The sequence below is a fragment of the Apodemus sylvaticus genome, chromosome 4, assembly GCF_947179515.1.
Source record: "Apodemus sylvaticus chromosome 4, mApoSyl1.1, whole genome shotgun sequence".
NCBI classification, from domain to species: domain Eukaryota; kingdom Metazoa; phylum Chordata; class Mammalia; order Rodentia; family Muridae; genus Apodemus; species Apodemus sylvaticus.
In genome coordinates this window covers 58808459-58880547 of record NC_067475.1, presented here as the reverse complement: position 1 = coordinate 58880547, position 72089 = coordinate 58808459, and the positions used below count along the sequence as shown (strand labels likewise).

General features: G+C 44.4%; 1 protein-coding gene across 2 annotated transcripts; it reads right to left on the bottom strand.

The window, feature by feature from the left end:
* Nucleotides 1-26817: 26817 nt before the first annotated feature.
* On the bottom strand, nt 26818-70111 carry Cttnbp2nl (CTTNBP2 N-terminal like). 2 transcript variants are annotated; one of them, XM_052179560.1, is made up of 6 exons: nt 70037-70111; nt 55950-56069; nt 49754-49861; nt 34081-34311; nt 32960-33067; nt 26818-31080 (listed from the first exon to the last, which is right to left on the bottom strand). In XM_052179560.1, the coding sequence occupies exons 3-6, from the start codon at nt 49850-49852 to the stop codon at nt 29602-29604; spliced, it is 1917 nt and encodes a 638-aa protein (XP_052035520.1). In that variant the 5' UTR covers nt 49853-49861; nt 55950-56069; nt 70037-70111; the 3' UTR covers nt 26818-29601. The 2 variants fall into 2 exon arrangements, with proteins under 2 accessions (XP_052035520.1, XP_052035521.1); XM_052179561.1 differs by lacking the exon at nt 70037-70111 and adding an exon at nt 69932-69952.
* Between the last annotated feature and the right edge of the window lie 1978 nt (nt 70112-72089).

Here is a 72089-nt window from a genome sequence, read left to right as displayed (position 1 = left end):
ATAAGGGAAGTTTTTTTTTTCTCAGTACCTACTTTAATAAAGGTTCTCCAATAAGGAGATACCACTGGAAAGTCCTGCCACAAGGAATGTTAAACAGCTCTACTTTGTGCTAGTATTTTGTACAAAGGCCATTGGAGATAATTTGTGAACAATTTCCTCACTTCATAACTTACTATTATATGGATAATTTCTTATTGGCTGATTCAGTTACAAAAACCTTGAAAAGAAAGTTTGATGAAACCAACCAACCAACCAACAAAACCTTGTCTTGTTGGGGATTACAAATTGCCCCTGAAAAAAATACAAAGAGGAGGGTCTATTAAATCTAGGATAAACTGGGCAGTGGTGGCGCATGCCTGTAATCCCAGCACTCTGGGAGGCAGAGGCAGGTGGATTTCTGAGTTCGAGGCCAGCCTGGTCTACAGAGTGAGCTCCAGGACTGCCAGTGCTATACAGAAAAACCTTGTCTCAAAAAAACCAAATCCAACCCCCCTCAAAAAAAAATCTAGGATATTCAATAGGTTTACAAAAGGTTAGACTACAAAAGGTTCAAATTAGGAAAGACCAATTAAGGACCTTTAATGGTTTTCAGAAATTATTGGGAGATATGAACTTGCTTCAGCCTACAATTGGCTTGGCTACTCAAGAGCTGAGTAACTTATTTAAAACCTTACAAGGTGGTAAAGATTTAAATAGTCCAAGACAATTATCAACTGAGGTTGAGAAGGAGTGGACTTTGGTAGAAAGTTACTGCAAGATGCACATCTAGATCGTATAGATCCAAAGATGGCCCCCATCTTAATTTCTTGCCTTCTACTCATTCTCCCACAGGAACTCTGATGCAGAAGGCAGATCATATCTTAGGATGGATATTTTTAGAATACAAATAGTTGGGGCTGGAGAGATGGCTCAGTGGTTAAGAGCACTGACTGCTCTTCTGAAGGTCCTGAGTTCAAATCCCAGCAACCACATGGTGGCTCACAACCATCCTTAAGATCTGACACCCTCTTCTGGAGTGTCTGAAGACAGCTATAGTGTACTTACATATAATAAATAAATCAATCTTTTGAAAAAAAGAATACAAACAGTAAACAATTTAAAAACCTATATAGAAAACCTATATAGAAAAGATTTCTGAATTGAAAAGGGAAAAATGAGACTTTGCCAATTAGCTGGAAGAGATCCCACTGAAATTGTGGTACCTTATACTAATGCAGAAATTGCATTATGGGCATAAAGATGAATATTGGCAAAGAGCTTGCAGTAATTTTGGGGGAGAAATTAATAACAAATACTCAAAAACCAAGAAGCTTCAGTCTATAAAAAGAACTAATTGGATTCTGCCTCATATAATTAAGACTCCAATTTCTGGAACCCCTACATTTTATACTAATGCAAGTCAGGAAAGGCAAGGTATAAGTGAGAAGATATAAGTAAGGTGGTTATAAATCCTTATAATTCAATTAAAAAATCAGAATTATATACAATCCTCATGGTGTTTAATTAGATTTTTCAAGAATCTCTTAATATAATAACTGACTCAATATGCAGAAAGATTGTTTTGCATATGGAAACTGCTGAACTTACTCAGGATGGTTCCAAATTGATTTCACTGTTTATTCAACTGCAACAAATGATCGGAAATAGAAATCATTATATATATATATATATATATATATATATATATATATATATATATATACATACATATATATATCACATATCAGATCCCATACAGGTCTACCAGGTCCTCTAGCACAAGGTAATGGTGATATTAACCAGCTTTTGACAGGTAATATGCTAGAAGCTTCAGAATTTCATAAAAGACACAATATTGATAGCAAAGATTTAAAGAAAGAATTCTATCACCTGGCAACAAGCCAAGGAAATTATAGGGCAAGGTCCTGTTTGTTCTTTATATAACCAAGCTGCATTACCTGCAGGGAGTAACCCTAATGGTATTAAGAGAAAATGAAATTTAACAAACAAATACAATTCGTTTTACAGAGTTTGGTAAACTGAAATATGTGCTCCATGGTATAGACGCATATTCAGAATTCCAATGGGCAGCTGCCTTGAGCTCTGAAAGGGCTGATTCTGTTATTACATGATTATTAGAATTTATGGCAATTATGGGTATTCCTAGACAAATTAAGATTGACAATGTTCCAGTTTATGTCTCTAATAAAATAAAAAATTACTTATTATAATATAAAGTATATTATAGGTATGCCACACAACCCTACAGGACAGATTAGAAAGATTCAATCATACCTTAAAAGAAATGCTTAATAAACAGAGAGGGGTACCAAAGATCTCCAAAGATAGATTACATAATGCTTTATTGACTTTAATTTTTTTTTGATTTGGTTTTTTCCAGACAGGGTTTCTCTGTATAGCTCTGGCTGTCCTGGAACTCACTCTGTAGACCAGGCTGGCCTCGAACTCAGAAATCCGCCTGCCTCTGCCTCCCAGAGTGCTGGGATTACAGGGGTGCGCCACCACCGCCCGGCTGACTTTAAAATTCTGAAATGCCAATGAACAGAAAACAACAGCTGCTGAAAGACATTGGATTACTTTTTAAAAATTGCTGAAGCCTAGCGGTGGTGGCGCACATCTTTAATCCCAGCACTTGAGAGGTAGAGGCAGGCGGATTTCTGAGTTCAAGGCCAGCCTGGTCTACAAAGTGAGTTCAGGACAGCCAGGGCTACACAGAGAAACCCTGTCTCGAAAAAAAACAAAAACCAAAAAACCAAAAACCAAAAAAACCAAAAACCAAAAACCAAAAACAACTGCTGAATGTTATCAGCCTGTTTATTTCAAAGCTATATTAACCTCAGAATGGAGAGCAGGAAATGTGTTACGATGGAGAAGAACATATACAGGCTTTGTATATGTTCATACAGGAGAGGGAAAATTACAGACTCTGTCCAAACTGATAAAAATCAGATTTGATAGAGGAAGACTCCCTGAAGATCTTGGCTGCAGACAGGAAGAAAGAAATCAAAAAGACCAAACAGGACAGGTAATATGACTTGTTGATCCCTCTATATGGAAACAGCCCTGAAACTGTTTAGAACTTTAGCTATACATAGCCAATGGATCTTGTTGGCTATAGAGTCCTCCAGATTCATCAGCCATTCTTTCATATGGCATGAAGATTTATATTGCAGTTTGGTTATATGATCAAACTAAATCCTAAAGATAGTTCTCTTTCACCTGCTCAAAAAATTGTCTTTAACTGATCTGTGTACATTGTGTATTCCATACATTATGCTAATATATATATGTATATATATAGATATATTTATTGCTATACGTGTGTGTGTATATAAGATATATATATATATATATGTATGTATATATATACATATATATATGTGTGTGTGTATATATATATATATATATATATATATATATATATATATATATATATATATTGCTTCTAAAAGCTTTATGTTTGCAGAAAAAAGAAAACAACCTAATACAAATCAATAGACAGTCAAACTCATGGTCATATTAGATACTAGTTTATTTATAATAAAATACTTTCAAGGTTAGTCAGATAGTAAATAGCTAAGAATAAACAATGTTTGACACTTCAAATATACTATAGATAAATAGTTGGTCTTCAAAAATCTCAGAGACTTACAGAATATGGCATTTAAATATAATTTTATTAATTTAAAATATTTTTGACTATGAGGCAGGTCTGCTCCTAACACTGCCCCATTGCACTTCAAAGAAGATGATGAGCTCAAAAACCTCCATATGGAGCTGCTTCAATTGTGGCAAGCTAACTGTTGAGAGAAGAAAATGCCTTAACTTCATTTGCAGACAGAATGCTGTCCAGAAAGGACAAATGGACTGCCAAGCTCTGCCAAGTCAGGGTAAGCAAGTCCTTCATAATTCCTGCTTCACACAGGTCTGTCAGGTACTCTGGGCCAAAGGGCTGAAGATCGATGTTCCAACATTATAGAGAATGTGGGGGACTGTCCAGGTGGTCAGCAGTCTCTGTCATTCTATAATCTTTGGAAGCTGCATCCCAGCACTTCCTGCATGCTTGGGTAATATTTATTCCTTCTTGGGTGTCTGATGGAGTTAAAGATTAGATATTCATAGTCTTACTATAACCTTAAGTTGTTTAGGATTTAAGATGTTCTAGGTCTAATAAGATGTTTTTAGGATGGTAATACAAGTTAAGATAGAAAGTGAATTAAATACTAAACTCTGAACTTACCAACATAAGAAAGATAGTAGAATACTTTACCTAGTTGCATAAATAATGGACAAACATTGCAAAAGTAACTTTCAAAACTATTTATTTGTTTGTTTGTTTTTTGTTTAATGTATAGTTGTACTGATGATTGTGAGCCATCATGTGCTTGCTGGGAATTTGAATTCAGGACCTCTGCTCGCTCTGGTTGGCCCTGCTCGCTTCAGCTCAAGGATTTATCTATTATTATATCTAAGTACACTGTAGCTGTCCCCAGACACACTAGAAGAGGGTGTCAGATCTCTTTATGTATGGTTGTGAGCCACCATGTGGTTGCTGGGATTTGAACTCAGGACCTTCGGAAGAGCAGTCAGTGCTCTTAACCGCCTCTGCTGCCTGTTCTTTCTGCTGGGGCAGACCCTTGGTTGCTCTGCTCCAGCGAAGACACCTCTCCTGAATCATCCTTGAGAACCCGCTGCACTCAGCAGTTGGTAAGAACACCCTCCTACCTCTGGAGTCCCAGATCTGCTGCTGGGGGCCCAGCAGACTCCTCCGGTCCCTCTGCAGGAGTAGAAAGAGGTCTGAGAGCATAGGTAGGACCACCCCTGATGCTCAGAGGAACCCCTCTGGAACCCTCAGGCAGGAGCCTTCCAATTTCTGTCCCCGGCTGGGGACCATCCTCTTCCACAGTGTGCCATATCCACGTGGCACAAGGAGCTAGCTAACCTCCCAGGACTGTGGAGAGGCCTGAGGGTGCAGAGCTGATCCTGGGCCACAGAGCTACATAATATAAATACCACCACAAGAGAGCTGATCTTCCAGGAGTGCCTACATAGCTGTGTGCACAGAGAGAACAGGAATCCCAAGAGTGTAGACACACAGGCTTTTAGGACAGATAAAAGTAGTCAGAGACAGCAAGACCAGCTAACACCAGAGATAACCAGATGGCAAAAGTCAAATACAAGAACATTACCAACAGAAACCAAGGCAACAGCTGGGTGGTGGTGGCACACGCCTTTAATCCCCGTACTTGGGAGGCAGAGGCAGGCAGATAACTAAGTTTGAGGCCAGCCTGGTCTACAGAGTGAGTTCCAGAACAGCCAGGGCTACACAGAGAAACCCTGTCTCAAACCCCCCCCCCTCTAAAAAGAAACCAAGGCAACATGGCACCATCCAAACCCAGTTCTCCCAGTTCTCCCAGTTCACCCAGTTCTCCCACAGTACCAAGTCCTGGATATTCCAACACACCAGAAAAGCAAGATCTGGTTTTAAAAATCACATCTCATGATGCTGATAGAGGACTTCAAGGACATAAATAACTCCCTTAAAGAAATACAGGAGAACATGGGTCAACAGGTAGAAGCCCTTAAAGTGGAAACACAAGAATTCCTTAAAGAATTACAGGAAAACACAAACAAACAAGTGAAGTAACTGAACAAAACCGTCCAGGATCTAAAAATGGAAATATAAACAATAAAGAAATCACAAAGTGAGAAAACTCTAGAGAGAGAAAACCTTGGAAAGAAATCAGGAGTCATAGATGCAAGCATCAACAACAGAATACAAGAGATAGAAGAAAGAATCTCAGGTGCAGAAGATACCATAGAAAACATTGACTCAACAGTTAAAGAAAATGCAAAATGCATAAAGCTTGTAACTCAGAGCATCCAGGAACTCCAGGACACAATGAGAAGACCAAACCTAAGGATTATAGGTATAGAAGAGAGCAAAGATTTACAGCTTAAAAGGCCAGTAAATATCTTCAGCAAAATTATAGACGAAAACTTCCCTAACCTAAAGAAAGACATGCCCATGAACATACAAGAAGCCTTCAGAACTCCAAACCGACTGGACCAGACCAGAAAGTCCTCCTGTCACATAATAATCAAAACACCAAATGCACTAAACAAAGAAAGAATATTAAAAGCAGTAAGGGAAAAAGGTCAAATAACATATAAAGGCAGACCTATCAGAATTACACCAGACTTCTCACAAGAAACTATGAAAGCTAGAAGATCCTGGGAAGATGTCATACAGGCGCTAAGAGAACATAAATGTCAGCCCAGACTACTATACCCAGCAAAACTCTCAATTACCATAGATGGAGAAACCAAGATATTACATGACAAAACCAAATGTACACAATGTATTTCCACAAATCCAGCTCTGCAAAGGATAATGGGTGGAAAATACCAACACAAGGAGGGAAACTACACCCTAGAAAAAGCAATGAAGTAATCGTCTTTCAGCAAACCCAAAAGAAGATAGTCACAGAAACATAATTCCACCTTTAACAACAAAAATAACAGCAAGTAACAATCACTTTTCCTTAATATCTCGTAACATGGACTCACTTCCCCCAATATAATGACATAGACTAACAGACTGAATATTTAAACAGGACCCAACAGTTTGTTGCATACAAGAAACCCACCTCAGGGGCAAAGACAGTCAATACCTCAGAGTCAAAGGTTGGAAAACAATTCTCCAAGCAAATGGTCCCAAGAAACAAGCTGGAATGGCCATTCTTATATCGGATAAAATCTGCTTTCAACCAAAAGTTGTCAAAAAAGATAAGGAAGGACATTTCATACTGGTCAAAGGAAAAATCTACCAAGATGAACTCTCAATTCTGAACATAAACGTTCCAAATGCAAGGGCATCCAGGTTCATAAAAGAAACCTTACTAAAGCTCAAAGCACACATTGCTCCCCACACAATAATAGTGGCAAACTTCAGTACCCAACTCTCAGCAATGGATAGGTCATGGAAACAGAAACTAAACAGAGACACAGTGAAACTAATAGAAGTTATGAACCAAATGGGTCTAACAGATATTTATAGAATATTTCATCCTAAAGCAAAAGAATATACCTTCTTCTCAGCACCTCATAGTACCTTCTCCAAAACTGACCATATAATTGGTCACAAAACAGGCCTCAACAGATACAGGAATACTGAAATGATTCCATGCATCCTATCAGATCACCAGTCTAAGGCTGGTCTTATATTCCAACAAAAACAATGGAAAACATACATACACATGGAAGCTGAACAATGCTCTACTCAGTGATAACTTGGTCAAGGAAGAAATAAAGAAAGAAATTAAAGACTTTTTAGAATTTAATGAAAACGAAGACACATTATACCAAAACTTATGGGACACAGTGAAGGCAGTGCTAAGAGGAAAATTCATAGCTCCAAGTACCTCCAATAAGAAATGGAGAGAGCTTACACTAGCAGCTTGACAACACACCTGAAAGCTCTAGAACAAAAAGAAGCAAATACACCCAAGAGGAGTAGGCGGCAGGAAATAATCAAACTCAGGGCCAAAATCAACCAAATAGAAACAAAAAGAACTATACAAAGAATCAACAAAACCAGGAGATGGTTCTTTGAGAAAATTAACAAGACAGACAAACCTTTAGCCAAACTAACCAAAGGGCACAGAGGCACTACCCAAATTAATAAAATCAGAAATGAAAAGGGAGACATAACTGTGGAAACATAGAAACTGTGGAAATTAAAAAAAAAAATCATCAGATCCTACTACAAAAGCTTATACTCAACAAATTTGGAGAATCTAGAGGAAATGGACAATTTTCTAGACACATAGAAGGTGGCAATGTTAAAACAGGATCAGATAAACCATCTAAATAGTCCCATAAGCCCCGAGGAAATAGAAGCAGCTATTAACAGTTTCCCAAACAAAAAAGCCCTGGACCAGATGGGTTTAGTGGGTAATTTTGTCAGATCTTCAAAGAAGACCTAATACTGATACTCTTCAAACTATTCCACAAAATAGAAACACAAGGAACACTACCCCATTTATTCTATGAAGCCACAATAACACTTATACCTAAACCAAAGACCAAACAAGGAAAGAGAACTTCAGACCAATTTCCCTTATAAACATTGATGCAAAAATACTCAAATTCTTGCCAACTGAATCCAAGAATACATCAAAATGATAATTTACCATGATCAAGTAGGCATTATTCTAGTGATGCAGGGGTGGTTTAATATATGGAAATGCATCAATGTAATCCACTACATAAACAAAGGAAAAAAATACTTGACCATTTCATTAGATGCTGAAAAAGCATTTGACAAAATTCAGCATCCCTTCACGTTAAAAGTCTTGGAGAGATCAGGACTTCAAGGTCCATACCTAAACATAGTAAAAGCAATATACAGCAAACCAGTAGCCAACATCAAACTAAATGGAGAAAAACTTGAAGAAATCCTACTAAACTCAGAGACTAGACAAGGCTGCCCACTCTCTCCTTATCTATTCAATATAGTACTTGAAGGTTTAGCCAGAGCAATTATACAACAAAAGGAAGTCAACGGTATACAAATTGCAAAGGAAAAGGTCAAAATATCACTATTTGCAGGTGATATGATCATATATTTAAGTGGCCCCAAAAATTCCACCAGAGAACTCCTAAAGCTGATAAACAAATTCAGCAAAAGTGGCTGGGTATAAAATTAATTCAAACAAATTAGTAGCCTTCCTCTACTCAAAGGATAAACAAGCTGAGAAACAAATTAAGGAAATGATACCCTTCACAATAGTCACAAATAATATTACATACCTTGGTGTGAAGCTAACCAAGCAAGTGAAAGATCTGTATGACAAGAACTTCAAGTCTCTGAAGAAAGACATCGAAGATCTCAGAAGGTGGAAAGATATCCCATGCTCATGGATTGGCAGGATTAATATAGTCAAAATGGCCATCCTGCTGAAAGCAATCTACAGATTCAATGAGATCCCCATCAAAATTCCAAATCAATTCTTCATAGAGCAAAAAAGAACAATCTGCAAATCCATTCGGAATAACAAAAAACCCAGGATAGCAAAAACTATTCTCAACAATAAAAGAACTTTGGGGAGAATCACCATCCCTGATCTCAAGCTCCACTACAGAGCAATTGATTAAAAACTGAGTGATTAAAAACTGTATGATATTGGTATAGAGACAAGCAGGAAGATCAATGAAAAAGAATTGAAGACCGAGAAATGAACCCACACACCTATGGCCACTTGATATTTGACAAAGGAGCTAAAAACATCCAGTGGAAAAAAGACAGCATTGTAAACAAATGGATCAACTGGAAGTCAACAAGTAGAAAAATGCAAATTGATCCAGTCTTAATCTCCTTGTACAAAGCTCAAGTCCAAGTGGATCAAGAACCTCCACATAAAATGGTGGTGGCGCACGCCTGTAATCCCAGCACTTGGGAGGCAGAGGCAGGCGGATTTCTGAGTTCGAGGCCAGCCTGGTCTACAGAGTGAGCTCCAGGACAGCCAGTGCTATACAGAGAAACCCTGCCTCAAAAAACAAAAAACAAAAAATAAAACAAAACAAAACAAAACAAAACAAAACAAAAGAACCTCCACATAAAATCAGATACTGAAGCTTATAGAGGACAAAGTGGGGAAGAGCCTTGAACACATGGGCACAGGGGAAAATTTCCTGAACAGAATACCAAACTCTAACACTTAGAACACTCTAAGAACAAGAATCAACAAATGGGACCTCATAAAACTGCAAAGCTTCTGTAAGGCAAAGGACACTGTCAACAGGAGAAAACAACAACCAACAGATTGGGAAAAGATCTTTACCAATCCTACATCCGATAGAGGGCTAATATCCAATGTATACAAAGAACTCAAGAAGTTAGACTCCAGAGAGTCAAATAACCCTATTAAAAATGGGGTACACAGCTAAACAGAGAATTCTCAACTGAGGAAACTCGAATGGCTGTTCTAAGAGGTTCTCTAGGATGAATCAGGAGATGGTGTCTTCACTGGAGCAGAGCAGCCAAGAGTCTGCCCCAGCAGAAAGGACAGGTGGCAGAGGCAGTTAAGAGCACTGACTGCTCTTCCGAAGGTCCTGAGTTCAAATCACAGTCATCCATAAAGAGGTCTGACACCCTCTTCTGGTGTGTCTGGGGACAGCTACAGTGTACTTAGATATAATAATAGATAAATCCTTGAGGTCCTGAATTCAAATTCCCAGCAAGCACATGATGGCTCACAACCATCAATACAACTATACATTAAATAAATAAATAAATAAATAGATAGATAAAATTTTTAAAAAGTTACTTTGCAATGTTTAGTCCATTATTTAAGGCAACTAGATAAAGTATTCTATCTTTCTTATGTTGGTAAGTTCAGAGTTCAGTATTTAATTCACTTTCTATCTTAACTTGTATTACCATCTTACTTTTAGCTGGGTGGTGGTGCATACATGTAATCCCAGCACTTGGGAGGCAGAGGCAGCCTATGAGTTCAAGGCTAGCCTGGTCTACAGACAGAGTGCCAGGACAGTCAGAGCTGTATAGAGAAACTCTGCCTTAAAAGACAGAAACAACAAACAAACAAACACCCCCTTTCCCCTCCAGAAAAATCAAAGAGAATCTTTTCCTTGATTCTTACAAAAAAGAAAAGAAAAGCTTATTCATTCATTTTGTTTCTAAGAGCAAAACTGAACATCAAGAAACGTTCTGTGTCCACCCAGAGCCCGTGTGTACTGCCTGGTGGTCCTGTCCCCTCGGATCAGGCTCTATATTAGTTTTACAGTGTAAATACTGTACTACCCTAATGATAAGGAGGCACTTAGCAGACTCCTTAAGGTTGTTGCACTTGCTAAGGATTGATGCGCTGTTTCGGTGGCCAGTATTCCATGTCAGTAGCTTGACAACTGAGCACAGTCAGGCATTTGTATTAAAATTTTAAAAAAAATGAAAAAACAAAGCCTGTTTAGGTGGGGTCAGCTTGCTAGTATAAATTATAATAGCTGCTTTACTGAAAACAAACAGGTTTAAAATGTGTTTACCTCAGGACAATAGGCAGAAAAATGGTCCAAGGATAAAGTAGGGCGTTGGCTCACTTAGCACAGTGCAGTGAGTGTCAGGCTGTTACCACCACACCAAGTTTCAATATGCTTACATCCAGGGATCATCTTTAGACTCTGTTTCTAACACCTTTCCACATTCACGCAGAGCTGGCAGAATATCTGGTGGCTGTGGACCTCAGAAGAACCATCAGTTGCTCAAGAGCATCCATTCCAATTTGTAATGCTAATCCTCCCTCCCATCCCCAATAAAAAGACCATTAACACAAACAAACAAACAAACAAATAAACAAATAAAACCCAGCAACGCGCCTTGAACCATCAAGGGCTGCCGCCACCCTGGCACTGCCCAGGCCTCTGCCCAGGCCAACAGCACAGCCTTAGGCACTTCTGAGTCTGAAAAACCACAGGAGCCACTGGCCTTGTGGGAGGGGAGGAGACAAGGCTCACAGGCCAAGAGGTCTCTATATACACTGGAAGCCAGAGCAAGTAAATCCTCTTTTTCCTTGATAAGGCCATATTCATTCATTCATTCATTCATTCACTCCATCTTGGTGCTGGGGATCAGTCCCAGTGCCTTGAACCTGCCTCACGGAGCTGCACCCTCATCCCTACTCATTTTTTAATTTTTCTTTTCTTTTTTGTTTTTTAGTGTTTTGTTTTTGTTTTTGAGACAGGGTTTCTCGGTGTAGTCCTGGCCCTCCTGAAACCTGTAGACCAGTCTAACCTTGAACTCAGAGATTCAAGTGCCTCTGCCTCCTGAGTCCTGGGACCAAAGGTATACACAACCACCTCTCGGATTTCAATTAAAAATATATACATATTTTGTGACTGGCCCGGTCTCAGAAGGAGAGGATGTGCTCAGTCCTGCTGTGACTTCATGTGTGTGGGGAGGGGTTGGGATGGTGGGAGAAGGGTGGGGGAAGGGTGGGGGTACCTAAGGGGACCTTCCCCTTCGAGAAGGGGAGGGGGTACTGAGAGTGGTTGTGAGGGTGGGACTGGGAGGAGAGGGTGCTGTGACCTGGATGTAAAGTGAATAAACTTAATGAAAAAAGTTTTGTTTTAATATATATGTGTGTGAGTGTGAATGCCCACAAAGACCTTAAGAGGACCTCAGATCTCTTAAAGCTATAATTCAGGCAGTTGTGTGCTGATGACAGACATGGCTGCCGGGGACTTACCTCTGGTCTTCGGAGAGCAGTATGTGCTTTTAACCACTGAACCAGAGTGCTCTCTCTCTTTAAAAAAGTTTTAATTTTTAAAAAATATTTAATATTTTATGTGTATGAGTATTTTGCTTGCGTATATGGAAGTGTGGGTACCGTGTATGTATCTTTTTTTTTTTTAAAGATAACTCAGGACCATCCACCCTTGGGTGGCATTCACTCACAGTGGGCGGAGCCCTCCTACATCAATCATTAATTAAGAAATGCCTCATAAACCGGATGTTTGTGAACCGCCATGTTGGCGCTAGGAATTGAACCTGGGTCGGCTGCAAGAGCAGCAAGTGCTCTTAACGGCTGAGCCATCTCTCCAGCAGTTTCCAGCACCCACTATGCCTGGCTCACAACTACCTGTATCTCCTCTGGAAGCTCTCTAGAGAAAACTCTCCTGGACTCCAGGGGCACGGCATTTACACACAGTCACATGCATATATACGTGTAATTAAAAATAAAATCGTCAAAATAAAAATGAACAAAAAACTTTTCTGGTTCCTTCTTTTTATTATCTCACACAACACTTACAAACAAAAAACGTTTAAAAAGATATTTTATCATGAATGGATTTGGCTTTCGCCAACTGTTTTCTCTGCATCTTTACCCCCAACATAATATTTGTATTAATTATTTGGGAATTCCGCACAATACATCCTGATCGCACTCACTTCCCATTCCTACCAGGTCTACCCTCCCACCCTTCCGCCCCCCACCCCAAACAAATACCACCTAGTTCAATTTGTGTTGCCCACACACTCATTGGAACGTGGTCAAACTCACAGCGATCAGCCCCTTAGAGAAAACTACGTCCTCACCCTCCTGCCCCTCGTCCCCAGAAACCATCAACTGCGAAGAACTACATTTCAGTATCTTTATCAGTTTTTATAAAGACTCTCGTCAATAACTTCCTGGCTGGACTGTTTCCCTTTTCCTTTCCTTTTCCTTTTGTTTAGGGGTGAGGTGGGGGTAGAGTGGGGCAGGTGAGGTGGGGGTAGAGTAGGGTGGGTGAGGTGGGGGTAGAGTAGGGTGGGTGAGGTGGGGGTAGAGTAGGGTGGGTGAGGTGGGGGTAGAGTGAGGTGGGTGAGGTGGGGGTAGAGTGGGGTGGGTGAGGCGGGGGCGGGGATGTTCTCTTAGAAGCCTTCACTGTCTCTCATTCTCAGTTATGAGTTTGTAGTCCTGGGTACCACTGCAAAAGTAGTTGCTGTTTTAATGTCAGTGGCCCGTGCTCCAACCGGAAGTCATGTTTAAGTCCACGATCTTATCCGCGCTGTCCAGGAAACCCCTGGCTGTCCTGGAACTCATTCTGTAGATCAGACTGGCCTCGAACTCATCGATCCTTCCGTTTCTGCCTCCTGAGTGCTGGGATGAAAGGTGTGCGCCATTACATCTAGCCAATTTTAGGGTTTTATTTTGTTTTTGTTTTTTCCTTAGTTTGTTATCGAGGCTGGTGTGGAACGCTTCCTGGTTCAGCTTCACGAGTAGCTGAGATTATAGGCACCGGCTGCTGCACACATTGGGTTTTGCTTTATTTCACTTTTGTCTTGAGCCTATTTATGTGGGGGTTTTTGGGTTTTTTGTTTGTTTGTTTGTTTTGTTTTGTTTTTCCTTTTATGAGACATAACAGAGCCCTGGCTGTCCTGGAACTTGCTTTATATAACCAGGCTACCCTCAAATTCTGCCTCCCAAGTGCTGGAATTAAAGGCCTGCACCACCATGCCTGGCTGTGTGAATTCTTAGAACACTAATTTTTAATTAGTTTAAGAGGCAACAGGTTTCCTTAGGGCTTTTGCATCCATCCTTAGTGTTGACCGACCTTCCTCCTTCCTTCTCCCCCCAACACTCTGTTCCTCCCCTACCCGAACATTTCCACTCTCAGTTCTCCTCAGTCACTTCATATTGCATGTGTTCTAATGCAACACACACACACACACACACACACACACACACCTGTCATGTTCCCATTCTAGTTTCATGTCCTCTACACATTCTCTCTTCCACTTAAAGGCACACACATAAAAATTAGAAGCTAGGATCTGCATGAGAGAGAACATTCGGGGTTCCTCTTTCTGAGCCTGGGTTACTCAATGCAATATTTTCTTTATGGCTTGTTTCTTTATGGCTGGATATAATTCCATTATATAGATAGTCTTAGTTGGGATTTCTTTCGCTGTGATAAAACACCATAACTTAAAGCAACTGAGGAACGGGGAAGGTCTTATTTTATTTTACCTTACAACCCTCAAGTCAGGTTTTGTCACCAAGAAAAGTCCGGACAAGAACCTGGAGACAGGGCCTGAAGCAGAGGCCATAGAGGAGTGCTGCTTCCTGAGTTTCTTGTACAACCCAGGACCACCTGCCCAGGGGCCGCACTGCCCATGAGTGGCCTAGGTCCTCCTGCCTGGGTCTTTGCTTACTAAACAAGAAACTGCCCTACTGTCCTGCCTACAGGCCAATCTGGAGGCATTTTCCTAATTGAAGTTCCTTTTCCTGGTTAACTTTAGCTTGTGCGGAGTTGACAAAAACAAAAAACAAACAAACAACAAAAAACCAGGATATATATGTATAACATTTTTATTACCCATTTGTCAATTGACAGACATCTGACTGTTTCCACATCCTAGCTATTGTGGCTAGAACAGCATGGGTGGGTGAGTGTCTCTGTGGTAGGAAACAGAGTCCTTGGGTGTACACCCAGGAATAGAATAGCTAGGTCATAGAGGTAGTTCTATTTTCGGCATGTCGAGAGACCTCAAGGATTTCCATGGATATCCTCAAGGATGTTGAACCATTTAAAAATATTTATTGGTTATATGTACTTTTTTTTTTCTTTTAAGAATATGTTCTTCAATCTGGCATGTATTCTTTAGGTTTTAAAAAAGTGTTTGTTGGGTCTGGAGAGATGGCTCAGTGGTTAAGAACACTGATAGCTCTTCCAGAAGTCCTGAGTTCAATTCCCAGCACCCACATGGTAGCTCACAACCATCTGTAATGGGATCTGATGCCCTCTTCTGATGTGTCTGAAGAGAGCAACAGTGTACTCACATACATAATAAACAAATATTTGTGTGTTTCTGTATGAGGACATGGACGTGTGTGTGTGTGTGTGTATCCCTGTGTGCATTTGAGGAGACCAGAGATGGCAGGGGGGGTCTTCCTCTGTCTCTCTCTGCCTATTCCTTTAAGGCAGGGTCTCTCCCTGGTCCTGAACCTCATGCCTCAGGTAGTGCGAGTAAGCCCCAGACGTTCTCTTGTCTCTGCCCCTCCGAGCTAGGGTTACAGGCATTTGTGGGGTGCCTGGCTTGTTCAGTGGGTCATCAGGATTACAGAGTAAGGGCTCATCATTGTTGAAACATCTTTCATCTTTCTCATTTTGTTTTGCTTTGCTTTAGTTCATTATATGTTCAGCATATTAATCTTTTGACAGCCATAAAGTTGGCAAAGATTCTTCTCCCACTCTCTAACCTGTTAATAAAATATTAGATATTAAATATCAATTAATCATCTTGTTTGCTGTACAGAGCTTTTTAATCTCAACGTGGTCTTATTCATTGACTGTTGGCATTACTTCCAAAATGACTGACTGGCTCCTATCCAGACAGTTAGCACCCATGCCTATAACTTTGGGAGTTTTCTTTACTTTTTCCTCAGTTTCTGCATCAGGCCTTGTGTGAAGGTCTTTGATCCATTTGGAGTTGTTTCACTGGGCAAAGTAAAGGTAAAGATGATCTTTGATTTCTACATATAAATATCCATTTTCCCCAGCACCACCTGTTAAAGATACTGTCTCTCTTTAATGTGTATTTGTCAAAAATCAAGTGGCCACAGCTGTGTGGCCATAACATCTGGGCTTTCATTGATTTTCTTGACCCATGTGTCTGTTTTTATGCCAGCATTATGTTGGTTTTATCACTATGGCTTTGAACTGTAACTTGACATAAGATGATGCCTCTAGCATCATTTGTTATACACAGTATTTTTCTATACAGTATTTATGGTGTGGGCACATGTGCATGTGTATCGTGGTGTGCACATGAAGAAGCTCAGAGTTGGTTTTCTCCTTCTACCATGTAGATCTGGGGACTGAACTCAGGTCGTCTGACTTGATAGCAAACGTCTTTACCCACTGAGCAGTCCCACTGTTGAGACAGACAGATAAAAACAAAACAACAAGGAAAAGCAAAACAACAAAAATACATGATAAATAAACACATCTCCCCTCATAACAAATAGCTTCTGATTCTATTTAACTTTAGGTCAATTCCAAAACTGCACGTGACTGTCACTCCAAGGCAAACCGCCATGGAGTAATGTTGGAAAAAGAGCAAAAAGGTTTTGCATTTTATAATAATGCGCTGATCACTCGGCTTGGGTGCCTTAGGGTTTGGAAGGAGCTGTGCTAGGTAGGGATGGACGTTGAAGCTTAATTTAGCTTTACCAGGAGGGAGCTTGTATTCTGGGTGGCTCCTCAGTTCCAGCTCTCAGTGGCCCGGGAGCCTACACTCCTTCCCTGGACAGAGTATGCCGTTTACGGTTCCCACGTAACAAGTCCACACACACACACACACACACACACACACACACACACACATCGAGGCTGCACATGCTTACTAAGCTCCCGGTGTGGTGCTTAAGTATTGCTCAGCTTTGCTGGGACGGCACCCAGAGCTTCGCCTGGCTCTGCTCCTCTAGGGCCCTTTGCTCCTTGTTCACTTCGCCTTAAAACCAGAACGTCATTTCCTGCAGTCATAGCTGTTTCTCCTTTCTTTTTCTTTCTTTCTTTGGTTTTTTTTTTTTTTGTATTTGTTTTGCTGTTGTTATTTGTTTTGTTTTATTTTGTTTTGTCTTTTTGAGACATAGTCTCTCAGTGTAACCCTGGCTGTTCTGAAACTCCCTCTGTACCAGACCAGACTGGCCTGGAACTCACAGAGCTCCGCCTGCTTCTGCCTTTCAAGTGCTAGGATTAAAGGTGTGTGCCACTACTGCCAGCCTTTTTTTTTTTTTTTTTTTTTGCTTTTTGAGAAAGGGTCTCAGTGTGTGGCCAGAAGTGGCCTGGAACTAGCTTTGCAGAGCAGGTGTGGGCCATCATACCTACAAGTCTAAATAGCACCATGTTTTATGCTTGTCTTACACATTACCATCAAAAACCCCAAAGGGCAAAATGTCATTTATTCTTCCAAGTGCCTATGGCAGTGCCTGGCACCGGGTAGTGACTGTGGCATGGACATCTTCACGGATGGATTTTTTGTGTTCCTTTCAGAATGCTGGCCCCTGGCTATTTGCTTGGCTCATGAAAGTGGGCGTGGTGTTTCCTTCTTATAATCCCAGCCTCCTGGGAGGTGGGACAGGAGGATGATTGCAAATTCCAGGCCGGTTGGTACCCCAGAGCGAGAGCTTGTTTCAAAACACAAATGAAACAAACTAGGCGTGGCGGCACAGGCCTGTAACCCCAGTTTGTAATCCCACATTTGGGAGGCTACAGCAGGAGGATTGCTATGCTTTTGAGTCCAGCTTGAGCTACAGAATGAGACCTAGTCTCTCAAACAAACAAACAACAAAACAAAGAGTTGGGGATTTAGCTCAGTGGTAGAGCTGTGGTAATGGTTCAGCCCCTACCAAGAGAAACAAAGCAAAATCAAACAAACCCCCCACTTCATTAAGAGTTCTGTATTTGGGGTGTCAACACACAACATTTCTGAGGTATCATGCACTGCATGGATAAGTAATAAATACTGATACTCAACCTGACTCTTCTGGCAGTAATGGACCATCTAAGGTGTTGGTCACTCACTATCCAAGACTTGGTGAGGCCTCATTTGGGCCAGGAACTAGTTTCCTTCTTAAACGTGTTCTATGAGACCCAAGGCTCATAGTGTAGTCAGGCCTGTAATCCCAATTGCTTGAAAGGCTGAGGCAGAAGGATCAAAATTCAAGGCCAGCATGTACAACTTAGTGAGATTCTGTCTCACTGGTCCAGTGATTACACTTACCCAGTGAGTGTGAGACTCTAGGTTTAATCCCCAGCACCGAAAAACAAAAACAAAACCCGAAAACCCAAAACATAGCAATCCTGTGAGGTGTTTCTATCATTCTGTCCCATTTTATCATAGTCATCATTTTATTTATTTTATTTTATACTTTATTTTATTTTATTTCTTAAGGAACCTAGCAGGAGGCTGGTCTCCAAAAAAGTTGAACACTGGCAGTTTCACCTGCGGGCGGCTCTGACGCAGCGCCCCCTCCTGGCCACAGAACCCGCCGCTCTGGATCGCTGAGGTGGATGCGCAGCGCCACCTCGTCCCTTAGAGGTTGTCTGCGTCCGAACACCAGGGGGCGCGAGCAACCTAGCTTTTGAGAGCAGGGCGAGGCTGCCAACCTAAAGAAGCCTGCTTGGCATTTGTGCCCAAGAGTGGCGTCAGAACCAGCGACCTTTAATCCAGACGTGCAAGTTCGTCTTCCCTACCGTGCAACTCCGATGGGCAAGGGCAGATAACCTACAGTAGCTGCTGTATGCTAGGCAGAAAACCCCGACGGGAAGAGGGCAAGCTACCATTATGTGCTGATAAGCTAGCCCAGGTTGTTACTTACCAGGGTTCCATAGAGAATGACAGTATTGTTCTTAATATCTCTTAGGTCCAAATTCCTTTTGCTCCCCCTTGCTGTATACAGTGCAGCTATACCCCAACTATGCAAACCAAGACCCCTTTCCCTTCTGTCTGCATGTATTATCTCAAGTCTCTAAGCCCTCTGATCCTCTCCCCTTAGGCTCTTGGACGCCCCCACCCCAACCTATGAGACACCTACCATGTCTTAAGACATGCATTATTGGGAGATGCCACTTATGTGAGACCCATCTCCCCACCACAGTGTAAACTACAGCACTTAGCACTTAATAACTATATGCTGAATAAATGAGAGGCAGACACAAAACGGTGAGTGTGTGTTTCTAGATCCAGCTCAGGGTTACATAAGAGCCACCAGCAACAAACAACTGGTTTCCATCTGTATTTATTTCCTTTTAATACAGAATCTTGCTATGCAACCCAGGCTGTCCTTCAACTTGGGATCACAGACTCATGCCAGCACACCAACAGATCTCTACTGGATATGCAAATGAGGATTCACTAATGTATCATTTCCATTTTGTTCTGTGTCCTTTATGTCTACAGCCAGCTGGGATCACCCAACTCCCAGAAAGCCAGGGTGAGGAATGTGGACTGCTGTGGGTGCCGGGGACTTGGGGCCGGGGGTGGGGTGGGGGGTGCTGTAAAGAGGCCCGGGGCAGGGAGCAGAGCTTTCCCATGGGGAGAATAAGGCTCACATAGAGAACGAGGGAGGGAGCGATGCCAAGATCTGAGTTATAGCAGAAGGAAGCTGAGCCCTGAATGGGGAGCCTTGTGTGTGGCCCTGCACTGCTGACTCACCAGGCTGAGAAGAGCAGAAACATGCTAGGGGTGAAGAAGGGGCCTGTTTATGCCCCGCCCCCACCTCCAAACCGCCCTGCCGCCCCAGATCCCTTCTGGTCAGGGGCTTCCTGAGGACACCAGCTGCCCCAGGTACAAACAGTCCTGGAAGGCTGTGATTCAGGTGGGACAGGCAGGGGGCAGGAGAGGGAGCGCACAGCAGCAGCGAGTTTGCTAAGAGGCTGCAAAAGGCGGTTTTAAGGGAGAGCTTAGGGCCTGAGTTCTGATGGAGAAGGGGGGCCAGGAGGAATCTCTCCTTAAGCATTTGGCCTTCCCCACAGGCAGGTGTGGCAGGTCAGAGACTGAGCAGGGCGGAGACAGATGCTTACCTGAGGAGCGAGCTTGCTTGTGAGTACTTCCCAGGGCTGAGGCCGGACCACCCCTGTCTGGTGGGGGGGCATCCTGGGAGCAAAAGCCCTCCCATGCCTCTCATTCCTCCTCTCGCCAGACTGTCAAACCTGTTCAGAGACTGGAGGACAGGATTCTTGTGTGGCAATCAGGGTGATGGGCCGCCTGAGGCTGAGGCTGAGGCAGCCCAGGTAAGCGAGATCAAAGCCAAGCTTTGTGGGGAAGCAGGGGAGAGGAGAGAGGCAAGGCCTGAAGGGAGTAGCCAGGGCGGGCTGGCCCCAGGTCAGCTCAGGAGACGCTGAGGTGGGTGGGGTGGGGGTGGGGGTGGGGACTGCAGTCTACTGTGTGGGCTGAACATGGACTGAACTTGGGCAGTCACTTTACCTTCCCAGGACTCATTCTCATTTAATATAGGAGGCCTACCCAGAGGCTTCCTGAGTGTCTCTCATTTGATTCCACATAAGTAAACAAATTGTCCTCTATCCTCATCAAAACCCCGGCTTTTTTGTTTTTCCTGTATCCTATTCTCAGCTGAAGAGTTCAAAAGAAAAATAACCATTGGACTCACTTGGGAATCTGACACTCAGCTAAAGTGCTAATGCCCCACATGGATTTGCTGGGTTTGCTTGTTCTTGGTGCTGGGGATTTAAGATCCTTGGACTTTTTTGTTTGCTTGTCTGTTTTCAAGACAGCTTCTGCCGGGCGGTGGTGGCTCTCGCCTTTAATGGTCTGGTCTACAGAGTGAGTTCCATGACAGCCAGGGCTATACAGAGAAACCCTGTTTGGGGGGTTAGGGGGTGGGGAAGAGCTTCTTTGTCTAGCCTGGAACTCAATATGTAGCATCGTTTGGCCTCCAACTCAGAGAGATCCACTTGCCTCTGCCTCCCGAGTGCTGGGGCTTTCTGAAGACTGAGCATGCTCTGTCTCTGAGCTGCAGCCCTCTGACCTTCAAAATGGTAGTGTGGCCAGTGGAAGGGATGTATCCTTGAAACCAAGTGTCTATGGATTCCAATAGTAGGACTGGGGCTGTAGTTCAGTGGTGGACTAACCACCTAGCGTACGTTGGTCCTTAGCACTGCCCAGAATCCCAACACAACTCAGCACACAGTAAGCAATGGTTAGCAGCATTTCTCAGCCAGGAGTCGTCATCCCCAAGACCTTGACTTGTAGCTATGACTTTACATCTCAGCCTGGCTCTGCTGTAGAATCTTCGGGCAATTAAGTTATTGTTTCTTAGTCACTGTATTTGTTATGATGACCATATTCAGTAGCTATGTAGAATTAAAGGAAGTAACCCAAGTTGGCTACTTGACAAACATTCTCAAAACTATATTCCCTCTTTGATTATCTGTGAGCTTCAGGCCAGCCTGGTCTACAGAGTGATTTCCAGGACAGCCAGGGCTACACAGAGAAACCCTGTCTTGAAAAAAACAAAACAAAACAAAATAAAACATTTCAGTAACTTCTTGGTATCAGACATTTCCCAGGGATGTGGAGGAGAAATCCCTCCAGGCTCACAAGGACCACGGTACCGAAAGGCAGACTTCACTTTTCCATCCTCCGACTGAGCCACTTACAGGGTTCCGGGGGAGTGCCTTTGATCCTTTCTACCACTTTTCATTACTCAATTGCTTGGAGATTTAGTCTGTAAGGAGGGGATGGGCAAGAGAGGGCATTTCTGGGCGATGCATTTTGTAAAACAGCCCTTTCTCGCCCCACCACAGGACTGTGCTGTGGATTTGAGTGTCTTAAGCTGATCCCAACCCTGGCAGAAATCACACACCAGTGTTTGTCATTCTTCCTCAAGCAAGGCTGGGCTTTTTGAATCAGGCTGAAACCTGAATCAGATATGGGGAGATGAGTTCCGTCCCACCTGAAGATCTGCAGAGCTTTTACTAGAGCACTGAGCTACGGGGAAGGACTAGGGGGCGTTCTTCTAAAGCACAATCAGTAACTAGGTGCCTTTTATCTTTTCATTTAAAAGTTGGATGATCTCCCTGTAGCCAGAACTGGCCTACAACCCAAGATCATCCCAGAATCAAGTAAATTTGTGTATATGTGTTTTTTCCCAGCTAAATTAAGAGTACCCGGAGGGTTCAGAACAGGTTTAAACTCGCATCTTTAATAGCTACTTTGGTTTCTGGCTTTCCTTGGATCCTTAAGAAACCTGTTGTTTGAGGGGAATTAATTAAGGCCTTTGTTTCTGCTTCCTTTATCTGAAGTCTCCAGGCCCTGGTTAGGTCTGATAAGGTGCTTGAGTGGAGCCTGACAGGGTTTTCTGACCTCGTTCAATCTTAATCACTTGGTTAGCGAGGCCCATCTTGGCCGAGTGAATCAGCAGTGGGACTCTGTAGGTCTCCTCTGTGGTGATGGTGGTGGTTTTGTTTGTCTGAGACAGAATCTGCTATGTAGTCTAGGCAGGCTTTGAATTTATGGCAATCCTCCGGCCTCTGCTAGGATTATAGGCCACCACACGCCACATTTGGGAAACACAGATAGCGAAACATTTTGATAAAGATTGCAAGTGGCTGTTTTGGACTAAGTTCCTAAACCAGGCCCCAAGAGACCAGATTAAAAATCAAAACCACTCACACAGAAGCCCCCTCATCACGTTGACGTTGACCTGACTCACGGGGGAGCAGAGAGAACATCCCATTCCCAGTCTGCCTGCATCCACCGGTGTGGCTCCTTCTTTTGGCTCTAGGCTGATGTGAGTGATTTTGTTTTGCCTTAGTTCCCACCTTACAAGTAACTTTGAAATGACCACACTATTCCCTGTTCCTTTCAGATGTGTAACTCCCAGTCTTTGCCTGGTGTATTCCAATAACTTATTCTAACTTATGCTTGATTCTACTCTCATAAATAGGGCCAAAGAAGATCTTTAGATTGTTAGAATTTTGACTTTGAAGTTTGGGGGATGATGCTGGGAATTGTATTTAAGAGCTCATGTGTGCTAAACAGGCAGCCTTTTTCTCTTTCTTTCTTTCTTTCTTTCTTTCTTTTTTTTTTTGTTTTTTTTTGTTTTTTTTTTTTTTTTGTTTGTTTTTTTGGATTTGGTTTTTCGAGACAGGGTTTCTCTGTGTAGCCCTGGCTATCCTGAAACTCACTCTGTAGACCAGGCTGGCCTCAAACTCAGAAATCTGCCTGCCTCTGCCTCCCAGAGTGCTGGGATTACAGGTGTGCGCCACCATCGGCCGGGTTTTTTTTTGTTTTTTTGTTTTTTTAAATCCGTTCTTTACATGCATTGGCATTTTGCCTGCATGTAAATCGTGTGTCAGATCCCTGGAAGTGAGATTATAGATGAGCTGTGAGTTGCCGGGTGGGTGCTGAGAATTGAACTCGGGTACTCTGGAAGAGATGCTGAGCTGTCTCTCTGGCATCCCCCCTCTCTGCCCCCTTTTTAAAAAGCTCTGTGTAGCTCTGGTTGACCTGGAACTCACTACAAAGACCCACCTAGGCATTGTGAGGGAGTTAAACCCAAACTCCTGGGACTGACTCAAGTTCTACAATAAGCAGTCTAGGAAGCTATTACAGATGCTGGCAGGAAAAGAAACAACCCATTAGGGCAGAGAGGGTCTTTACAGAGGAGGCTCGGACACCATCTTTGCAGGGGGAGGGGATTAGGTTTCTGTGTGTGTACACTTGTGCATATGGGCATTATCTCTTTGTGTGTGTGTGTGTGTGTGTGTGTGTGTACACATGTGTGGGTGCACACACACGCATGCATATGGATATTTGGGTGTCCTCAGAGGGCTCACCAGATCCTTCGGAGCTGGAGTTACAGGAAGACCTGGACTTCTGTAGGAGCAGCAAGCACTTTTAACCATCTCTTTTCTAAACAGGTTAGAAGGCCCAGGCTAGCCTCCAACTCTTTATGTAGCTGAAGTGAGGAAGTCTGAATCCTTCTATGTCCATCTCCCAAGTTATGAGACTGCAGCTATGCGCAAGCTTGCTCAGCTAGAGTGCTTTTATGAACTGCGTGGCTATTACGGGGAACAAATTATATAAAGCAGATGGTGTTGGAAGGCAGTCCGTAGGTGAAACTATTGCTTCTGGACTGACTGTACTTCATAGTTCTAAGTCTCTGTAAAACAGGGTGTTATCGCCCTGCTAGTGAGCCATAAGACTTTAACATACCTTCAAAGACACAGAAGAGGGTTCGAGGCCAGCCTAGACTGCATAAGGAGCTCCAGGTCAGTCAAGGCTGTGTAGGGAGACCCTGTTTTCAGCCTGTTGAGGTTTTTGAGATTATTTTCTATGTGTGTGAGGGTTTTGCCCTCATGTATATATCATATGTATGCAGTGCCTGTACAGGTTAGGAGAGGGCACTGGAACCTTTGGAAATGGAGTCAGGCTTGTTAGCCACACTGTGTGCTTGGAACTGAACCTGAGCCCTCTGCAAAAGCACCAAGTGCTCCTAACCACAAGCCATTTCTCCAGGCACAAGCTCACGGTTTTAGATTAACTGACTCTCCTCCCTACCCCCAGCCCTGCACTTGGTCATTGTATTTGGGGGACCCGAGCTTTTCACCAACAGGTGTGCAATCCTGGTTGTCGTGTCATCTAACCTGGGGCTTTGGTTCAGCTCTCCTGTCCTCAGTCACGTCTATCAGCTCACTAGTGCTAACAGGCCACAGAGGATCAGTACCTGGTATTCATGTCAACTCCTTGCCGTGGGGCTCCGTGCCCTCAGGTACTTCTCTCAGTGTAACTGACATTCTGGCAAGATTTCCAGAAGCTAAGGCATCTCCTTACACACGGGCAAGAAAGTCACAAAAGAACAAGGGAGGGATATGAAGCATTACTTACCAAAATATAGTCCCTAGACCTCACCAGCTGTCATTTTTAGCAGGCGTCCCAGGTTATACACTAGCACAGTAAGTTTGAGGAGCCCCAAGCCAGTTTGTTTCTGCCTTCTAGTAATGATGTGTCCATTGATAGGCAACCGGATAGACGGACTCTCACATTTTCTCAAATAGTTTAAATAGTAGTTAAAATTTAAAAACTACTCCCGTGGAATAAAGCTCACTGCCTGCCTGATTCAGTTTTGAAAATGTGTCTTTTCCCACCATAGAGCTGTGGGTGGTACCCAGGGCTTAGCGTGTGCTAGGTAAGTATGTCACCCTAGAGCCAGCCCTAGCGCCATACCCCCTAATCCAAAGTCAGAATTTCAAGACACAGAAAGCTGTTTCAAGGACTACCTACCTAGCCAGTAGAAAAACTCTAACTTCTCTCCCTCCCTCCCTCCCTTTCTTTCACACACAGATCTAGACCCAGACCCCTTCCCCACACAGTGTGTGTGTGTGTGTGTGTGTGTGTGTGAGAGAGAGAGAGGGGGGGGAGGGAGAGAGAGCGAGAGAGGGAGAGAGAGGGAGAGAGAGCGAGAGTGAGCACAGGCAGCAGTTGCCAGAGGCTGTCATGGGAAGCTGGATGTAGCTAGTGTTTGCTGACTGGGTCATTGTTGAGCTTACTTAAGATACGTAAACATCCACACTGTTTGAACATCTTTTGTACATCAAAGGGTTTTCAAGTACTTTCGTCTGGCTACAACTTACTATTGCAAACATGGAGTAGCGGCAAAGGCATGGACTAGTAAACTTAAGGGAAGCATTAGTCATTGTGAAATGGAAGGGTAAGGCAAGATGAGGCACTGAAGCTGGAACCCATGAGTCACTGGTGGCTTCTGGTCTGGTTCCAGGGAAACCGACTTTTGCATATAGGCACATCTGCTTTTCTGAGACTACAGTAAATAGCTTTTCTAAGATTTTCAAAAGGCCCAGAACCCCCAAAGGGTTGTAAAATTATTAGTAACTGATCCAGCAAGATATGCCCACGGTACATCAGTGGCAAAAATGTTAAGAGCGGCAACTACTGCTTTCTGACTGAATTTAGGAACTGTCTTCCCAGGAGAAAATTCCATGCAAGGTACTGTAAATCTGGCCAAGAACCCATGGCCGGGGAGCTCATAGGCCCTAGGGGTGATCTGCTAAGAGGACACAGCGCTAACGTGCTGTATTGCTATATTGTGTATTGCTGTATGCATACAGAGTAATGCAGCTTTCAGTCCTTCTCAGAGAAGATTGTCTGTGTGGGGTCAGTGGTTCTCACAGGGACTGACAACCAGTGAGAGGACAGTGAATATGGCCAAGCAGAGCGCTCAGTGGGACATCTGTACTGCCCTTCTCCCAAGGCTTAGGGAACAACATAGAAGGGGAGGAAAGTGTCTATGAGCCAGAGGTTAGGAAGGATGGCGACAAGACTGTCTCCTGGACCAGTGTCCTCATGAACTCACAGGAGCTGCTGCTGCTGCTGCCTGCACGAGATCAAGGCAGCCAGACGGCAGCATGGCCTCCCAAGTTCCTGCCCCTAGCTGAGTGGGAATGGCAGTCGAGGGCTATTAGCGAGGAAGTGGTGACAGTTTTCCATAGGTGGTAGCCTCTGGCAGGCAGACCATGCTCTAGTGGATGTCCCTATCTATATCTGCATGCATGTGTGAAATTCCCAGTGAGTAAAAGCACATTACAAGTTATTAAGGACTAGATTATTGGAAGCTCTAGCCCCAGCTCTATGCTTCACAAGAAAGCCAATGTCTTAATTGTCTGGGAGTTCTAACCTGGACGCCATCACGGAGGCCGAGTTTTTCAAACCCTCCATCAAGTGCTCCTTATATCGCACACTCCCCTTCTAATAAAACAAGCCCAAGACAAGACTGTTCTCCCACACAGTTGTGGTTTAACTTGTTTTAATGCAGTCTGCTATAAAAATGAAGACTTCTGCATGGTACACTTGGTCTTACAAATGTTAATGACTAGTTGATGCTTGTGTTACACCTAGCACATCATTAGATTCTGCTGACCAGTAACAGCTTCTTTGACATGGTTAATACCCAAATTGTGAATCATGGAACTTTTACTTAGCACACACACTCACAATCTACTGCAAACTGAAATACTAATCTATAATATCTAGCTGAGTTATTGGATCCATATCAGGATTGTGCTTATTATCTCAGAAGATAGGACCTAGCAAAAATACACATTCTTTTGCATATCCCACCCATGTATTATACTGTAAAAGAAATATTATTCAGTGCACCCCCTAAGAAATAAACTTTCTTATAGCATTTCTTTCTCTCTCTCTATCTCTCTCTATATATATCTCCAAACAGAGGAAGAGCACAATGCAACTTTTAAGATTACCACTTAAAGCAAGAGAGGTAAGAACACTCAGGCACTACAGTCTCGCCTGCTGAGAAGGTTTAGCTTTTGATCATCATTGGTCCGTTTTGGCTCTGCAACAGGAATAAACTCAATGCAGGATTGCTCTGGACAGTGTCACACGCCTCCATCATTTCAGTAGACACCCTAGGACATCAGCCACACTTTCACGTGCCATGCCTTTACCTTACACTGTAAGCTGCAGAGTCAACAGTATACTCTGTTGTTGACTTGCCCACCAAGAATTTAACCACCTGTCTCTTGCCCACTGACTCAAAGGGTTAATAAAAATGTAACTAAAAGTTATTAACTAAATTATTAGGGAGACATGTTTTCAGCTCTGTGGTTCAAGAAGAAAAATGTCTAATTCCTTGTGAGTTATCTGGATGGGTCCACTGAATACTTTGATTTTGCAAACATATGATCACTCATACTCCTTCCCAATAAATGGCTACAGCAGGCCAGGGGCTTCTGGGTAGATGCTGGCCAGAACAATGTAGGTAAAGACACCAAGGCCTTCCTCTCTCCTACTCTTGATACAAAACTGTGTAACCAGTGTCCTAAGCTGGTCTGTCAGGAGTTCTGCTTGCCAAGAACAAGACTGTTCTGTTCTGTGGACTTGATCAGATGTAGCTGACCCAGTGAAGAAGTCTGGGGGTTTCTGTCTAAACAAACTCACTACAAGGGAAACAGCACAGGTCCTAGGAAGGACTGTAGCTTGCAAGCTACAGTCAGCTGCAGCCATGTTTGTCTAATCAGCGGTGTTGAAAAACACTTAAAATTAGTTCCTGGTATTTAAAAAACAGAAATGTTTTGAATGAGATCTTTTTGTGGGAATCTCAATTCCATGAAAGTTTAGAGGATTGGTAACCTTGATCTGCAGTTTTTGCACGGCAGGAGCTGGGGGCTCAAAGGGGTGGCCCTATCACATGGGGCTGGGATGCTGTGGCTTGCTAGAGCCCCCTCTACTCCCGAGTGGCTAGCGCTTGAGGGACTGTGCTGCCTCACTCACTCACTCTGCTAGCTGAGTTCTGTGGCACTAGGACTACTTGATGCTTTCCTAGGCCACGGACAATGTGAGCTTCCTTTGGGATTGTCCACTTCCATTTTAAATGGATGCCTCTGCTGACTGACTGGCTCCAAGTCACATCTAATTGCTTTGGTAGGTAATCTTAACATGCAATTCTACTTTATGCTACACTGCAAACTCCAGAGGTACAATCACACTAGTACTTATGTGCTTGAGTGTGAGAATGTTGAACATGTAAAGGGGCATGTATCTATACAGATGTAGGTATACTTCCATTTGGGTTAAAGTTAATTTGGTTCCATAGATAGAAGTGCTGGCAGCATGGAGAATAAATGTAACAATTTGGTAAAATCTGTATAATTCTGACTTACAATATTACAAAGAGTGACTTTTAAGTTATTGCTTTTTGATCACAGAATAAAGAGTTCATTATGTCATTTCCTATTCAAGTAAAAGCAACCAGAATCAGAAGTTCCCACGGCCGATGCTTGAGGGTGGTTTTGAATGGAGATGTGATCTCACTATTCAAGAACTGATGCAGGAAACTGAGAATGACTTAATTTTTCAAAAGCACAAGAAAATCAGCACCCCAACTGCTAAGTGCTCTGGAGGGTTTCTCAAGGGCTTTACAGAGCTCAGCCTGACAGAGTTCCTGCCCTTCAGAAGGATTTCCACCCTACTTATGCAAACCTTTGGTCCAGAACACAAAGCTGGCATTAAACAGTCAGAGAGGATTAAAAGCAGTGTTGGTTTTTGACATTCAGATTCACAGAGGATCTCATTTGCTGCAAGAAATGCTCTGTCTTTTTGTTTCTGCCGCAGAATCACATTCTTGTGGCAGTCGGTTTCAGGCACTTTTAAAACATGTTCATCTGGAATAAAAATCTGCGCGAACCGCTTCTGCATAATTTGAAATGAGTGCTGAGTAATTCTAGCTCCCAAACTGACAGTTGACCCTGCCTGGTCCTCAGTCAGCGTTCCCACTGCAGTGTGCTGGTGGCTGGTGAGCTGGAGATGTTCCATGTCTATGAGGTCCCCTTCTAGCTTAGTACAAAGAGGTGAGTCATAAAAATCCAAAGGACTCAATTTCTACTTAAAAAAATACAAAAAGGTAAATACACTGAATGTATTATACAGATGGCTGTAGCTACTATCAAATAAATAACATGATCTGACTCCAGGGTTTAATTCTGAACTCTTGGACAAAGTCGGACGGAATGTCAAATGTGGAGACTCACTCCTGGGGACTAGCTGCTGGTCGGCAAAAGGATCTCAACATCTTTGCCATTGGCCACCACGGCACCAGGAGGGCAGCTGCTGGCAAGGTCTTCTGTGGTGGTCAAGGAGGAGGCCTGGGAATGAGTCTTGGTCACTGGAGTGGTGGCAGATTGCGAAGGGGTGAGGCCAGGCTTTTTGGGTGGGATTGGTGGAGGGTTTCCTCTCTCAGCTCTGGGGATGGTTGGGGACTTGATTCCTGGAGAGAGGGGGCTCAGAGGGCTGGACACTTTCCCTGGAGTAGGTGAATGGCTGGTGTCACCTCTTGGGTTGGCAGTGCTGGCCAGATTTCGGTAGTCTGTCCCAAAGGGAGAACTGTTGGGAGAGACTGGCTTAATTGGCCCTTGGTTAGTGAATCTGGAGAGCACCTGAGTGACTGTGTTTCGGGCCAGCTGCTTGGCAGCAGAGTTGTCTAACAGGGTAGGGGACAGGTCCCTGGATGGAGGGCTCTGGAGACCGCTGGCTTGCTGGTCCTGATCTGCCTGGGACTGAAATTTGTGCCGAGCTGCATGGAAGCGCTGGTTGATCCCTACTTGGTAGGAAGACTGGTAGCCCGGGCTGCTGACTGATGACCCCAAGAGACGCTTGGTTAGAACTGGTGAAGAGCAAGGAGATGACGTCAGAGAGGAAGAGGCAGTGCTGCTGGGGGACAGTGAGCTGCCACTGGAAGGGAGGTGACTGGGCATTGGGACTGGAGTCTCAGTTCCTGCAGGACACCCACCATTCTCCATTGGTTTCTCCTGGGCCGATACTGCAGATTTCTCCCGTGGAGGCCCTTGGTTTTCTGTACTGCTGTCTGAGGTCAACTCCCTGGTAGCCTGTATCTCTGGGTCACAGTGGCCATTAGCTTTTGCATATGAGTAAGTAGCGGTGGCGGGGCCTGGAAGACCAGTGTCTGTCAGCTTGCTTAGGACGCTCCCGTGGCTTCTGTCTGTCTGAACACTCTCTGTTTGGCTGAACACAGACGCTCGCATGGGAGGCTCGGTGGCTGTGCCTCTGGACGTGGTCACTGGCTCCCTGCCCTGCTCACTGGTGGCGCTGCGCTGCTGGGCCGCCTCGAGGTCTTTCACAAGCTTCTTCAAGCTCTCCATTTCCTCCTTCAGGGCGCGGGTCCGGTTCTCCTCTCGGTTCAGTTTGGCTCTCAGCTGCTCCCTTTCGATATCAAACTCAGACAACTGCTTCTCCACCTGGGCCTCTGTCTGCAGGCCTCGCTTCCTCTCGGCTGCCAACTCTTCCTCTAGCTTGCTCGCCCGGCTCTTCTCCTTCTCCAGTTTCAGGCTCAGCTCCGCAGCCCTCTGCTCCTCCTCGGCTGCCTTGCTGGTGGCCTTCCTGCACTCCAGCACCAGCATGGAGGAGAGCTGCTTGTGGCGGGAGCGCTCCTCTTCCAGCTGACTGGACAGCTTCTTTTGTTCTTTTTCAAACTTTTTCACTTGGGACTTTTCAAATTCCAACTAGAAAAAAAAAATGCCACCACACCTCTTGATTAGAGAAGGAAAACAGATGTACTGATGATTGCAATCACGCAGAGCGCCCTCTCTGGTGCACAGTATTAGTTTGTATGCCATCGGGCTCAGGTTAATTAGTATTTTTGAAGGATGAGAACACCCCACACAGAACCACACACACTATGATTTAATCTTTTCTTGATGACTTGGGAGGCACTTGATTTCCTAACTGCCTCAGGGTGAACAGCGGGAATATGATGCACCATTGTGCTTTAGGTATGCGGAACGGCCATCGAATCAGCCAAAACAAGTAACAGAACACCATGCAAGCTGGGTCTGGGCATGGATGCTGCTGAAAATCAAACTTAAAGTTGCAGCAATCATTCTGTCTGATCTTACAAGAAAGTAACGAACCTAACCAGCAGCACTGAAACCCTACTCTGGTTGTCCTCATTAGACAGCCTTACTCTGAGACTCCCTTTGAGCTGGAAATCCTCCTTCCAACTGGCAGAACAGGAGGTGTGGAGCACATCCTTGGGTCTACGCAAATGTAGTTTGCTTTATTGTCTGACATCAATTAGAGACACATTGATAAGTGGGGAATCCCTTCAGTGAGCCATGATCATACTTAAAAATAAAAAATTCAAGAGTGTGAGTCAAGGCTGCCCTGACCTACACAGCGAGCACTGCGGCAGTGCTGTGCAGTAAAGAGTAAACAAACAGCTGGTTCCTGTCCGGTGATCTCTGCATTGTGGAAATTATTTAATCCCAGGCTGGGGTTCTACCCTGCCTTTATCAGTCAGTTCCCAGATAAAAGACACACAACCTACATATTTACAATAAGGCTTAACCAGCACAAAAGCTGGGCAGATAGCTCCCCTCTGTGCCATTAGAATCTACTGTCCTATTGATAACTCCGACGGTTCATCTGGGCTGCTCTCAACTCCACTTGGCCAGCCTTCAGAGCCACGTTTTCTTTTCTCTTTTCTTTTCTTCTTTTCTCTTCTCTTCTCCCCCCCCTCCCCCTTTTCTCGAGACAGGGTTTCTCTGTGTAGCCCTGGCTGTCCTGGAACTCACTCTGTAGGCCAGACTGGCCTCGAACTCAGAAATCCACCTGCTTCTGCCTCCCAAGTGCTGGGATTACAGGCGTGCGCCACCACCGTCCTGCTGCTTCTTCTCTTTTTTGCGGGTCTCCTCCCATACCCAAGCCTGGGAACTGTAAACCCTGCCCAGCTATTGGCGAGCATCTTTATTCACCAATCAGAAACAACCTGGGGCAAGAGCACAGTGTCACTTGGGCCTACGTGCAGACTTGTCTCACTTCTGGGACAACCAGATCTTGGGGGCCCAATATTAGCATTAAAATACAAGCAAGACCAAACCGTAACACTTTGTTTCAGGCATACTGGTTCGTGACAGGCTATGCTGTTAGTGCAGGTCGTGCAACAACAAAAAAGCCTGAAATCAGAGACCTCTAAAGGATGTTCTATGACTGACAGTAGTTTTATTTTTCAAATTATGTGTCCTTGTGGGTGTGGGCTATGCGTATGTGACGCAGATGTTACTGTAGACAGGAGGAGGGCGTCAGATCATCTAAGTTGGAGTTACAGCAGGTGTGAGATACCCGATGTGGACGTGAGGAACCAAACGTGGGTCCTCTGCAAAAGCAGTGCTTGCTCTTAACCCCTGAGCCATCTTTTCAACCCCAAGTTACCTATGCTTTTAAAAAAACAGACGTTTTGGAAATAGACATGATAAACATGAACATTCTATCTTTTCTGTAAAGACTTACAATGCGATTCTGCAGACTGAAATAAACCTAAGATGCATGCGTCACTCCTTCATCACGCCACCCATGCCACCATGCTCCTCCTTCCTCAGTTACCTGCTGTGTCAGTCGCTCCCTCTCCTTCTCCAGCATGTAGGTGACGTCATCTCCTTCAGCGGTGTCCTGTGCATGCCGCTGTCTTTCTTCTTCAAGGTCGAGGATCACCTGTGAAGGATCTTAAAGTATTAACTTTCAAATATCAACTCAACACTTACACTACTTAAGACTTGAGGGTTCCAGATTAAATAAGCAAACAAATGAAATCCAGCCGGGGCCAGCAAGGCACATGCTCTTAGTAGGGAGAAAGACATGTAAGCTATGTGCTAGAAAACAAGATATTTACTTTGTTGAAATATGTGCAGAAGAATGCAAACAGAGACAAGAGAGAAACTAATTAGCTGTGGGGCTTGGGAAAGTTTGAGAACCAGCAGAATTCTGGGAAATCACAGGCAGTTTGGCACGACTAGGGACCTGCTGGGGCGAGCCCTGTGGGGTGGGTGGCACCACACAGGCTGAGGTGTTCCTTCCAGTGCTGTCACAGGAGGCACCAAAGCTCAAGCTTGAAACTAAAGATCAAATTCAACAGAGCATCCAGTGCCATGCTTAACTAATAACACACACGTCTGTCTACCCAGATCAGCCAGGAAAGACTCCTACTTCATCCTATGTGCAGAAGGCGAGTTATTGGGATCCTACCTGGTGATTTTTCACAAGAATTTAACGACTTGCCCATTTATCCTATTCTATTTATCCTGGTGCTGAAGGATCTACACCAGTTTCCAGGAAAATACAAGAAGAAATGGACATTTCCCATGTATTCTGCCCAAACTACACAGCATCCAACATGCAAATGTATCATTCGGTAGAGCTTCTGTTTTAGAGTGCTCTGTTCAGCTACAAGGTTGGTTAAATACCAGCTTGCCGCTAAAGTTTAGAAGACTGAGATTTTGAAAAAAAAAAAAAAGCACTAAATATTTTGAAGTGACACCTCATGGATGAAGGAATGAATGCTTCAGTGTTTCTTTAGTAATGTCTGGACCTGCGCAATAACCCGTTTCCCTCTGTGCCGGACTCCTGTGTAACTGAAGAGCTCCCCAGCCCCTCCAATGCCCTGAACAGTGGTGGCTGGCACGTCCTCTGTGCATTTCTGAAGCGCAGCCTGCCTGCGGCAAGCCTACCTTGCGGTGCCGGCTCTCGGCAGCGGCCAGCTGGGACAGCATGCGCTCCTGCATGTTCTTGCACTGTTTCATCACTGCCTTGAGGATAGAGAGGGGGTTTGTGCACACTGGCTGTTTCTCACTATCATTTTTCTCCTTCAGTGTTTCAAAATCTCTCTGGAGAGCCATTAGAGGGTCACTGATGTTGTATTTTCCATAGCGTTCTTCAATGAAAGTATCTCTGTGTTGGGCCTGAGAATAAGAAAAAACAAACAAAAGACAAAACCATTAAAGAGAGGAATGTGCTGCAATACCAAAGGTTGCAGCATTAGCGTAAACCTGACTACCAAACAGGCGACATCGGGGGTGGTGCTGTGCTGTAATAGGACTCTGATCCAGTATTAGACATTATCCAGAGCTGGCATGGCCTTATTAACTAGGTGCTCTGATAGCCTTTTAAAGTAGTTCTAATCATCTCTACTTTGCAAATGAGAAAATCATTAAAAAAGAGGCTAGATAGTCATTCAGCCAGAACAGGCTCGCAGGGCTCTGGAAGTCCCAAGTCTTGAAGCAGCAAACCTGCTGCCTCTACAAGTTGGTAGGTGTTGACCTTCAGATTTATCTTATCTTTCTTCTGTGATATTTGCATTCCTAAAGTGCTAAGCAGATGACTTTATCACTTTATATACTTAGAGACAGACAAGGGCCAGCAGGTATGCAAGTGTGGACAGAGGAGAATTCAGGACTCCTTAAGATCTGTACAGAGAGAACTTGACTTCACAGTTGATGGGTCAAGAGCAGGTAGGTACACATATAGCGACAGCCACACACAAAAACCTCCTTCTTCCTTAGGCAAACTCTAGCCCCATTTCCATCTGTGGTTCCCTCTGCATTCCTTAGTCTTTTCTGATCCACCTGGCAACCAGGTATCTAAGGACCAGCAAATGTTTGGAAAGATACTTCAGTTTCCTTCTGTCTGACCTCAGCTCAGGAAAGCTTTAGGAATTACATGATATCAGCAACAGGTACCTCATGCATGTACACAGAGTGGCGTTAGCAGTTTCTACACAGGCTGGGCATGGAGGCATATGCTTTTATGCTCCAGCACTCAGGAGGCAGCAGGAGATCTCTGGGAGCCTCAGGCGAGCCTGGGCAACACTGAGACCCTGTCTCAAAACAACTAACAACCAAACTATATGGAAAACCTCAACACTGGCCATGGTGGTTCAAGCCCACAAGTCGTGCACAAGAGGCTTGAGATGAGGAGATCCTAAACTGAGGTCAGTGTGGCCTATCCAGTGAGACCCTGCCTCAAAGCAAACAGGCTTTCTGTCTGATTTCTGGTTTGAACCATAGGCATTCTATGATCAGATGATGGGCAAAGTTTTATTTACACAGTAGACACAGACATTCAAAGTGCAGATATTCTTTCTTTTTTCCCCTGTGTGTACTAGAGTATGGAGGAAGCTCTTGGCTGGGAAGGAGGCTGGTCTTAGACTCTGGCTGGACTGACAGCCATGAGCCACCACACTTTGCCTCTTTCCTGGAGTTTCCTATAGCCCCTGCCCTTCTTATAAAGCCAAGTCAGCAGCATTAGTGTAGTAAATGAATGCTACTCTCACTGGGATTGGTTTTGTAGCCCATAGACAGAATAAGCTGGAGTCTTTTTAAAATTTTATGTTGTCGGGTGGTGGTGGCACACACCTGTAATCCCAGCACTCTGGGAGGCAGAGGCAGGCGGATTTCTGAGTTCGAGGCCAGCCTGGTCTCCAGAGGGAGTTCCAGGACAGCCAGGGCTACACAGAGAAACCCTGTCTCGAAAAAAAACCAAAAAAAAAAAAAAAATTATGTTAATTACCTTTTCTTTTCAAAACACTGTGGAGAGTTGAGATGGGTGAGCAGAAGCTGGGACTCTGGTCATGGAACAACTGGTGATGTGGATGTTAGTTTTGCCAAGAAGCTGCCTGTGGGCTTGAGTGTAGAGTTAACTAATCCTAAAGCTTGACTTTAAAGACCCACACGGTGATTGTCTTGTGGGATCAGTAAACATCAGAGTCACAAGTGATAGTACCCTTAGCTGAGAACAGTTGTTAGGCTGTCTGCTTTCTCTGATACTTCAGAGTGATTCCATAGTCACCTGCAGGGTTAATTACAATCCACACCAACACACGGTTTCACCTGCAAATGAAAAGGAGCTGTGGACAGACTTCTAAAACGCTCTGGTCACACAGCAATTCCACCACAGAACTAAACACAGTAAAGGTCAACTCGAAGGCTGTATTTATGATACTAAACACCAGAAAAATGGGAGAAACTCATTTTTCAACCAATTTATGGGCCACATGTTTAACTGTACTAACAGTGATAAGCAAAGCTAAATGCTAAAATTTAATGAAAATTACTTTTCTGGGGGGGGGGTGCTGGCTACCTGTTGTGACATAACAAGCACCAACTGCAACAGCTTAGATAATACTTATCTTCTCTCACGTGGTATCTGATGGTCAGGAATGTAGGACGAGGGGCTAGCCGGGTAGTTGGGATCTCATGAGGTTCTATTTGCCGTGGCCTAAGTGCTGGCTTCCCACAGTGTACAGTGTTCCGGTTATCAAGAACCTGATAACTCAGGTGTGCAGCCCAACCTTAGAACACTCCAGATCGGACCACATGGGGCATGGGTATTAGGAGGCAGCTCACTAAGGCTGGCCACAGTCGAGGAATGGGATATGCTGCCACTAACATTACATTACAGGGTAAAATATCATTAATATTTTAATGATTTGTAGCTATTAAAAATGTACATGAGGGGCCAGGTGTTATCTTGGGTTTGAGCTTTGGAGAGATTTAGTAATAGAGCTAAAACCAATCAATTTCCTATTTCAGCATTTTTGCCTCAGTGACAATATAAACTTCAGCTGAATAGAAATTCCTACATTGTCAGAAAACATGTTAGTCTTTAATTTCAGAGAAAAGAAAACTACTGGCTTGCTAGACAGGCTGATGACAGAGGTGCTATCAACAGCAGAACGCCCGCCACCGATTACTCCTTCATTTTCCCTTCACAGGCTGGAGGAAACACATCACTAGGGAAAGCTTAAAATACCATCACAGACTAGCCCTGGAGCCACTCGCTTCGTCTCCCAAGCTCCAGCTGCACCATTGCTGCCTTCAAAAAGAGTGAGCCAGGCACTCAGACCGAGGCAGGAGACTGGGAGGTTCAAGCCGGCCCGGGCCACATGAGCCACACAGGAAGATTTTGTTTCAAGTAGTCCACCCTCCCCCAACAAAGAAATAAAGCAGTTTCCTTTGCTGCCTTCCTAGTGAAATGCGTGTGCATATCCCACTCTCGCAGGATATCAGTCACTATATTCTTTGGATGAGAAGTGATTCTGAATCTAAAGGTGAAGAATTAAGGGCTGGAGAGATGGCTCAGAGGTCAAGAGCACTGACTGCTCTCCCAGAGGTCCTGAGTTCAATCCCCAGTAACCACATGGTAGCTCACAACCATCTGTAATGGGGTCTGACGCTCTATTCTGGAGTGTCTGAAGACAGCAACATTGTACTCAATAAGTAAATAATTATTTAAAAAAAAAGAACGAAAAGAATTACTGCAGGATAGCTCAGTTGGCAGCGTGCTGCTCGCCTAGCATCATGGAGGCCTCCCTGTGTTTCGTCCACAGCACAGCATAAAACTGGGTTTGGTGGTGCATGTCTACATTTTCAGTGCTTATGAGGTGAAGGTGGTGGATCAAGGTCATTTCCAGCTAAATATTAAGTTTGGGGCTAACCTGGGCTACATGAGATCCTGTCTTAAAGTAAAGCAAAACAAAGCAATAACTCGGCACAGAAGTGGCTTAGCTGATAAAGGTACCTGTTGCCAAGCTTAATGACCTTGTTTGATCTTTGACCTGTACTGTGGGAGAGCTAACTCCTGTAAGTTGTCCTCTAACTTCTACAAGTGTGTGGTGGCATGCACAAACCCCCTAATAAAAAAGTATTTCAACTGCCTTTGAAGTAAGATGAACTTCAAACACTCCCTTCAAAGTAATCTTCAGCACAGAATATTTATAAAGGCAATTATTTGGCCAAAGTGTCCTAAATCTATTCAGACTGAGAGTGCATTTAATCCAAGTAGCTGTGGGTGTGGCCACAAAGAGTGGTATCAACACCCTAAATCCAAAGTCTGTGACAGGTTTTGACATTCCAAAGGAATGTGGAGTATGTCTGTCCTTCCGATGGATCCTGTCCCTCTAGGAAGGAGGCTCTGGGGACTGTGGCCTGTATCCACACGCTTACCTTTTTGATGTGGGGAAGACTGTGTGTACCGGAATTCAATAGGAAAGAAGAACAGATAAAGGGCGAATATTCCTGAACATAAATTAGAGATTTCAATGTACACAAGTACAAAAAAAACCCTTTACCTTTCCCAGTAGTTTTAAGTTGACAAAAAAAAGTGAGTGAGTTAGAGATTTCCTATATCTTTCCGCTGATACATGCCTAAGGCTCCCCTGACTCCCATCTCTCATTAGAATGAATGGGTCATGGACTCTAGGACCTCCTAGGTAAGCAGTCAGACTTCAACTCCAGGTGATCACACATCCCTTACATCACAGCAAAAGCTTAAAAACAGACCCTGAAGCTGGGTGGTGGCTGTGATACATTTAATTCCAGCACTTGGGAGGCAGAAGGCAGGTGGATCTTTGAGTTTGGGGCTAGTATGGTGAACAGTACAAGTTCCAAGACAGCCAGGGTCACACAGAGAAACTGTCTTGAAAAACCAAAACCAATCAACTAAGTAACCAACCAACCAACCAATCAACCAACCAAAAGAGCAAAATCAAAAACAACCAAACCAAACCAAAACAAACCAAAAGCGAGACACTGACTGTAAATGGAAAGCGAAAATCCAAATGGCCAAGAAGTCTACACCAGAGTTCAGTTCAGGGCTGGAGGGACAGCTCAGCAGGTAATAGCTCTTTCTGCGCAAGCATGAAGACCTGGGCCCAAATTCCCAATACTCATGTAAAAAAACTGGAAGTGGCCTCCCATGGGCCTGTGTGTGTATGTGTGGAGACAGGGGTCTCTGAAGCTTGCTGATGCCAGCTAACCCTAGGTTTAGGGAGAGATCCTGTCCTGGTGAATAAGGTGAAGAGTGATCAACCTCCTGGTCCCCACGTGTGAAGACACCATACAAACATATACATCCTGTTACTCATATCCCAGTTAAAGCACAGAATATTTGTTTGTTTGGTTGGTTTTGGTTTTTGAAGACAGGGTTTCTCTGTATAGTCCTGGCTGTCCTGGAACTCACTCTGTAGACCAGGCTGGCCTTGAACTTAGAAATCCGCCTGCCTCTGCCTTTTGAGTGCTGGGGGATCACAGGCGTGTGCCACCACACCCGGCAGAATATTCTTAATCTCAACAGAAAGTTATTGTGTGCCCCTTTCCAACCAGAAGCCCGCCTCTTCCCAGGGACATCCCCGTGCTGGCTTCTTGTTTTCATCAGGTTAGTCTTGCCTGTTCCACAGCTTCATCGAAACAGTCCGCAGACTACATGCTTCTGTATCTGGTCCTTTCTGTTCTCAGTATAATGATGTTCACGCCCATAGGAGGCATGTCTGTAATCTGTCCTCATTACTGCTGCACTGTATGCTACTATGTGAATGTACTGCATTTATTTACTCTCTTGTCTGAGAATAAATGTTGGAGTCTACCAAGTCGGATTCTTCTATGAACAAAGCTGTATTAACAACAGAGTAAGAGTTGTTTGCAGATGAGACAGATGCTTCTTCTGTAATTACAGCTAGTTTGTCTAACCATGAGAATTTCTCCATTAATTTCCAGAGTGAGTCTATCACACTATCCCCCTTATCAGTAGCTTGGGAGCATTCAAGTCTCATCTTTCCCAGCATCTGCTGTGGTCAGGCTGTGTTTCAGCAGCAGCTACAGTAGGATTGCATTGTCCTGACTGGTACCCATCAGATTTAGCACCCTCTCCATTTTGTTATGTATGTATGAGAAAGAGCGTGAACACAAGAACATGTGTGAGTACTCATTCATATACCATATAGAGCATGTATGGAGCTCAGAGGACAACCTGCGGGAGTCAGTTTTCTATATCTTTTTATCATATGGGCCCTAAGAACTGAACTGGGTTCATCAGGATTGATAACAAGTACCTTTACTCACTGAACTATTTTGCTGGGTCCCCAAACAGCAGCAGAAACAACAGGGATTCTAACATCCACATGCTTATTACCTCAGAGCAGTATGCTGAGTTTTCATACCACCAACCTAATCCTAACACTCTTTTGTTTGCTTACGACGGCTCTGGCTATATGGCTGGTCTAGAGCTGAGATCCTCCTCCTGCCTTGGTCTCCTAAGAGCTAGGAATACAGGATGGCACCACCAACCATGCCCAGCACAACATTCCTCTTCAGTTAGAACATTTGGTTATAGAACAAATATACAATATACAAAAGGAACAAAAAAACCACATAACCAAAATATCCAGGAGCACACAAACTTTGCATGCATTTATTTAGTACTTTATGTTTGCTGGGTAGTGCATATGCTGTGATATGGGTGGTGACAGAGGGAGGCAGACTTGAACACATGAGACAGTTCTCAGTCTTCAAGAAGATGAAAGAAAACTTGCTACATTTTTAAGGACAAACAACATCAGCAAGGGCAGGCAGCTGCTGCGTGTTTAAAGGTTTCTAAACTGCATCACGTATGTTTAGAGGAACGCCAAGTAGAGTTTATTTGATTGGAGTTTTCTAAGACACAGACTTTAACCTCCTAAGGAATAGGAAGGAAACGGCCAACCCTGGAAGTGGGTGGGTTCTGGCAGATAAATCAGTGACTTAATGAATCACAGGAAATAGGTACGGTGGGGAGGCACTTGACCCCAAACTCCTGGAGTGCTCTACAGTGGGACTAACCCACAGGCCATGTGACAGGCACTTAAGCTACTCCTCTGAACTTGAAGGCCTCTCTCTACTGGAAACGAGTGTAGGCTCTTTTACTCGCTGTGGACTGACACTGACAGTCTGGGTTTGATCCTGGGACCTTTTTGGGAGGAAAAGAACCTACTCCCAAAAGTTGTCCTCTGACCTCGGCCAAGCTGTGTGAGCACTTGTGCATGATTTAGGAGTCAGTTCAGACAGATTACAGTTAGAGCAGGCATGCTGGCACACACCTTTAATCCCTGCACTAGAGAGCCCGAGGCAGGTGGGTTTTAATGAGTTCCATGCCAGCCAACAATACACACACACAAGGAGAGCCTGCTTCAAAACAAACAAACAAACAAACAAACAAACAAACAAACATTACAGTTGGGACCCATTTCACAGTTGCACAGCTTCCGCCGTCCGTCCCTCCCAGAGCCACCCTAGAGACGGCTCCTTCTCAGTCACATCAATGAGCTCCTTTTCCAGAGCTACAGCTGACGGAGTGTGCAACAGCCAGGGGAGCCCCACCTGACACAAAGAACTTTTAAAAAATTACTTTTATTTTTATTATGTGTATGCACCCACGAGGACATGTTTTGGGAGGCATAGGAAACCCTGGAGCTGGAGTTACAGGCAGTTGAGAGCTGCCTGAGGTGGGTGCTGGGAATTGAACCTGAGTCCTCTGGAAGGCCAGCACGTGTACACTCTTAACTGCTGAGCTAGCTCTCCAGCCTGAAGTTAGTTTGTACTAACTTTCTGTTTAGATTTATTTGTGCGTATGTGTACACATAAACTTGAAACAAATTTAATAAAAGATTTAAAGTAGTGTTAATTTGGAAAATAGAGAAAAAAGATGATGGTGAACATTTTCTAAAAGATACAAAAACAAACAACAATAATAACAACAAAGTCCAAAACAAAAAACCCCAAACCCGCTGGGCGGTAGTGGCGCATGCCTTTAGTCCCAGCACTTGGGAGGCAGAGGCAGGAGGATTTCTGAATTCCAGGCCAGCCTGGTCTACAGAGTGAGTTCCAGGACAGCCAGGACTACACAGAGAAACCCTGTCTTGAAAAAACAAAAAAACAAAACAACAACAACAAAAATCCTCCCAAACCCTGAATAATAAATTCCCAGGTGGGCGTGGTAACGCAAACCTTTCATCCCAGTACTGGGGAGGCAGATGCAGAAGGATCTCTGAGGGCTTAAGGATAGCCTGGTCTACAACGAGGGTTCCAGGACAGATAGCTACAAAGTGAAAGCCTGTCTCAAACAATCCCCCCACCCATAGGAAGGAAGGAGGGAGGGAGAAAGGGAGGAAGGGAGGGAGGGAGGGAGGGAGGAAGGGAGGAAGGAAGGAAGGAAGGAAGGAAGGAAGGAAGGAAGGAAGGAAGGAAGGAAGGAAGGAAGGAAGGAAAGAAAACAAGCTGCAATAAATACAGACCCCACAGAACTAGGATAAGTATATGCATTCTGAAAGTCAGGATCTATAATTCAGACAGATGCTCATAAAAGTCCTCAGCTGGACAGTGTGGCAAATATATTTTCTTTAAGTACCTAGAAGGTAAGAACAAAGAATACTGCGGTGTTTAATACTGCGCAGCGTGAGTAGCCTCCCTGGGAGAAGGTCTTGCCTAGAATTTGTAAGGTTCAGGGTTGGGAGTGAGGGTAGGATCGGGAGGAACTTGTGGGTGTCTGGTTTTCTTCGGATACCAAGCTCCCATTATTACCCATTGGGGGAGGGGTGCAGGTGACTACACCTCACCTTGACAAGAAAGGATACTAAGACAAAACGTTCACTGAAAGGTGAAATGGGGCGGCGGCTGGAGAGCAGGTCCAGCCATTCAGGGTACCGGCTGCTCCTCCAGAGGACCTGACCTGTACTCCCAGTATCCATGTGACAGCTTAAACTGCCTGGAACTCCAGTTCCAGAGAACCTGACACCTTCTTCTGGCCTCCACTGCTACTGCATGCATGTGGTGCACAGACATATATGTAGGGAAAACACCCATATACATATACATAACATACAAATAATTTTTATTTTAAAAAATTAAAATGAGAAAACTTGTTTCATTACGTGAGTACAACCAGTGGACAGGGAGGTACAGAACAGTCATTTGCACCCTTTACACAGACATGAAAGCAAATGCCAAGCCATGACTTCCTGTCTGAAGAACAAGCTGTTCCCAGAGATGTAAATAACGTGACTGGATGGGAATTATCAACAGTGGAAGTTATGAAACTACTTTATTAGAGTTATGCCTCCCTTCTAAACAGCATTAATAAATGCTATCTATTTTTGAGAAATGAAATACTCACATAAGACTTAAAGGGTCCCAACTCATTCTTCATGTGACACATAGCTGTGAAACTACAGAGGCGCTGGATACTGGGCTTCCAGAGTTGGAGGAGATTAAGCACCAGCTCCTCATGGAATTGGCACTCGATGGAGGTAGGGGACCATGGATTTACACACAAAATAGAAAGATCCTTGTAATGTCCATGCTTATCAGAATTAACAGATTTTTTACATTATTTTAATATCCAGTGAAGAAAACCAGAAAAGAGAAATCATATTAAGTGAATACAGGTTTTATAAAAATGCACTGCGCTGCTCAGTGGCTAAGCACGCTTCCTGTGAGGTCCCAGCACATGCACCAGGCAATTTACATGTAACTTTAGTTCCAAGACAAACACAGACATGATAGGTAGACAGGTAGATAGACAGATAGATAAATGCAATTTTATAAGATAAACAAAAGCCCCAAACATAACCAACAAAACTAAACTACGCCCAAGTCTAACTAGCAAGATACAACACCATCACAGTATAGCCACAAGAGGTGCGAGGACAGCTTCTGAACATACACCACGGGAATCACAAAGAATTATATTTTAAACAGCCATGGAGGGCATTTCATTTAAAAGGCATAGGGAAGAAAAAAATGATGAGAAATATTAAGACAAGAATGCCAATGACACCAAAGAAAGGAGTTTACAAAGTAAGATGGGAGGCTGGAGAGATGGCTCAGTGGTTAAGAGCACTGGCTGCTCTTCCAAAGGACCCAGCTGACAACTTTGTGAGTGGGTTTATTCCGTCCACCTCGGGTCAGCAGACTCTTGTCACTGGGCAGTGAGCGTCTTTCCCTGCTGAGAGCCATCAGCCTTGGCAGCCCTATGTTTTCCATTTAATAAAACTCCCAGCAGGGCAGTGGTGGTACACGCTTTTAATCCCAGCACTTGGAAGGCAGAGGCAGGTGGATTTCTGAGTTCGAGGCCAGCCTGGTCTACAGAGTGAATTCCAGGGCAGTCAGGGCCACCCAGAGAAACCCTGTCTCCAGAAAAGAAATAAAATCTCCCAATACATTCTGTGTCTCCTTTCTACACACACTGTCAGCAGGCTGACAAGATGGCTTCCTCTAGTCTAATAAATCTAATTATTTCTATACCTGACAGACCACAGCTTTTACTTTAAACTAAAACTTCCACAGTCTCCCTTGCTTCTTTCTACAGGAGCTGCTAGAAATAACCTGTGATTAAACCTAAATCACGAGGCCACCACATTCAAGGAGACACAATGACAGAAGTCAAAATAACAGGAACAAGCTGCTTCCTTTTTCTATCTGTCTTAGTTTCAGGCTGAGCCGGTAAAGTGCAGAGTACGCAGTTCGTCCCAACTGCGCTTCTGGAAGGGAGTGCCACTTCCCAACAGAACCCCTCCTCCAAGGCATAACACCCCCAGCACACAGATCCCAGAGTTCACAGGAAGATGTCAGCCGAGGGGAAATTCACTGGCACCTGTAATTATCCCTCACACAATTCACAGCAAGAAGGACACTCACAGAATGCTGGCACCACATGATTACTTTATGAGCTAGTGGTTCCGTGTTTTCAGAAATGCAATTCAGATGTTTTATTTTAGGAATACAAGCTTCTTCTAAACATCAGCTTATGAACACTCCTCTATACAAAAGGCCTTCCCCTTCCAGTGGCTCCTTCCCGCCAGCCAGCCAGGGCATCATCCCTCGCTAACTCAACACTCCCCCCCTCCCCGTTCCCCTGCAGATGGTGGTAGGCGGTCCTATCATCTTCAGGAAACCAGCTGAGGGGAATGGAGAGGCTTCGGGAGGTTTCCCCTGTGAGGCTACTCCTTAGCATTTTTCCATGGTATGGCTTTATGTTCCCCCACACCACCCTGTGGACAGTATTCCCTAGGACACACACCATTCCTTACTAGCTGGAGGTACTCCACTCTGATTCCATCGTAATTGTTGCAGAAATTTTTAATCCCAATGTGGGGTTTCTACCGGCCTTTAATCATTCAGTTCCCGGATAAAAGACACACAACTTTTATTACTTACAATATAGCTTGAGCAGCACAAGAGCTCAACAGATCTCTCCCCTCTATGCCTTTTCTACCTTCCTCCGGGCTGCTCTTAACTCTGATTGGCCAGCCCTCGGTTCCCATGACTCACCTAACCCCTCGGCCTTCTTCCTCCTCACCTCTTCTCTCCCCGACTGTTCTCGACACTCCCTACAAACCCCAGCCTCCTGAACCTAAACCCTGCCTACATCTCTTCTGTGTTTACAGCCCAACGAGAGTCTGCCGACCTGAGTTCAGTTCTCAGGACCCAAGTTCAGTTCTCAAAACCCTCATCAAGGTAGAAGGAATTAATAAGCCAACTCCCAAAGTTGTCCCTACCTCTACACAGCGTGGCCTGGCCTCTCTCACCCAGTAAGTAAATATTCTTAAAGGGAAACGCATACATTTCTCCCAGTGGTTCAGAGCACTGCTGTTCTGTGGGCTTCTTTATTTACCAATCAAAAATAACTTAGGGGCAAGGTCACATAGGGTCATCTGGGTCTAAGTGAGGACCCTCTCATCCTGGGGGCAACCAGGTCTTGCCCCCGCCACCCTGCCCCTCCCCTGCATTTAGCTAAAACTATTATCAACAACAAAAGAAATTATGGGGGAATCAGTATCCCTGACCTCAAGCAATACTACAGAGCAATAGTGTTAAAAACTGCATGGTATTGGTACAGTGACAGGCAGGCGGATCAATGGAACAGGATTGAAGATCCAGAAATGAACCCACACACCTATGGCCACTTGATCCTTGACAAAGGAGCTAAAAACATCCAATGAAAAAAAGATAGCCTTTTCAACAAATGGTGCTGGTTCAACTGGAGGTCAGTATGCAGAAGAATTCGAATTGATCCATCCTTATTTCCTTGTACTAAGCTCAACTCCAAATGGATCAAGGACCTCCACATAAAGCCAGACACTCTGAAGCTACTAGAAAAGAAACTGGGGACGACCCTTGAGGACATCGGTACAGGGGGAAAGTTCCTGAACAGAACACCAATAGCATATGCTCTAAGATCAAGAATTGACAAATGGGACCTCATTAAATTACAAAGTTTCTGTAAGGCAAAGGACACTGTTAAAAGGACAAATCCGCAACTAACAAATTGGGAAAAGATCTTCACCAACCCTACATCAGGTAGAGGGCTAATATCCAATATATACAAAGAACTCAAGAAGTTAGACTCCAGAAAACCAAATAACCCTATTAAAAATGGGATACAGAGCTAAACAAAGAATTTTCACCTGAAGAACTTCGGATGGCTGAGAACCATCTTAAAAAATGCTCAACTTCATTAGTCATTAGGGAAATGCAAATCAAAACAACCCTGAGATTTCACCTTACAGTGATTTTCTTGAGCAGACCTCACTGTGAGACACTGGCTTCTCCGAACACTCAACCCTGATGCCAGAGCCGTCGTGTGCAGCTTTACTCGGGAGGCTGAGGTAGGAAGAGGGTAATCGTCAGACAGATTTGGGCTACCTAGTGAGACTGTCTCAAGAAAGTAAGGAAGTATATACTGATGACAGTTAAATACTTAAGGTCATAGTCAGTAAGAAATGAAAAATTAAAATTAAAATGAGAAGCTGGGTGGTGGTAGCACACACCTTTAATCCTAGCACCCAGGAGGCAGAAGCAGGCAGATCTCTGAGTCTGGGGCCAGCCTGGTCTATAGAGTGAGTTCCAGGACAGCCAGGACTGCACAGTGAGATCATGTCTCAAACAACAATAACAACAACAACAACAACTCAAAAAACCAGGGGGTGGCTGGGGGGATGGCCTGGAGGATAAAGAGAGGGTTCAGTGGTTAACTGGCCACACTGATCTTGCAGAGGACCCCAATCTGGTTCCCATATCCACTTCAGGCAGCTCACAACAACTGTATTCCAGCTGAAAGGGATCCAGTGCTTCTGGCCTCCCAGAGAACCGTCACTCATTCCTATGTGCTCATGCACACAAGTACATAATTAAAATAAACAAATCTTAAGAAAAAAACCCCAAAAGACCAAAGTCTTTCAACTCACTTAAGTATGAACTAACACAAAGAAATCATTGTTAGTACAAAAATTCCAACAGATATTTGTTAAGAAAAAGTGCTGTAAGGCAGTTACATCTTGGTATTGCTGCAGAACCAACCACCCACTCCCCTACAAATTAAATCAGATTTCTTTTTAACATAAATAATCTGGTGGAGAGATGGCTTCAGAATAAGAGTGAGGTGGCTCAGCAGGGTGGTAGCAGCCCACACCTTTAATCTCAGTGCTCAGGAGACAGAGGCAAGCAGGCAGGCAGATCTCTGTGTTAGAGGCTAGCATGGTGTATAGAGTGAGTTCCAGGACATCCATGGCTACACAGAAGAACCCTGTCTGGAGGTTAAAAAAAAAAAAAGCATGGTTTGTGACTAGTTTCAGGGATCCTGGCTCTTTCCGCTGGCTTCACAGGCACCAAGTACACACACACGGTGCACATACAAACATGAAAGTAAACTCATACACATCAACACAAATGAATCCAAAAGCACAGCAACGAATCTTGTTGCCACCTGGGTCGACTCTCACCACAGCTGTAAACAACTGTGTCCCAGCAGAGTTTAAAAATGCATGTCTGTGGCAGAACTACACTGGCCAGAGGCTGAGCTCAGCTCTATCACCCACAGGCCACACACAGGCCCAGTTTAACACTGGTCCAATGCTGGTGTCACTGCCTATCAAAACAGAACCCCACAGAGCTCCTGCTTCTTATTCCGTTCAGCTTCTCAGACTATAATACAGAGAAGTAGTTGCATGCGGAAAACAATTAGGGAACACATACAACAAGCAGCCAAGGCTGCCTGTGGCAAGCATAGAACAGTCCTTACTAACTAACTCCACACACCTGCTCTGAAGCACTGTGGCAGTCTTAGGGCAACGCATCACCGGCAGTCATTTTATTTGTTTGACAAATATTTGGTGCTAGGGATGTGGCTTAGTGACTGAACATGTATTCAGCGTGGCTATGGCCCTGAGTTAATCTTCAACAACAAAAATTACTACAACAAATATTTACCAACTATCTATATATATCAGGCTCTGTCAGGCCTTATGGGAGAGTAAATGGTGGAGTGACACACGCAGCAGGTGCCCTGCTGTGACTTCTCAGGCTAGGGAAACCATCAGAGCACAACTCAGGGCACGCTCTGATTCTTTCCATTCCAGGTATCATCTCCTCACCAGCTCTGAGGGGATGAAGGCAGATGATGAGGGGCAGGTAGACGGAGCAACAGCAGGTACCAGGAGGGTTTAGAATGGGCTCAAACCTTCCTCGGTACTTCTGTCCTCGTTATCAGATGAGGACAAGACACGAGGTGTCCTGAGGCAAATCGTACAAGTTAGCCATTCCAGTCAGCAGAATAAATAAACAAACCAGCATTACTCTAAACTTAACAGCGATAGAAAAGGTAGATTCCGGTATCTTGTTTAATTGCACTTTGCAGGGATCCATTTGTCTTTGGCAGACTGAAATCTCACCTTTTTTGGTTATTGTCCTTTGCCTCTGGGGAGAACCATCTGTACAGATTCATCAGATACTCTGAAAAGTCTTTTCCCATCCTATCTAAGTATGTGGAGACAGAAAGGGGCAATCCCCATGCACGTAGAAAGAGCTACTACCTGAAAGGGGTTGATTGGACTTCTTAAGGCTCTGCAGTGTTCCACAGACCGCCTGTCCTACTAACACATCTCTCTCATCCTTTGCATTTCAACAGGTAACAAATTAAGTAACAACAGATTTTTGTTTTGAGACAGGGTTTCTCTGTGTAGCCTTGGCTATCCTGGAGCTTCGTAGACCAGGCTGGCCTCGAACTCTGAGATCCATCTACCTCTGTCTTTCTAGTGCTGGGATTAAAGGTGTGTGCCACCACCAGGCTGAACAAATTTTCTATTTGTGTTGGTAGCACAGATAGTACCACAGATTTTCTATTTGTGTTGGTAGCACAGATAGTTTTATGGAAACTTTAACATCCTGGACATTAGACCCTGAATTTCAGCATATGAAAAAATTCTTTTGAATTTTGAATGCAGAAAGGTGCCATCATTTCATTCCCTCTTGGTTTATGTGAGACAGGGTCAGCCTTGGCTCACCTGTAAATTGCTCTGTAGACCAAGATGGCCTCAAATTCAGTGAGATCTGTCTGCCTCTGCCTCCCAAGCACCAGAAGTAAAGGTGTGCTCAACCACATTAAGCCTAAAATTCTTGACATAAATTACACCAGTATCCACATAAAATAGAGAAACGACTTGCAACATAGGATAAACAGTCAAAATCTCTCTCTCTCTCCCTCTCCCTCCCTCTCTCTCCCTCCCTCCCTCCCCCCCCCCTCTCCCCCCCCCCTTCATACCTTTAAAGCTTCTATAACAAGGTCTCTTGCTTCAAGTTCTCCTTCAAGAATACTGAATAGTGTCAGGAGTTCAGGTTTGCTGAGTTTTTCCAGATTCATCCTGAAAGTCTTAAACAAAGGCAAAAATCAGTCTCCAGAAGAGGAACTTGATCAGAGTAAAGGAAAAAGAAGACACAAGAGCAAAATGTATAGTATGATATCCTTTAGATGGGCAATTCAAAACAACACCAAAGTTTCCTGATGTTAATCATAAACTGAGCAGGAAGAGAAAAATAAAATCCACTGTAAATTATTGATTCCATCACCAAGATCAATTATTCATCACCTTTTCCAGGCTGATTTGCAACCTGGGTCTCAGAAAGGATCAGGAACTAATTTTGTCTGCTAGAAACTGAGGTAGAATTTTCACTGGGCATCATTTCACTAAAGAATCACTGGATTCCAGAAAGATCCCCTAGTTTTAGATAAGCAAACTTAAAAACTGCACAGAACATTCTAGCATCTCTCTTCATTTGGCTGAGTAAAGTTCAAGCAAAGGTAATGCTTGCTCAAGGTGTCGGAGTGTGGCAGAAACTTTGAATTGTTCTGATAGAAAGCAGGGATCACAATGTTTATACACACTTCAGTAACACAGGCTTAAACACAAGTATATACAAATAAATATCCATCTTCATCTTTTAAAGAGGTTTTTAAAAAATGTTTCTGTGTGTAGGTTTGTGCATGCGGACAGGGCCCATGGAGGCCTGGAGAGGGCACTGGCTTCCTCTGCTGGAGTTACAGGACGCTGTGAACCATCAGATACATGTAGGCGCACAGAACTGAATTTGGGCATGCTGTGAGGGCATCAAGTACTCTGAACCTCAATCCATCCCTCCTGCCCCATAGTCTCCTGCGTGGTACAGGCTGCGTGGTACAGGCTGCGTGGTACAGGTTGACTAAAACTCACTAAGCAGTTTTGGTTCACCCTGACTTCTCAGTCCTGCTATCTCAGGCTCCAGAGTCGCTGTGAGTCAGTAAACCCAGTTATACATATGCTTCTAAGAAGATGTTCAACTACATTGTTTAAATATCTTAATTAGCCAGGCTACTACAAATCTTACTTCTTATGACCATTATTTTGTTTTCCTGAGATAGGGTCTAAGTAGTGTGGCCTGGCCTAACCTCCTGTGTAGATCAGGCTGGCCTTAAGCTTCTAGTGAGCCTCAGCCTTTACTCCCCAGGCCGGGGATACAGCAGGCACGCCTGGTCCACAGCGATAGCTTCTTAAAGACCTCTCTATTCAACTCCACCACACACTTCGGCCACATTCACCTCTTCAATCATTCTCCTTTCTCTCCGACACCAGTTCCCTTCCTCTCCCAATCTAGTCTACTCCCAAGTCACATGTATGTGCAGTCTTAGGTATCTATGGAAAAATCTTCAAGTGAGAAAACAATTGTAATTTTTGTTTATTGTGCTTGATATGATGATCTCTAGTTGCATCCATTTATTCTGCAAGTGGGATAAATTTTTTTTTACGGATAGATAAAATGTCATTGTATAGATATACATTTTCTTGACCCTCTCAGATGTTAGTAGAAAGATTTCAGCTCATTATTATTTAGCTATTATGAATACTGCTACAATGAACATGAGTGCTCTGGGTGTTTATCCAGGAGTGGTGTAGCAGGGGTCTGAGAAAACATTAATATTGACTTCCATACCTGCACAGTATATCTCAGTGCCCTGGACCACCTGAAGAGTATAACTCTTTTAAGCAATCTTTCTTAGGTTTTTCTCCTTCCCCTGCCCACCCTCTTCTTTCCGTGTCTCCATACAGTAATGCTGGCCTTGAATTTGCACAATCTTCCTGCTTCTGCTAAAGTCCTGCAGCCACAGGTATGCACCGTCATCACACCTGGTCCTATTACTGTCTTAAGATGGCTGACAGCTAAGATGAAACCTCAGTGCATTTATCTGTCAGCTGAGGACGTCAACTTTCTTTTCCATGTTCACTGGCCATCTGTACTTCTTCATTTGAAAAGTGTGTTTCACAGCTCATTTACTGACAAGGTTGTTTTACTTTTTTGTCATTTTTACTTATTTTACGTATGTTTATTTTTATGTGTTTTATATCCTGTGTGACATGGCTTATGTATGGAGGTCAGAGAACAACCTGTGGGATTTGGTTCTCATTCCATCATTTGGGTTACATTAACCCACTTCAGGATGTCAGGCTTGAAAGGAAACTCTTCCCCCCCCCCCCCCCCCGCCCCCTCCCCCCCCCCACATGCCTCTGAGCTACCCTGGCAGCCCAGGCTTTTGCATAAAGCATTACTCATTACTCTCCGGTCATGTGTAACTGGTAATGTTTTCATCTGGTTCCATAGCTGTGTCTTTCCTCAATGGTTTCCTTTGCTGCGCAAACTTTCCAATTTCATGCCAACCCATTTGCCAGTTATTTCCTGAGCTAACCAGAGTCCTTTTCAGAAACATCCATGTTGTGAAACGTCGCCCTGATGGTTTCAGGTCTTACACTGAGGCCTTGGATCCACCACCTTCGGCTGGTTTCTGTACAGGTCTGTCCAGCCTGCCTAGCACCACTTGTTGAGGACCATGTCTTTTCTCCAATGTATGTCTTTGGCATTCAGTGGCCATAGCTGTGTGGAATGATATCCAGGCCCTCCATTCTGCTCCACTGAGCCATATTTGGAGCTGGTGCTACGCTACTTTTGTTGTGTCTCTACAGTATGACTTCAGACCTCCAGTGTGGGTACACAGCATAAGTACAGCTTACCTGAAGGCACTGTGACACCTCCAGCGATACTCTTTACTTAGAGTGGCTTGGGCTGTGCTGGGTCTTCTGTGATTCTTTGTTTTAGGCTTGCTCTTCGTATTTATATAGTGAGGAATGTTACTGAAGTTTTGATGGGGATTGCACTGATTCTGTAGATTGTTTTTGATGAGTGCTATTTTCGTTGTATCAATTCCGCTGACCCATAGAAGATCTTTCCATCTTCTACGGTCTTCCTCAATTATTAGGATCTAAAGTTCTTGCTGTAGAAAGCTTTTACTTCCTGGTTAGGTTCACTCCTCTGCGTTTTGGTTCTTACTTCTTTCTGAAGCTGTTGTGAACAGGGCTGCTCTCCCGAGTCTGTCCTCACAGTGTCTGTTGCCGGCACGCAGGAAAGGAACTGATTTCTATGTTGATTTTGTTTCCAGCTGCTTTGCTTGGTGCTTACCAGTTCTAAGAGCTGTTTTCAGTCAATCTGTCTAACAAGTTCAAGTTTCTACAAGGATCTGGTAAAGAGTGTGGCACCTCTCAGTCTCCTGCCTCAGAACACACGCAGGCAGAGACCTACGAAGGGTCTCTGGCAGTGAACACAGAACCAGAGTTTATAGCTTCCACGGGAGTACAAATACTATTTTCCTTCTGCTTTTTCTTCCTAAACTGTAACTGTCACAGTTTTTCTTCAGAAGGATGGCAACATGATGAGTTCATGTACTCTCCAGCACTCAAAGAAGCCACTGATTCCAGGGCCACTGCACTGAAGCGAGGAGAACACGGACGGATGTGTTCTAGCATGGAATCTGGAAATCCTTTACCACACAGAAAAATGTCCTCAAGTTTGTAACTTTGGTTCTAACTGCTAACTTTCCCCTACGTGAATTCCACCTCTGGTAGGTCTCACAGAAGTAAAGATTATGTGCTGTAAGTTATTGTGAAAAGAAAAGAAAAAGAAAAGCAAACAATCCCAATCAGAAGCCCCCAACAAACAACAGAGCTGCCTGCCACTCAGAGCTGTGTCGGCACAACACAGAGCTCAGGCCTTGGCAGCCACGCAAGGTCTGCTCTTCCTATCTGAGTGGCTGGGAGACTTCCTCTCACAGACTGTTTCAGGAAGACAGGGCTTTAGAAATCTTTACTTAGATGTCCAGTGCTGTCTAAGGACTAACCTCCTTCCTTGTTTGGTTTTGTTTATTTCTGAGACAGGGTCTTACTCTGGTCCACAATAGACTAGACCTGCACTTACAGCAGTCCTTCTGCCTCAGCCTCTCTTGCCCTGAAATCACAAGCACAGGTTACCACACCTGGCTCAATAACTCTAAAATCTGTTTTACTTCTCTACTTGTTGCTCTGTGCAAGTGTGGGTATGAGGACTGTGTGCCCGCTGAGCCTGTGGAGGCTAGACGACAGCCTACAAGAGTCACTTCTCTCCTCTAGCTTGGGTCCCAGGGATCGAACTTAGGTCGTCAGGCCTGGACAGCATGTCATTTTATCCAACAAGTGAGCTCACTGCTCCTGATTTAATTATCATTATACATGTTAAGACTCTATCATGTATCTCTGTGTTATGTACATCTGTGAGTGTGTATGTGTACATAAATACAGGTGCCCAAAGAGGCCAGAGGACAGCGATGATCCCCAGAAGCAGGAGATGCAGGGAGTTGTGAGTCACCCTACATGGATGCTGGGAACCAAAGTCAAGTTCTACAAAAGGGCAACTAGTACTCTCCTTTTCTTTTTTGGGCGGAGTGGGGAGTGGTGGGAGTAGGGGTGCTGATGGTTCAAGACAGGGTTTCTCTGTGTAGCCCTGGCTGTCCTGGAATTAGTTCTATAGGCTGGGCTGGCCTTGAACTCACAGAAATCTACCTGCCTCTGCTCCTGAGTGTTGGGATTAAAGGCATGCGCCACCCCACCAACACCAGGCTGTGGAACAAGCACTTAACCACTGAGCTACCTCCCAGCAACCTGCTTTAGGAATTAAAAACTACTTTTCTTTCATTTTCTCCAAGGAAGGCATTAGAAAGCTGCCCCTCTGCAGTCAGGACCACACCCAAAGGCCACAGCAGCGGGAGTGACAGTGTCGTGCAGGGAGGAATTAAACACCTGGTGGTCGTGCTGTTCTTACTTTGACTTTCCGCAGATTTCCTATCATGCTCTTCCTCTCCCTTCCATGAATAATGGGGGGCAGATGGGAAAGGCATCCCCAGTTACCAACGGAGCAGAGTAAAGCGACTGGCACGTAAGCACCAGGGCAAGATGGCAGAAACAATGCTAAAGACGGCTACTCATATTCTTTCTTTTCTCCAATATTTTTAGAGTCTTCCAACATTTTTGTTTAGAGGTTCTGACTAAAAGCAGTGGTGCTGTTTACAGATTGCTCCTGAGAAGGCAGAACGCCAGTGGCTCTGCTGGACAGGCCAGCTAGTGGCCTTGAGGAACAGACTTAGTTGCTCTGGCCCTTTGTTTCTTAACAAGTAAAATGAAACAGACTCCGTGCTCTCCAGAGTTCCTCTTAGCTCTGCTCGAAATAAGCATAACACTGAGGTGAAGTCACTGGAGCCTGCTTGCCGAGGAGGGGCTGGGCTCACCCTACTCTACAAACTTCATTATTGCCAAGTCAAGTCTCTGACCTGTTATGAAAAATAGACGTCTCCATCAAAGAATAAAATTAGCATCATCTCCAGAGTCACTTAAATTAGAAAGTAGTCTAGCCTACACAAGAGAAAAATCCATTCTTTATCAATGATATGAAGAACAATAGTCTTGGGCTGGAAAGATAGCAGCTCACTGGGTAAACTGCTTGTTGTGCAAGCATGAGGACCCAAGTTCAGACTCTCAGCACCCACATAAAAAAGTGGGGTATGGCAGTATACCTGCGACCCCAATCAGGAAGGACCAGAGAGGGAAGAGACAGGCAGACAGATCCCTAGAGTCCACTGATCGGCTAATCTAGCCAACTAGAGAGGACTTGGTTCAGTGAGACACCATGTCTCCAGAAATATGGTGAAGAACAATAGAAAGACATTCTTTGGCCTCTGTACAGGGCTATGTACCATACACATCATACACACACACACACACACACACACACAGGTGTCTTACCTGTATCTATAAAATTACTTCTATACACAAATTTTAATACCTGGAACATTTTATTAATAATATCAACACATTATACTTATTGTTTTTAATGCTATACAAACAGTATACAGGAGGGGGAAAGCCACAGCTGTGTAACTCAAGACCAACAGATTCTAGTAATCTTTCTTTATAGATATTAAAACTTAGCAATTCTTTGCTATTCTATACATTTGAATGTACTCTTGGTACACACTGTAACACTCCTTACGGTAAGACACATCCAAACTACATTATAATTCAGCATGGCAGTGGTGGCATTCCTGTGGGTGGCGTGGTGGTGACACTGACCTGATAATTGGTGGCTGCACTTTGATCCTCAGGTACGAAGTCTTAGAGGTTTCCTTCAGTTAAACTTTTAGACAGCTGACAGATATTTAAAATGTAGGCATGGTGGGGACGTGTCCAACACTGCAAAACAAGAAGAAATCCATTGTCCATATGACCACACTAGGAGGAATGTGGTAAGCCCACTGGTGTCAACTAGAACCTCAGCCGGTAAAGCCCGACAGCCGTAGGTCGCTAATGACAAGAGGAAAATCAGGCGGTCCGCGGGCTGAAGCTGAATGCATACATGTAACACTGGGCTCTGACTTCCCTTTTGCAGGGGTAACTAGTGAGGTGGGGGCTACTGAAAATATTTTTTTCACCTTCTTTTAACAGAACCTAGAATGGCCTTAAGCTCAAATGGTGATCCTCCTGCCTTAGCGTCCGAGATACAGAAATCTCTCCTGACGTTCAGTGCCATTTCGACGACTAGCTTGTCAAGGGCACTAGGCACAAACTTTCCCTGAATTGCCAAAGCCTGTCTGCAGGAGACATGACTCACGCACAATGCCACAATGCACCTCGGAACATCATCGGAACCAAAACGTTCTACCTGCCAAATCTGGATAAGGAAATGTCTGATCTTACTCCCCGATAATCACAAACACGTTGGTGTGTTACCAACGTGCGTCGTTTCCACTGTTCATAAGGACGGCCAAACAATGCCAACTTCTAGTTTTTAGTCATATCTGCACATCAAAAGCTGGCTTAGAAACAAATGTTTTTGCTTATATTTTCCCAATAGTATTAAGCTGCTGTAAATAAGAAAAGGTACACACACACACACACACACACACACACACACACACACACACACCACAACATGAAAGACGTGAAACTGACAAAAGAAAAAAAGGAGGCATGGGGAAAGAAACGGGTGGAGGGAAGGGAGAGCATTGGGCCTGGGGTGGGGAGGAGGGTGGGCATACTCAGAACACAGTATGCATGTATGAGAACTGGGAAGGACGAAATAACAGAACCAAAAAGAAAAAGGAAGTGGGGGGCTTTAACTTTAATTTTATTATTTCAATTTATTTATCAAGTCAACATTAAATTCTGAAACTCCCAATTTAGGAGAGGAAGTGTGGGTCCACCCACAGTCAAGAGTAAAGGACCAGCGGCCGGCCTGGCCGTCGGCCAAATAAGCAATCCCAGCAATCCTGCCAGCACTTGGGATCTCAGGAAGAGGCTGCTCTTCGCCCTCACTCACCGTCAGAGCCATGAGAGCCATCGCTGCCAGGTCTCAGGCACGCCACTCCACAGGCTGTCGACTCCTGTTTTCTGAGTGAGCTGTTACTCGTCACTGACAGCATCCATTAAACAACTTTGAAAGACAGAATCATCCCAACCAGATGGCCAGTTTACTCTTACCAGAGAACCCTCCAAGACCCTGTTTGCCCCACAGTTTACACCCAGACACTTCAGTGTAAGGAATGCTATAGTCCATAAATCTGAAAGAAAAACCACTTGTGGACAAGTTGTATGAGTATGTTCTCACTGACAGCTGACAGGGCTTTAAACTTTAGAGTTCTCTCCTCCTCCCCTTTGTGTAGCCCTGGCACTCACTCTGAAGACAAGGCTGGCATAGAACTCAGAGATCTACCTGCCTCCGCCTTCCTAAGAGAAGCACTACTACTACCTGTTTAGCTTTCTTTAAAAAAAAATACATATAAACACATACAATAAAAATGTCACGTGTGTTGCAATGCCCTGAAGAGCTAAGGTCATGTGAAGGGGAAGCAGGAGAGGAGTTTGTGACTCCAGCCAAGCTCGGCCCCAGCCTCCTCACCCCACTTCCCCACCTGACAGCAGGAGACAGAGTCTTCACTAAACACACATCTCCCTGCCCCCACATCCCTTCACCCTATGTTCTGTCTTTTTAAAAAGATTTATTTATTTAATATATGTGAGTACATTGGTGCTGTCATCAGCCACTCCAGAAGAGGACGTCGGACCCCATTACAGATGGCTGTGAGCCACCATATGGTTGCTGGGAATTGAACTCAGGACCCCTGGAAGAGCAGTCAGTGCTCTTAACCTCTAAGCCATCTCTCCAGCCCCCTGTCTGTCTTTTGAGGCAGATTTACTATGTAGCCTTTGCTGGCCTGGAATAATCTTGAACTCAGAGGAATCCACCTGCCTCTGCCTTCTGAATGCATGAAGTCCTCTTTTTTTCTTTTTTGAGATTGTGTTTTGCTATCTAGTCCAGGCTGGCCTTTAATTTATCTATTTAGATATGGCTATGGCTGCTTCAATTCCTAGTACAGATCTGATAGGTGTAATCTACCATGCCAGGCCTAATGTGACAACACCCAGAAGTTCTGGGTATCCAGCAGGAACGCACAGGTAGGCCATGCCCCGCCCCCCCATGCACACACCCACAGCGCACCTCCCTAACTGCCTTGCTGCCTTTGCCTGGGCAATGTGTTGCTGAGCCCTGCTCACTGTGTTCTCGCCCTTCCCTAAAACCCAAGCCCCACTCATCCTGGTCCTCACTGTGCTGCTTGTTTCTCCACAAAGCCTGTGCTCTGTCTGGAACTGAACTAATCCTGTAGAGCAACAGGCACAGCTGTGTTTTCACCAGAAGAGACAAGGTGGCAGAAAAAAGAAAACACACCAAACAGCTTCTCCAGCCATGTAAGCAATAGGGGTGGGGCGGGCGGGGCAAGGTAGGCAGGGCGGGCAGGGCAGGGCGGAGCACAGGTAAAGTGTTTGTGTCTAGTATCTGGGTGTGAGTATCTGGGTGTTAAGAGAAGATTTACTTTCTAAGTAGTCAGTAATAATATGGAACATGTAGAAAAAAAAAATCAAGACTTTAGATGCGGTTCCTGATGGGTAGCCTCAAAAACAAAAATCCCACTTAAAAAGTCAATTAAAAAAAATAATTCAGTCATTTTACTATGAGATCATTTTATTACACACTCAGATACTGAACTTAAGTAACTCATACTTGGGCTAAAACTGTCTCACAGGCCATTGAGAGAGGTCTTAGAATCAGTAATTAGATATGACTGGAAAGATAAACTGAATTTGCTCTAATCAGGTAGCCTGACATAAATCCGTATAAAACCAATATGGATTGCAACTTAAAACCCAGAGATAATGTACAAAATAGGTATTTTGACATCTGTTCACAAAATAGTGCATTATCTTAAAAACTAAGTATATACCTGGGTATGCTGGTGCACACTATTATCCCAGTGCTTGGGAGGTGGGAGGCAGGAGGATAAAAAGTTCAAGGCCAGCCTGGACATAAATACCTAGTGGCTCCAAGGCTGGCCAGGGTTATAAGAGACCTTTACTAAACAAACAAAAAACAAAATCAGACCAAGTCAAACGAAAGCAAACCAGTATATGTGAGATAAACAGGGACCACGTGCTTAAAGCCACTGAGTCTAAATATGGAGACAATGCACTGTTTCAAAGGAATCCAGGGGCCCCTTCTTAGGTGGAAAGTGCTGGACTATCTCAAGAGATCAAACACTCTCCACCCTGGCACTCGTGGGCGCAGAAGGACTGCGGCAATGCTCTAAATCATCCACCTGCTCTTAGTGTTTTGTTTTGCTCTATTTTTTAAATCAGGCCAGGGAAGAAAACCATGCTAACATGCTGTAACAAAATGATTTTCTGATTTTAAAAAGCAGTTTTTAGCCAAGTGTGCCAGTGCACACCTGCGAGCCAGCATTTGGGAGACCGAGGCAAAGGGAGCTGAGAGACCAGCTGCGCGGCGCGGTGATACTCAGGGGAAATTGATTCTCACTACTAATTCCTTAAAAAAATCAAAATCCTAAAGTCAAGGTACAGAACACAATTTCATTTTATGGAATTTTAAAATATTAAGTAATATAAACTTAATTAGCAGTACTTTAAATCAAGCTTTTCTCAGCTGAAGATACTACAAGACTTCTTACATTTCTATAGTATATGCTAGTGGACTGAGCCCTTACCAAGTTCATGTGGAATCTTAATGCCTAGAATTTCAGACTGTGACTGACCCTGAACACATGCAGAGCCTCCAACCCACCTTCTCTTTCCTCAGTCTAGGACTTGTTAGGCCAGTGCTCTACCCCTGAGCTAACTCCCAGCCCCAGAGACTTTTCAGAGGCAATTAAGTTAAAATGAGGTCACTGCGCACCATGCATGGAGTGAGAGGCTTCGGAGTACTAAGTCATAAAAGAGATGTCTATCAAACCTCTCCCCTCAAGGCTCAGGGATCTACAAGAGAGCGGAGATGGGGAGGCCAGGGGTGGTGAGTGTGCGACTCCCAGGAAACAGGGTCATCTGGATCCAGCAGCACTGATGAGCATAAGAACTATCAGACTAGGGGAGCTCCTGCGAAACCTGCACCGGTTTAAACAGGACAGGAACCAGCAAGGAGAAAGGGAGGTGGGGTCACTCTCCTCCCCAAGGACTCACTCCTAACATTCTCAACTATTAGCAACAGATACGACGACGGGAGAAGGAAAATCGGGCTTCCTTAACCAAGTGCCATGGGCTACATCACCCGGTAGGCCCAGTGCCAGGAGAAGTCGGCCAGTGCAAAATGGACTCCATGTTGTTTTTGTTTTTTTCTTATTGAGTTTATGCTTTTCAGGGTTTTGAGTCTTCTTTTTTTTTCTTCTTTTTTTGTGAGAAGAGAGAATGAACAAGAAGTTGGATGGTGGGGTGGAGGGAAAGGGAAACGATATAATCAAAATATATGTATGAAAAATCTTAATAAAAAAATGGTCAATAGGACTAGTATCCTTATGAGAGAAAATCAGAATACAGCCCAGTCAGGGAAAGTGCAAGGCAGAGAATCCACTCTGACCAGAACAGTGCTCTAAGCTTTTAGCCAACGACAACACTATGTGAAAAAATACCTTCTTTTGATTTAAATCACCCAGACTGTGGTGGCAAAATAAAACAATATACTAGCTACTTACTTTCTTTTGTTTGTTTGCCCCCTGGACCTTGCTATGTAAGCAGGCCGACCTCACTCTCCACCTTCCTGCTCTGCTCCCAAGTGCTTGTGGGCCACAGACCCTGTTTTCTAGTCTTTTTTTTGGGGGAGGGGTGGAAGGAAAGGGAGGGACTAGGAGGTATTATTTATCTATTTTATGTACACAGAGGCTTTTTCTGTATGTCTGCATACCAGAAGAGGGCATCAGATTGTGTGCTGCCGTGTAGGGCTCTTAAATGCTGAGCCACCTCTCCAGCCCCACTTTCTACTCTTAAATACATCTGAACAACTAGACCTGAACAACTAGACCTGAGCTTTCCCTACCATGTGAGGACCCTTCCTCAGACAGCTTTATCTTTCCTCCTAGTCATGCAATAAACAGCTTACAATTCAAAGAATGCTTTGGAAATTCATTTTAAAGATGGGTGTTTCAGGACCCTGTGAATTATCCTGAAAAAAGCATTTAGGGAGAAGTAACTGGTGATGAGGGATCACATTTATTTATCCAGCACTTAGGGTGCCTCTAGGAACCAGCTCTGCAGTTACGACGAAACTCCTCAAGGTCAGCATTGAAACACTGGAGCACTCAATGCAAGGCTGACTCAAGGATCCCAGACTCTCAAGGCTTATGCTTACTATAAAAATGCTTACTGTGAACAAGGAAAACATTCATCACCAGCGCATCAGCATTCTACAGCATAACTGTCTAAGAATTCAAACAAGAAGTAATGAAAAAAGATAAGCATTTACTGAGCTAAACATGAATGCGTGGCAGGCATTTTTAAGCACCTGACATAGGTTATCACGATCCTGTGTGAGAGATCGACACAGTCCAGTTAAAGATTGCAAAGCTGAGGCAGAGGCTGAACCGCCTGCCTAAAGTCTTGCAGCTAGAATGTGGAAGAGCAGAATTCGACTCCAGAGGCTTCCTTGGAAACTGCTGCTCATGGACTCCACTTTGCCAGCCTTAGGTGATGGAACAGCCTCGGAAATAATCTAGCTTGGCCTCTTTTACAGATGAGAGTTATATGAGCAGTTAGTGAGATCCAGGTCTAGCACTGACCACTTAAAATTTGAATTCCTTCCACCTACGCACCCACCCACCCATTTTTATGTGTGTGCACGTGTATTTGTGTGTGTGTGTGTGCATAGGCCATGACTTTTGTATAGAGTTCAGAAGACAACTTGCCAGAGCTGGTTCTCTTTTATCCAGTGGTACCCAGGTCTGAACACAGGTCACCAGGCTTGGCAGCAAATGTCCCTAACTGCCAAGCCATTCTGTTGGCTCCACCTCATTTCTAAAATCTAGTCTAACTTGCTGTTTTGGACACCATGTCACGCTCTGGTTTGGCTGGGTTCTTAGGGTCTTCTGTGTATGAATCTGCTCATCCCTCTCTCATTCTCACTCTTATTTGCTGTCAGCAAGCTTTACATGTGTACTGAAGAACAGTGAAAGATAAACAAGTATCTCAACCCTCTGTCTGTATAAGGATTCCAGGACAAAGCTATTGAAAACCAGCTCTGTGAACCAGGCATGGTGGTGCATATCTGTAATCCCAGCACTCAGGAGGCTGAGGCAGGGGATTACCACAAGATCAAGGCAAGCCAGGATTACACAGTAAGACCCAGTCTCAAAAACAAAACAAAAAGAGAATCGTGTCTGTCTACCTGAGTATCTGACTACACCCTTTCACTCTTCTTACTGACATAAGACCATGCCAGAAGAACCACAGTTTTAGCTTCTGAAATGAGTGTGAATGAAAATTAGTAATAGTTCTTAAAAAACATTTTTTCATTGAAATTCTAAGAAATGACATATATCTTTAAACACTAGATTATCAGAAAGTTTGAGCTAATTTAGTATTTGTTAGTTTAAATGAAATTGTATTTCAGCCTATCACATCCGTCTTTCAATTTTACCCATCGAGTCCCAGAAAACTCTGCTTTTCTGAAACAAAACCAGAGCAAGGGAACAATGGTTGTGTAGGCCGATTTTATTTTCAGTATAATGCTTCATGGGTCACCACTGAGGCAGCCTGAATGGAAAAAGCCTTCAACTGGATGAAGTCACTGGCTCCATAGGGACTGCGAAGACGAGATCCAGGCTGGGGGATGAAGCACACTCGTCAGGACTATCTCCGTCTTAACTCTGCTCACAGCCTTTCCCTGAACTGCAAAAACCTTCATACAAGCCTCTGAGGCGGCGGTTCTCAACCTTCCTAACGCTATTAATGTTTAATACAATTCTTCATGTTATGACCCCCGGCCATAAAATGATTTCATTGCTACTTCATGACTGTAATGAATTGTAACATAAGTATCTGTGGCTTTCGATGGTCTTAGGCGACTCCTGTGAAAGGGTAGTTTGACCCCTAAAGGGTTGAGACCCACAGGTGAGAAACACTGCTCTAATTTAAGGATAGTTTTAACAAGTTGTTGCCTGCTGCATACTACCAACAAACAGAAATGTCCTCTGATCCAGGTCCCTCAGGGGAACCATTCTCATGGGAGACTGTGTGGTATTGGCAAGTGCACACATGGACTGTGGAGCCGGAGACCTCGGTTTTGAAGCTGCCCCCGGTCCATCTGACACCCGAGCTTTAGATCCACACCTATACATGGCATGATACATATTCTAGCAGGACGATGTGGACTCTGTGAGGTGGTGACTGACGCCAGCTCTCACTGCATCCCTGAGGAGCATCCATCCATTCGAGTCTACCTCCAAGGACGGGACGTTATTTGTTGTTTATTTTCTTTTCAATGGAGTATAACTGTTTATCATTCACATGTCTAATTTACAAGTCAAAATAAACGTATTCCTTCTAGACCCCAGCCCCATAGGTTGACCTGATCCAAGGGGGAGAGGATGGCATCTGATGAGGGGGAGATGATGGAGTGGCCGCCCCAAAATCACTTTATGGATATGTTCAACAGATATCCAAGCCAATGATAGCTGCGCACTCCTTAGGAACAGAAAAGGACACTCTTCTGTCTGGGTCAGCCCTTTGCAACAAAAATGAAAGGTTGTCTCTGCTTCTAGTGATTTTTTTTAAAAACAGATTTTCATCAAGTTACAACCTTTAACTTGTACTAGGGTTGCTAAAAATATCACAGCTAATGCTGTCATCAGACATGCAACAGAAATGAACGCAGCTCCCAACTCAGGAGCCGCTATCCCATTCTAGTCTATCACACATTATCACACATCTGCTTAGTGTTTCACAAGACTCAGAACTCTGCGGACAGCTATTCTGTCTGGCAGAAACAGGAGGAGGAAGTGGGAGGGATTTACTTGTAGTAACTTGGAGACAGACTCCATTTAGGGGGGTAAATAGGGGAAATAATCCAAACTCAGCAGAGGTTTGGAGACTCGGTGACGAATGACAGTGTGGTCGATAGAGACAGGGATGTCAGAACAGGAACTAGCTTGAGTGGGGAAATGAGACTTTGAGATGAGACAGGCTGAGTAAGAACTAAGTACCCCCAAGAGGAACCTGTGGGAATCAGCCAGTGTGCTGAGGTGCAAGGACTTAGGACATGGAATCTTTAAAAAAGTTATTTTGGTGTCTTCAATCTAAAGACACTGGGTAAGGCTGATGTACAGGCCCAGATCTGTACCCTCAAATACTAAGCCAGTTAAAATGTAGACTATATGGCCTGGCCTGGTAGCATAGACCCATGATCCCAGATACCTGGGAGTCTGAGGCAGGAGGATCTCAATTTCAAGGCTTGTCTAGACTACAGAATGAATTCAAGTTTGGGCAATTATTTAGTGAGATCCTATCTCAATTTTAAAAAAAAAGGAAGAAAAAAAAACAAACAAACATATTGCCGGGCGGTGGTGGTGTATGCCTGTAATCCTAGCACTTGGGAGGCAGAAGCAGGAGGATTTCTGAGTTCGAGGCCAGCCTGGTCTACAGAGTGAGTTCCAGGACAACCAGGGCTACACAGAGAAACCCTGTCCCAACCCCCCCAAAACCCAAAATAATACCCCAAAATAAAAAAACATATCGTCCTTCATAGCTTACACTCTCCTCCCACTTCCCTGTCATTTTTCCTGTATCCTCCTGTCCTTAGCATCTGCAACCCCTACCACTTTTTTTCCCTTTTCTGGTGTGTGTGTGTGTGTGCGCGTGCGCGCGTGTTCTTTGGATGTGTGCAAATGTGCATGCATGTGGAGGCCAAAGACCAGCAGTAGGTATCTCCTAAATCAATCATCACCTCCTTTTTTGAGGCAGTCTGTCACTGAACCTGGAACTTCCTGGCTGGCAAGGCTAGCCGGTCACATGCCCCAGGGATGCTCTGGGCTCTGGCTCCCCAGGATTGAGCCCACAAGCTTGCAGCTGCACTGGCTGTTTGTGGGGGTGCTGCAGAGCAAACCTCTGGTCTTCACACTTATGCAATCAAGCACTGACTAGCTGAGCCAACTCCCCAGCCCCTTGTGCCTTGTTAAAGCAATATATCCTCGGTTCTCTTCCTACCCCTTCCCTGTCTCCTGGGCTCACAGGGTCCCACACATTCCGATGCTCACTAGCCTCAGTCCGGAGTCTTAGTTTTTGTGCTCACCAATTTTCCTTTCTAGTTTCTATTAAATTTACTAACAATTATGGGGTTGCATTCTTTGCCACTGTAACAGTTAGAATTCCTTTAACAGCAAAGACACGTTGAGACGGAATGTGTCTATGCACTTGATACACACTGAGTTTGGACAGACTTTGCATTCTTAGTCCTTCTTCAGCCCCTAACCCTTTGCTATCCTCTACCTCCGTTCTCAATTCCCCATCCCTATTTCTTTCCCATCCATTCTTGATTGGTCTTCAACTTATTCCTTTCTTTTAGACTAACAGGGAAGGCAGTCTTCAGAAGTAAGAAAAAATGCTTTAAATGAAAATTATCATTAAAAATTTCTTAAATCTTATAAACATACTACACACAGAATCATTCATAAAAGTGGCAGGATGGCAGCATCTGGAGTGGAACAACTGGTAACTTGAATTTCTTGTCTTCGTTTTACACACACACACACACACACACACACACACACACACACACACACGGGATCTGAATATACAACTATATGCTCTCAAAAAAAAAAAAACATTGTCTCAGATGTGCTACATTATGACTCTGTTTTCCTCAATCTAGGAACCTCAGCTATTTCGATTTATCTTATTTTATTATGTGTCTGAGTGCTTTGCCTACAGTGTACAGAAGTGGTGGTAGACGTCAGAAGAAGGTGTTGGATCCTCTGGAGTGTAACTACGGGCTTGCCTACAGGCCGACCTGGGGCCATTTTCCAACTGAGTTTCCTTCTTCCCAGATGACTCTCCACAAATGTGTACTGGAGTGAAGGATGGTTATGAACTTCCATGTGGGTGCTGGGACCAAAGCTGGGTCCTCTGTGGGAGCACCAAGTGCTCTTAACCACTGAGTGTCTCTCCAGCCCAAACCATAGCTACTTACAGACAAATTTAAAACAAAACCAACCAATAAACACTACTTCACTCTTGCTAGACTATTTTAGTATCTTTTCTCTTATTTCTCTCTTTCATTTGGACTAGGGTAGTCTCAAGGGAGAGCCTCTTGCCTCACCTCCAGAGAGCAGAAAGGGGTATGTATGTCAGCTTCCATAACTCACATGCCAAGTGCTAACAACAACAGTGTCAATAATAGTATCTCTCAATGACTGTTTCCTATGAGGCACCTTGCTTAGCAGACCTATACAAACATGCCCACAGTAGGTTCACACAATCTTTAAAGTCAGAAAAGTCGTCTGTTTCTAGCTCACAACTACATCAGTCCAATGGCAGTTTCTAAGAAACACTGTAGAAAAGCTGAGAATTCAAATTCTTGTAAGAAAACCAAGTGGTAGCCCGACCAATGTGATTCTGACTTGGCATGGATCTGTAACAATCCAGGGATATGGCACTCACCACAGGAGTCTGAATGATTGTTGGGGACCCATGAAGTCCTGTGTACTGTTAATACACAAAAACTGGGGTTGGAGGTATAGTTGAGGTGGAAAGTTTGAAGTTCAAGTCCCACCCAGCACAGGGTTACAAAATCCCCCCAAAATCTTAAAGGAGACCAGTTGTCTTAGTTTGGAATTCTATTAATATAATAAAACACAATCAAAAGCAACTTCGAAGGAAAGGGCTTAATTCATCTTACAACTCTCAGTTCATACTCCATCAAGGATGGAAGTTGAGGCAGGAACTCAAGTTAGGACCCTGGACTGAGAAAATGAGGCAGAAGCCAAGGAGGATTAGGAACGCTTGCTCAGCCAGCTTAGAGCACTCAGCCCAGGGAGCACCGCCCAGGGTGGGCTAGGCACTCTCAACAATCAAGCAGCAAGAACTTGCCCTACAGGCTTGCCCACAGGCTAACCTGGGGCCATTTTCTCAAATGAGTTTCCTTCTTCCCAGATGACTGTAGCTTGTGTGAAATTGACGTAAACTAGGCAGCATTCTAGGGTCAAACCAAGTACTGAGAAACTAACATAAAAATTAACTCACTCCATTCCCATTAGGTCAGATTCTTGTACGTACAGATTTTTAAAAATGACTACAATTGATCATGTTTATGAGTCTGGCTCAGAATTCATGACAGTAAAAAAATACATATACAGTACCTAACCAGAGATTTTTTTTTCACATAGGTAAGTATTTCAGTCACTTCAGATTGCCCATTTCCTGTCATGTCAAATAAGGAAAAATCAAATTACACAAAGACAAGAAGGCAGATGGTGTAAACAAACAAGACGTGCCATACTCCGTTTGCTATCTGTCTGTCTAGTGTAACTCTTAGGTGAGAGCATTAAACTAGATTCAGTGTTCATACTAGGCACTGTGGAAGCTACAAAGACTTTATGCAGTTTAAGAATAATTAAATGAAATGCGCTAAACACACACACACACACACACACCTGTCTGCACACAATGCTTTTCTTCATCTAACATGACCAAAAATGACACTGAAAAGAAAGGGTTTCTACCAGAGTACATCAGAGATCTACAGAGATCTACAGAGAACATCGGCGTACACGCTGTAATCCCAACAGGAGGAAAAGCCACCCCGGGCTACAGAGTCTCCAGAAACATAGTGAGGCACAGTGCTCCACTCTCAACTAAACACAACACACCCTTCAGATCTGAAGGCCTATGGAACAGGTCTGGTTTACTGTGCCACACCGCCAGTGGCATTACTCTGTCTTTCCTCGGTCGTCAAGGCCCTGGGAATCACTGCTCCTTTGGTTCCCTGGTCTCCAACCTTAGTTTATTTCCAGTCTCCACTCATGTAATAAAATACATCTTTTGGGGCTTTCCTGTTCTACCTCTTTTTTTTTTTAAACCCCTGCTGCTCTTTCTGGCATAATGTATCTCCCCCTCCTATGGCAATAAAGTGTGTTTGCTAGAGAGACCCTGCACAGTTTCTTCTTTGTGCTTCCTTTCACTACATATCTGGAAACAATCATGGAGCAGATCCGCAGGCCCCCAGAGTGGCTCTGAAACCTCGGAACCTGACTATTCAAAACTAATTACCTTCAGGAAGTCTACTCAGGAAGGCTGCAGTCAACAGCCACTACAATCACCCTCTGTGATCGCAACTCCGCACCTCGCCTCTGTCGGCTATAAATAACCAATAGGAAAATGAACTTGAGATGAAAACTAAAAATGCTAAAAATATGGAAAAATTAATAGGTGCTACTGCCAGCCACACGATGACTGGAGATTCAATGACATTAACGTCAGGACAAAGTCATTTGTACTCTGCAACTGCTAAAATGCCAAAGACTTTAGTAGATCTTTACAGGGACTCTACAGAGACAGAATTCACAAGGCCTTTATCTGCCCTTCTCCCTGAAATTGAATACTACCTTTTAATGCTTTAAAATTTTGGTTGATGATGCTGGTGTCCTAGACACAATCCCATCACACATATATGTGTTTCCTACGAGGTAAAACCCCACTATAAAAGAGGGGTGAGACAGTATTCAGAGGCCACAGGACCAGATTAATTATAAACCTAGCCAACTGAACCTGAGTTTTGTTCAAATACTTCCTGTCTTTTGTTTCAACCTGCCAAACACCTTCAAGGTTAACGGCGGTCTCCCTGAGCAACGGACCAGCCCACTCCACATTGGGAGATGGGGATTCCTACTGCAAAGGCATTTACTGACTCCTCGTCACCATTTCGTTTGAAAATATGGGATTATTCAGTGACTGTCAAACAATACACACTGCATTCCTACCCACACAAGGCCAACTCTGCTAAAAGCTAACACACCCACCTTGCTATGAAATATGCGGGTGCTTTCCTATTGAATTCTCAGGGAAGAACCTGGGTAGAAAGCAAAACCGAAAGGCAACTCAAACCTAAAAAGCCCCTAAAAGCTGGCTTCTCCCACAAGAAACAGAAAGGGCGAGGAAGGTACAAACGGCGATGGGGAGAAGATAATGATATGATTTAAGCGGGGGAGCTCTCAACATTCCACGAGAGAATACAGGATCTGGGGGCTGTAGGAGTAATCAGAGGCTGGGGGATGGGAAGGTCTAAAGAGAGGGGCAGGCCGCTTTGGCTGTTGGAGGTGTCTGTCTGGGTCTTGTCTTTTTTTTCTTCCCCTCTCCCATCCCTCATAAGGAAAATGCTGTTTTTTTGTTTTTTTGTTTTTTTTGTATTTTTACCTTTACAGAACCCTAGTTCTGGACCCAGGCTTGCCAGCAAGGACAGATATGGGAAGGGATGCCTGGATTCGCCAGGGTCCAATATAGGGGTGGGGGCTGCAGCCTAGAAGACTGTACCCACCGGTCCCACTCCGATGCTAGGGCTGGGCAAAAGGCGACGTGGAGTGAGACAGGTCAGGAGGAGATCCCTGCTGAGGGGCGGAGGCTGGCGAGAGACAATGAACAGTCGCAAGGACCCCGGAGGATGCCGCGACGCCTCCTCGGGGAATCCCGGGATCTGGAGGTGGCGGCCCCGCCCCCTAGGGGACCAGCCCTACCCCGACACGGACTTCTGCTGAAAGCCACTCACGCTCCGGGCCAGGAGGCACTCTCGGAGACCCGGCCCCCCCAGCACCGCAGAGCTCCGAGCCCGCGCTCCGTACCTGGCTTCGGCGCTCCGGGATCCTTCCCCGCCGCCGCCTCCGCCGCCCGCTCCCCATCCCCAGCCTCCCAGGACCCGCCCCTTACGGCAGTGACAGGCAGACACCATGGCCAATCACAGCTTTGTCCTTGCGGCTCTGAACCCAATCCTCGCCTCCTGAAGGCGGGGCTTCTCCAAAGTCATCCCGGTTCCTCCTGGGGCCGCAAGATCCCTTTTGTTTGGGAGAGCCAGGCTGGGATTGAGCTGGCGTCACTTCCGGGAGGAAGTGCCCTCTTCCGGTCTTCTGGAGTCTCGGTTCGCTCTCGTCTCCGCCCGGGTTCTGCAACTTTTCAGGATCTGGGAACACCTTGTGGCGGCTTAATTGGGGGTTTATCTAAATTGTGAATAAAAGAAGTGTGTTTTAGCGTTTTAGAATTAGTTATTGAAAATCTAGTAACGTGTCTTCTTTGCCTCTCCTCTCTCTCTCTCTCTCTCTCTCTCTCTCTCTCTCTGTGTGTGTGTGTGTGTGTGTGTGTGTGCAAGTGTGTGAGCATTTTGGGTGTGATGCTGGAAAGCAAGGGTGCAGGACCATCTTCTTTACCACATCACAAAGGGAGACCCTGGGGTGGAACTAACAGGATAGCATTTTGTAGAGGAGATCAAAACCTTTACCGACCTGTCTTTCAAGGCGATGCTAAGCAATTGCAAACTTAGGCGGTGTTTTTCCACACTGTGCTTTCATGTGTGCGAGGCGCTATTTTATATATGTTTGGGCCCCGTCATACCGTGGACAATGCGTTTGTAACGAAGCCGAGACAGAACAGTTGGATAAATGGGAATGGCTGTCCTCGGGAACACAGGAATGCAGATCTTAGTGATAGGAACCAAGAGCAGATAACCTGGAGGGGAGAGAATGACCTCTACCTTAGCCTGCACTTTAACTCACAAGTGATCGAGCTGGATTAATAACCACGGTGTTTTAAAGAACTTGTAACAAGTACATATAAGAAGCCAAGTATTTAAGTACACAAGTAACATATTACTCTGCATACATTATTCCTAATTTTCACAATTACCAGCAAGAGAATATTAGGGAGTTAATAATCCCTCTGCCCGTGATTTTCAACCCGTGGGTCATGACCCCTTGGATAACCTTTATCTATAAAACTATCTACATTATAATCTATAACAGCAAAATTACAATTAAGAAGTAGCAGCAAAATTAGGGTTGGGGGGTCACCACAACATGAGGAACTGTATTAAAGGACAGCAGCACTAGGAAGGTTGGGAACCACTGCCCTAGGCAAACACTGCCCTCGTGATAGGTGCAGTTTACAGTCTGGGTAGAGAGATGCCCTGCCCCGGTAATCATGGTTTAGAGGAAGTAAAACAGTATTTCTTGTCAACACAGTGCTATGTTCATCCATATAATATCTGTGTCAGTGCTATGTGAGAAGACTGTCTAACCTTGTAATGTGGACATCGCTGTCAGTAATTACGATGAGAAGATAGTCAAAGAAACCAAGAGAACCAGAGGAAGGTTATAGAGTTAATAACTGGGAAAGAAAAATTACAAGAATAATTCCAAATCTGTGCCGTAGTCTGCTAACCAGCCACCAGTTCGCACTAGGGGGACCTGTTCTGAGGGCAGGGCAGGGCAGTGATTGACGTAGCAGCAGGGCAAAGCCAACACTCCATACCTTCCCCTGGCCACTACAGGCTTGGAGATGGTGTGCAGAGACGCTCCGGTGCAGCCCAGGTGCTTTTGAAACAATGACCTAGAACACAAAGACTTTCTCGGAAGATATCATGCACTGTGTTCAGAAAGACAGCCTGGGTGGATAGGGTGTGAACACCTGTAAATCCCATCCTCTGGGAGGAATTCAATATCTTTCCTGGCTACACAGTGTGCTGTAGACCACCACGGGCTACAGGAGACCTCTCAGAATAGAACACACTGTTCGGAGTGATTTAAAGACACTGTGTTAGGTACAGGAATAGTACGACAAGCTTGAAAAGAATCCATTTCCTCCTTCCTTTGCTTTGCCTGTGGGTGTGCATGAAGGAAATGTCTC

Bases quoted from the DNA above. Each gene is read 5' to 3' on its own strand.
- Cttnbp2nl (XM_052179560.1), bottom strand. From the start codon at position 49,852: ATGAATCTGGAAAAACTCAGCAAACCTGAACTCCTGACACTATTCAGT. The intron at 34,312-49,753 runs GTATGAAGGGGG...TCTTATTCTCAG, and splicing joins TTGTTATAGAAGCTTTAAAG to GCCCAACACAGAGATACTTT. The intron at 31,081-32,959 runs GTAACTGAGGAA...TTTTTTTTCTAG, and splicing joins GGGAGCGACTGACACAGCAG to TTGGAATTTGAAAAGTCCCA.